This window comes from Carassius carassius, chromosome 15 (assembly GCF_963082965.1).
Source record: "Carassius carassius chromosome 15, fCarCar2.1, whole genome shotgun sequence".
In the NCBI taxonomy this organism is placed as follows: domain Eukaryota; kingdom Metazoa; phylum Chordata; class Actinopteri; order Cypriniformes; family Cyprinidae; genus Carassius; species Carassius carassius.
The window spans coordinates 34,300,668-34,361,615 of NC_081769.1; the positions used below are offsets into that span (position 1 = coordinate 34,300,668).

General features: G+C 40.3%; 3 protein-coding genes across 3 annotated transcripts in view; all 3 read left to right on the forward strand.

Moving 5' to 3' along the window:
• Positions 1 to 5,446, forward strand: part of LOC132158979 (E3 ubiquitin-protein ligase TRIM16-like) — a 6,396-nt gene extending 950 nt beyond the window's left edge. The window contains exons 2-6 of the mRNA XM_059568627.1: positions 3,179 to 3,274; positions 3,354 to 3,587; positions 4,498 to 4,675; positions 4,792 to 4,815; positions 4,923 to 5,446. Coding sequence (XP_059424610.1) covers positions 3,179 to 3,274; positions 3,354 to 3,587; positions 4,498 to 4,675; positions 4,792 to 4,815; positions 4,923 to 5,443 — 1,053 coding nt within the window. The 3' untranslated portion in view covers positions 5,444 to 5,446. The remainder of the gene's footprint in view (positions 1 to 3,178; positions 3,275 to 3,353; positions 3,588 to 4,497; positions 4,676 to 4,791; positions 4,816 to 4,922) is intronic.
• A 17,968-nt stretch (positions 5,447 to 23,414) lies between these two features.
• Positions 23,415 to 32,235, forward strand: LOC132158977 (tripartite motif-containing protein 16-like). The gene is made up of 6 exons (XM_059568624.1): positions 23,415 to 24,037; positions 29,654 to 29,749; positions 29,829 to 30,062; positions 30,986 to 31,145; positions 31,286 to 31,333; positions 31,564 to 32,235. Exons 1-6 carry the CDS (start codon positions 23,465 to 23,467, stop codon positions 32,085 to 32,087), a joined length of 1,635 nt encoding a protein of 544 aa, XP_059424607.1. The 5' UTR covers positions 23,415 to 23,464; the 3' UTR covers positions 32,088 to 32,235.
• A 13,524-nt stretch (positions 32,236 to 45,759) lies between these two features.
• Positions 45,760 to 50,140, forward strand: LOC132158975 (tripartite motif-containing protein 16-like). The gene is made up of 6 exons (XM_059568622.1): positions 45,760 to 46,415; positions 47,746 to 47,841; positions 47,921 to 48,157; positions 48,483 to 48,642; positions 48,783 to 48,830; positions 49,056 to 50,140. The coding sequence occupies exons 1-6, from the start codon at positions 45,828 to 45,830 to the stop codon at positions 49,595 to 49,597; spliced, it is 1,671 nt and encodes a 556-aa protein (XP_059424605.1). The 5' UTR covers positions 45,760 to 45,827; the 3' UTR covers positions 49,598 to 50,140.
• Positions 50,141 to 60,948: the final 10,808 nt, after the last annotated feature.

Sequence of the window (60,948 nt, forward strand, 5' to 3'; positions counted from 1 at the left end):
CTGTTTTTCTAATTCACGAGTTCGCCTGTCCATCCAGTTCCGTTGGTTAATGTTAAACAATCTTGGCTTGCTGTTCTCAATGGAGAATGATTAGGCTCCTCCAGAAATTTCATTGGCTAAATGACCGGAAATAAGATGTTACAAGAGAACGTGAAAATCACTAAGCAACCATAAACAAGTTGGCACAGTCATTTAAGTACAAATGTGATGCGATCAAAAGTTTTGGTACCGTAAGAAAGCTGTGTTCAAGCTCTTCCCAAAAATGTTTTTATTTTGTCTGAATGTATTTTTTTCTTGAACTTAACTATACGATTTTGGCCGATAGCTATGATTTTCAGGTATGGAATTTTGAGTAAAACAGGTTTAAAGTGAGACAGGTTTCATTTTTCCTTCAACAAGAAGTGTCTGTCATGAGTATGATACTGCATCATTACACATAAATTGCTATTTACTGCTCTAAACGTGATTTTTGTTTTCAAAATATTTTCAGAGATGATAGACAAGATGTTATAGAATAATTATTTAATGAAAACCTTATTTTGACAAAAAAATGACAACCTTTTTTTTTCCTGAATACGTCCCAGCACAACATTTGACGGGTTTTCCCAGATCACATCACAAATGATGAATTATGAGGAGGATGTTTAGGCAATACTTATGTTGTTCGCCATTCCATCAGCAGCCGCCACTCAAAGTCCCTAATGATTCAGTGTTGAAAATGTAATTTGAAAAACAACAGTAATTCAACCAGTAGGAACTAGATCTAGGATAGTGTGGGTGGGAACGATATGCAGGGACCAATCGGCCACTGTTTAACAGCATTTGGATTGGATTACATGCTCAGGTTGACATGTCTACAATTTACTGTACACTGTAGAGTAGGAAGGAGCACATGGATGCTGTGACATTACTCGTTCACTAATACTTATTTAATAAGATTATAAGTGTAGGAATTAGGCATCAGAGCATTATCTCTTTCCCTACCAAACACAGAATTTTCGGTTATTCATGAGACAACACTTCCCAGCCAAACACAGAATTTTCAGTGTTTTTTGCTATTACGCATCTCCTGAATGCATATAGAACATGCGGATCAAAAACACAGACCAGGAAGACACAGAAACAAGCGATCTCTTGTGGATGCATAAGCATCTGAAAAATAATACAATCATCAGCACTAAACCGCATATAAATGAAAACTGGCTAATGTTAGTGATTGAAATGTCAATCCAGGAGGCGGAAAAGGCCTGTGCAAGCTTTAGGAGTACCCATGGAAGTAATCCACTGCATCTTTGTTTGATAATAGTACTGAATATGATCCAGATGTAGTATTTGATTTTCTGAGTGTTTTGCCCAAAAAGTAGCTTTTTTTATTATATTAAACCTGCCTAAATAGAAGGATTGATACAAAATGAATGCTTGAAGCTATAATAAAACTGTTTCCTTTATTTTGTATTGCATGTTTAGATATTCATACAAAAAAAATATTACGGGGGCATAACAGTGAAAGCTAACACCATGTTTCCTGATGATATCTCCCAAGGGTAACATATAAAGCTTGAAGAGTAGCGGCCCTAGTACTGAGCCTTGAGGTACTCCATACTGCACTTGTGATCGATAGGATACATCTTCATTCACTGCTACGAACTGATGGCGGTCATATAAATATGATTTAAACCATGCTAATGCACTTCCATTAATCCCAACAATGTGTTCAAGTCTATGCAAAAGAATGTTGTGGTCAATAGTGTCAAACGCAGCACTAAGATCCAATAGCACTAATGGAGAGATACAACCATGATCAGATGATAAGAGCAGATCATTTTTAACTCTAAGGAGAGCAGTCTCAGTGCTATGATACGGTCTAAATCCTGACTGGAAATCCTCACAGATACCATTTTTTTCTAAGAAGGAATATAATTGTGAGGATACCACCTTTCCTAGTATCTTGGACAGAAAAGGGAGATTCGAGATTGGTCTATAATTAACTAGTTCTTTGGGGTCAAGTCGTGTTTTTTTGATGAGAGGCTTAATGACAGCCAGTTTGAAGGTTTTGGGGACATGTCCTAATGACAATGAGGAATTAATAATAGTCAGAAGAGGATCTATGACTTCTGGAAGCACCTCTTTCAGGAGCTTAGATGGTATAGGGTCTAACATACATGTTGTTGGTTTAGATGATTTAACAAGTTTATACAATTCTTCCTCTCCTATAGTAGAGAATGAGTGGAACTGTTCCTCAGGGGGTCTATAGTGCACTGTCTGATGTGATACTGTAGCTGACGGCTGGATCGTTACAATTTTATCTCTAATACTATCGATTTTAGAAGTAAAGTAGTTCATAAAGTCATTACTGCTGTGACGTTGGTAAATGTCAACACTTGTTGAGGTTTTATTTTTCGTTAATTTAGCCACTGTATTGAATAAATACCTGGGGTTATGTTTGTTTTCTTCTAAAAGAGTAGAAAAGTAATCGGATCTAGCAGTTTTTAATGCTTTTCTGTAGGATATGTTACTTTCCCGCCAAGCAATACGAAATACCTCTAGTTTTGTTTTCCTCCAGCTGTGCTCCATTTTTTGGGCTGCTGTCTTTAAGGTGCGAGTATGCTCATTATACCATGGTGTCAAACTGTTTTCCTTAACCTTCCTTAAGCGTAAAGGAGCAACTTTATTTAAAATGCTAGAAAAGCATTCCACATGATACATCATATGGAAAGGAAAGGATGTCCATACGTGAAGCATGGTGACCCATACTCAGAATTTGTGCTCTGCATTTAACCCAACCAAAGACCACACACCCAGCTGGATCAATGGGCAGCCAATGCTGCGGTGCCCGGGGAGTGGTTGGGGGTTTGGTGCCTTGCTCAAGGGTCTCACTTCAGATATTGTGGTATATACAGTAGTGATATATAGATACTGTGGTATATGGATATTCTTAGTGAACGTTCAGTGAAGCCTGGTGGGGGAGAGGTAGAGGGAGAGGGGAAAATGGGGTCATAAATGAGAAAGGAGAGAGGTTTGGGCAAGGCGGTGCCATTTGCTGTCTTTGTAGATTTCTTGTCCAGATTAGTTTTATTGCTTTGTTGCATGTAATCTGTTTTTTTTAGGCTTGGACTTTGATTTCATGGGGAGATCATTTCACTTTTGAGACATTTACAATCTTCTATTTGTCCTCCAGCACCAACTGAAGGAGACACAGAAGACGTTCCAGCACAGAATCCAGCAGAGAGAGAAAGATCTCCAGCAGCTGAGAGAGACTGTGGAGTCTCATAAGGTGAGTCTGGAGAAGAAGAGAAGTTTGTCTCCGTCTCAGTTCAGACTCACTGAAGCTGAATCACTGTGTGTCCTAACAGCGCTCTGCACAGACAGCAGTGGAGGACAGTGAGAGGATCTTTACTGAGCTCATCCGCTCTGGTATGAGAAGCCATTCTGAGCTGATACGACTGATCAGAGATCAGGAAAAGACTACAGTGAGTCGAGCTGAAGGACGACTGGAGCGACTGGAGCAGGAGATCAATGATCTGAGGAGGAGAGACGCTGAGCTGGAGCAGCTTTCACACACACAGGATCACATCCAGTTCCTGCAGGTAACACAGATCTAGAAGAACAGGATCATAGTGGACTTGAGCAGATCCTGCTGTGACAGAGACTCACAGAGAAACATTTCATGGGTGTCTTCTTATATAATCATCAGTCAGACTCTCATCTGATCAGCTTCTTTTGAAAGAGACGCTGCTTACAAATGGCTTTCAGTTGTGGAAATCTTTTTGGAATCATTTCTCTGAGCACTTTTATCTTGAAGATACATTTAGCTGTCAAACACTACTAGCACCACTGACAGTTCAAAACGTTTCATTTTAGCAACTGCCTCATTTTTCATTCTGATTTATTACATCATGGTGAAATTAGTGAGCACAGATTCTGAGTAAAGTTAATCAAATTGAATCAGGTGATCTTGAAACCTGATAAAACTGTAACACTTTTAATGGCATGTAATTATAAATGATGATCATAAAGATGATCATAAATGATGATCATAAAGACCACAAACAAGAATTAAGTATGTATATTATCAGTGCTTCAGTGTATCGAAACCAAACCAAACCTGAGTTGAAGTTATAAATGATAGTCAATCTACAGTAGTCAACATATCAAGTGGATAAAAAAAGTGGTCCTTAAACAAGAACACATGTTGGTTTTAGGTTTTAGGACAACTTTGATGAAAGGTTTTGATCCACTTCAAATGTTGACTACTATAATCGTAGTCTTTGAGTTGCATTTTCTGAGCAATTCTACTGAACCCTACAATGAGACTCCATTGATGTGCTTGACCTGTTAGATGGAGATTTATGTTCTTAGCCGAAGTTTTATTATCCAATAATGAATATTGAGTTACTAAAGATCAGTCAAGTCAACAAGAGCCAGACAAATCTAATGTTCCTGAAGGTTATTGGATGAAGTGTGGAGCTGATGAGTTTTGATTTCTGTTTTCTGTAGAGTTTCCAGTCTCTCACAGCATCTCCTAAATCTACAGACAGAAATGATGACCCCTACATTTCTCTCTTCTCTTCTGATGGTCTGAGAGAATCTGTCCATCAGCTGAGCGACAAACTGGAGGATTTCTGCAAAGAGAAGATCAAGAAGATCTCAGACAGAGGTAAAATCCCGGAGATTCATCTGCTCTCAGAAACCTGTCCATCATCATCTCATATCATGGAGAACATCATATTAGATAATCACACTGTTCATGTCTGTTGATTTCCACAGTCTCATTCACCTACATTGTTCTCTGGAAAAGGAACGACTTTCTACGATGTAAGTAAGAAAACAAGAATGTGTTTTCATGTTCTTCCTGTTGAGTTTAGCTACATTAAATAAACAAATCCATAAATCCTGATTCTGGTGTGTTTTATCTCCATCAGATTCTCATCAGCTCACTCTGGATCCAAACACTGTGAATAAATACCTCCATCTGTCTGAGAGAAACAAAGTGATTGCTGCGACTAAAACAGTCCAGTCATATCCTGATCATCCAGACAGATTTGATGTGTATCCTCAGCTGTTGTGTAGAGAAAGTGTGTCTGGACGCTGTTACTGGGAGATTGAGTGGAGTGGAAATAATGGTGTGCGTATATCAGTGTCATATCAGAGCATCAGCAGGAAAGGAGATGCTGAGTGTTTGTTTGGATTTAATGACCAGTCCTGGAGTTTGATCTGCTTTCCCTCCAGTTTCTCTTTCAGACACAATAAAATAGAGACGGTTCTCCCTGTGATTCCCATCAGCAGTAGAATAGGAGTGTTTGTGGATCTCAGTGCAGGAACTCTGTCCTTCTACAGCGTCTCTGACACAATGAGCCTCATCCACACAGTCCAGACCACATTCACTCAGCCGCTCTATCCTGGGTTTTGGGTTAATAATGAATCATCAGTGAAACTGTGTTGATAAAATAATATATATATAATAATATATATATATATATATATATATATATATATATATGGATCCATAAAATATTTCTGGACAAAAATACATGAATTGATTAAAAAGTATTTTCAGCCTTCGGGTCATTTTGACCTGCGAAGGACACATTCATTACAGGTACGGAAGGGAGGATGAGGGTTAAAGAAAAGGCAATAGTCTAATACTCCTGAGCCTAAACTATTTCTTCACCACTCTCCCATTCTCAACTACCAATACGCTCTTTTCCTTTCTCCAGCTCTCAACTACCTGATGCCTCAGCTATCTCAGATCAAAAATCCAAGCCCTCCACATGCCAGCTTGATCCCCTCCCCACAGTTTTAGTCAAATCTTGCCTGTCCTCTCTACTTTCCCTCATATCTGCTAGCTTCCACTCCTCACTCACTACTGTAATTGTTCCTCTACATTTCAAAACTGCAGTTGTCACTCCAATTCTAATAAAACTGGTCTAGATCCCAACAATTATCATAACCACTGCCTCTCTAATCTTCCCTTCAATTAAAAAAAAAAACATTGTTGCTACTCAACTTCACTCATATATCTCTAAATAACCTCTACAAACAATTCACTCGCTTCCGTCCCCACCATAGTTCAGAAACTGCTCTTATCAAAATCACCAATGATCTCATGGCTGCTGACTCTAGTTCTATCACCATCCTTATTCTCCTTTATTTGAGTGCAGCCTTGGATACTAACTCTCACTCCATCCTTATCAACAGATTATCTTCCATTGACATCACTCACACCCCTCTCTGCTGGTTTCACTCATATCTTTCAGGCCGCAAACATTCAGATCTCAGTCTGCCACAGTCACCACAGGTGTTCCCCAGGGCTTTGTCCTGGGTGCTTTCTTTTCATTATTTATCTCCTTCCACTTGGTAATATTTTTCGCAAATACAATATCCATTTCCACAGTTTCGCAGACGACACTCAATTCTACCTTTCCAGCAGACCCAATTCCACACACCCCCTCTCCACTCTTTTCAACTGTTTATCTGAAATAAAATCCTTGTTCACTTTAAACTTCTTAAACTTAATTGTGACAAAACAGAAATCCTTCTTAATGGCACCAAAACTACACTTTCTAAAGCTGACACTGTTTTCCGTTGACTTTTTGGTTTCCCCCTGCCGTCAGGTTAAGATTTTAAGTGTCATCCTTGGCAATTTATTATCATTTCAACCAAATATTAATAATATAACACGGTCTGCTTATTTCCATCTTCGTAACATTAATCGTCTTCGTCTCTTTTCTCAGTTATGTTCTACCTCTATCCTTGTCATAGTCTAGTCAGTTCCTGTATTGATTACTGTAATCTGACATCTTTAACATTGACTCTGTAAGAATTACAGAACCTCAGACACTTTGATCTTCTGAGACACTCAAAAGACACACAGTGCATTAACATATAGTCATCTGTTCCCACTTTTCACTAAGAGAAAGTGCGGAAAATGCCTCTCTCAAATATGTTATCAGTTCCTTCATATCCCCTTCCTTACCCATCCTTCCTCCACTTGGTTTCACTCAGAATGGTCTATAATATAAGGTTCTACATTAATGCAAGTGATATTTACAGTCATGTTTGGTGTCATTTGAAATGTCTCAGGGCGACTGGTACAATGGTCTCAATATTACAAAAGTAGACTAAAAGATAATACAGATCCTAAGACACAGGTATGCATCTTACTCTTAAATTCATCTTTGAGAATTTGATGTATTGATGTATTGATTTGATATCTTTGAATTGGCTATGTAATTGGAATATTTCATATTTACCTGACTGTAAATAAATTGTTATATTTGATTCTATTCCGTTTTACTCTGTGATTATTGGCTCTAGTAGATTACGCTGTATCCTTGTTACCAAATTTCCTGTGTCAGGTTAGTAACGGACTAAAGTTCCATTGAAATGGAGCATAGGGCAAACCAACTGTATCTTCAGAGATCCGGCTAACACTTGGTATTAGTTCAAGTGTACTTAGATTGTAAGGCAGGGATAGGCAACTCCGGTCCTGGAGGGCCACTATCCTGCAGAGTTTAGTTTCAGCCCTCATAAAAACTCACATGCCTGTATCTATCTAGTAGGGGTGTAACGGTTCACAAAATTCACGGTTCGGTTCGATACGATACACTGGTGTCACGGTTCGGTACGTTTTAGATACAGCAAAAAGAAAAAATTGGCAGATAAATTTTTTAAAAATGTTTTATTTATTATTTTTTACATTGAACAATGATGGAGCTATTCTTTACCCATCTTCTATGGTGTTTTCTTAGCAGCATACTGTATAAAACAAAAAAAGCTCCTTATAAAAAAAAAAGAAAATGTTATATTGTTGTAGTAGTTATGAACAAATACAAAGATGTAACTTTTTATATGGAACTCTATAACTCTTTATATTGAGTGTGTTTTTACTCAATTGGTTCTCTATTTGGTATTATGTTTTTTGGAACAAAGCAGGAATTACGGTCTGGCTCAAATGGCCTCGTGAAGGAATATTGTAACGGGGCTCAATTACTTTAAGCATTCTCTTAAAACCTGCGTTTTCCACTACAGAGTAAAAGGTCTCATATCCGCGGCTATAACGTAAATGTACCAATCGCCACGGTGATCTTTTGCCCTGTTTGAATCCGTTGGGAATGTCTGTCTAAATGCTGCGGGGATAGTTTGTTGCGTGTATGTTTCTCTTTTTTTTCGTCTTGTCCCAGATACTGACACACTATAGGGTGATGTCGGCGTAAATGAGTTGACATGTTTCAAGTTTTCCCGCTGGTGTACCCTATTGTCATGTAGCAGATGCGACATACCGTTGTTTTTTTATCCACCACTCTCTTGCCATCAGCATTATTGCTTACAGGGAATCCAAAGTGCACCCAAACACCAGACCTGTTGGTTATTGGAGGATCTTCTATTTCTGGTCTGTTAAACGCATTGGCCATTTTGCAACGAGCCTTCAGCGCGTACTGAGTGAGCGAGCGCCTGACTGAGTAGCCTAACATAAACATATAAGTTGGTGTTTTGTTTTCTTCGGGGGTGTCAGGGGCGTTGCCTGTTACATCGTTTGGGTTATTGGGCTACCTTGTTGAATGCATAACATTATATTTCACACACTTTTTTTATTTTCCAAATGTAATTAATTAGTCCAACGAACCGTTCGGTACATGATGCGTACCGCGTACCGGACCGAAAGCCTCGTACCGAACGGTTCAATACGAATACGCGTATCGTTACACCCCTACTATCTAGTAATCCCGAAATACTGATTGCCTTGTTCAGGTGTGTTTAATTAGGGTTGGAGCTAAACTCTGCAGGACAGTGGCCCTCCAGGACCGAAGTTGCCTATCCTTGTTGTAAGAGCTTATAGGGAATTTCCGTTTAAGTCAACTGGATGTTGTTTGACCACCCTAAATAGGGTGAGCCTAACCTCTGTTTATTGTAATATTACTCTAGCTAAGTGTACGTGGGAAACCATGGCATGACCATAACAAAACTACTATCAGGGAAAGTAATTTTAGTCAACTTATATCTATAGTAGTGGTCGTGACCTCTGACTAGAAATAATGTTGCTTTATTCAAGTGTGTACAAATCTATGGGGGATAACTAAAAGTACTTTTAGAATGAGCCAGAATAGGAGCGGCCGTCTAAAGTATTAGCCAATTACCTCTGTCTAAATACCAAGACTGACAAAAATGTGTCTGTAAGATATGCTAAGGCCAAAGCGATATCTTTGAGTGACATGAGCACCCGAATGAACGATTACAATAATATGAGAAAATAAATAGAATAATCAAATCTCATTAGAGATAATCAAATCCCAAATTAGAAATGGTCGAGCAACCAAGTTGCCTTTCAATCTAAATTTGAGGTCATACTAAAATGGAGTCAGATTAGATAATAAAATGGAGTCAGATTTGAGTTTAACCTAAATTAAATAACTCTATGCGCTGAAAAGACCAAACATGCAGGAAACCTTCAGCCAGCATCGGAGACCTTCCTTGGACCGAGTGCGTGGACCATACAACTCTTTCCCTCTGTTTAAATCCAGACTTAAAAATCACCTGTTTAAAAGGCAAGGCAAGGCAAGGCAAGTTTATTTATATAGCACATTTCGTACACAATGGTAATTCAAAGTGCTTTACATAAAAGAAAGTAAAATAATAATGAAGAACAAGAATAAAACAAGCAATTTTAAAACTTTTAAAATTATTAAAAAGTTGACTTATTTAAAATGAATTTAAAACAGTTAGAAAATGATTTCACATAAAATAAAATAAAAAAAAAAAAACAGTGAAAATATAGTCCAATCAGTTCGGACATTGCACAGTGCTCATTCAATAAATGCACAGCTAAACAGATGAGTTTTGAGTCTAGATTTAAATGTGACTAGTGTTTTAGCACATCCGATCTCTTCTGGAAGCTGATTCCAACTGCGGGCGGCATAGTAACTAAAGGAGGACTCCCCTTGTTTTGTGTGAACCCTTGGTATTTCTAACTGACTCGATCCTAATGATCTGAGTGCTCTGTTAGGTTTATATTCAGTGGGCATATCTGAAATATATTTCTGTCCTAGGTCATTTAGTGACTTATATACGAGTAAAAGTACTTTAAAATCTATCCTAAATGTAACTGGAAGCCAGTGTAAGGACCTGAGGACTGGTGTGATATGCTCAGATTTTCTGGTTCTAGTCAGAATCCTGGCAGCAGTGTTCTGGATGAGCTGCAGGTGTCTAATGGTCTTTTTGGGAAGGACGGTGAGGAGCCCATTACAATAGTCCACCCTGCTGGTGATAAAGGCATGAACAAGTTTCTCCAAGTCTTGGCTGGAATCAAAAGATCTAATTCTTGCAATGTTTTTTAAATTATAGTATGCTGATTTAGTTACTGCTTTGACATGACTACTGAAACTAAGGTCTGTCTCCAGAATCACACCAAGATTCCTGACTTGATTTTTAGTTGTTTGACCCCTAGAGTCAAGGTATGCATTCACCTTGAACACTTCATCTTTGTTTCCAAATGCAATGACTTCAGTTTTTTCCTTGTTTAACTGAAGAAAGTTCTGGCACATCCAACTATTAATTTCATCAATGCATTGGCAGAGGGAGTCAATGGGACTGTAGTCATTTGGAGATAAGGCTAGGTAAATCTGGGTATCATTAGCATAGCTGTGATAGGCAATTTGGTTCTTTCTCATTATTTGACTTAGTGGGAGCATATACAGGCTAAACAAGAGCGGTGCAAGAATTGACCCTTATGGGACTCCGCATGTCATGGACGTCCACTTAGACTTATGCTCTGCTATACTCACATAATAGCCTCTCCCTTCTAAGTATGACCTGAACCATTTGAGTACCATCCCAGAAAGCCGACCCAGTTTTCCAGTCTCTCTAGTAGTATGTTATGATCGACAGTGTCAAACGCAGCACTGAGATCTAGCAATACCAGCACCGATATTTTGCCAGTCACAATTTAAGCGAATATCATTTATTATCTTAATGAGTGCTGTCTCTGTGCTGTGATGTTTGCCTATAAAAGGAAGATTAGATATTGGTCTAAAATTGCTCAAAATGGTGTTATCAAGATTGCTCTTCTTCAGGAGGGGCTTAACAACTGCAGTTTTTAAGGAGTTTGGAAATGTCCCAGAAAGAAGTGAGGCATTCACCACTTCTAAAAGATCTGCTTCTAAGCAGTTAAGCACACATTTGAAAAAAGATGTGAGAAGTGTGTCAAGATAGCAGGTTGACGATTTTAGGTGCTGCACTATGTCTTCCAGAATTTTGCTATCAATTGCTTCAAAAATAGACATAGTATCTTTTTTATATTGTGGCCTAATCTGTCTGACCTCTGCATTACTTGAGGATGTGCTAATCGCCTTCCTGATATTGATGATCTTCTCAGAAAAGAAGGATGCAAACTCATTGCATTTGCTGTCTGAGAGCATTTCACTGGGAATCTGACTTGGGGGGTTTGTCAGTCTCTCAACAGTGGCAAAAAGAGTACGAGTGTTATTTAAGTTACTGTTTATAAGGTTTGAGAAGAAATTCTGTCTAGCTGTGGCTAGTTTCACATTAAAAGCATGAAGGCTGTCTTTGTAGATGCTATAGTGAATTTCAAGTTTTGTCTTCCTCCACATCCGCTCTGCTTTTCTGCATTGTCTTTTCATAGTCTGAACTGCTGTTGATCTTCTCCAAACTGATTTCTGTCTGTTTGTTTTCTTACTGACTATTATTGGAGCAATATCATCAATAACATTCTTAACTTTTGAGTTGAATGAATCAAGGAGAAGATCAACAGAGTCTGCAGAAATGCTTGGTGTTAAAGATATAGCCTCCATAAATAGTACACTTGTGTTCTCGTTTATGCATCTCCTTCTGACAGAGACTGATCTAGAAAATACAGAAGTGATCAGATAGTGCTATGTCCTTAATAACAATGGATGAAATGTTTAGACCCCTACTGATGATTAAGTCTAGAGTGTGTCCACCTTTGTGTGTGGGTCCATGCACATGCTGAGTCAAGTCAAAAGTGTTTAGAACCGTTATCATTTCTTTTGTAGTTTTGTTTTCTGCATTATCTATGTGAATATTAAAATCCCCTGCAATAGCAAAACAGTCAAACTCTGAGGAAATCATTGATAACATTTCTGTGACCTCTTCAACAAAGGCTGGAGAGTATTTTGGAGGCCTGTAAATAATAATAAACAGAATGCGTGGAGCACCTTTCAGCACAATCCCTAGATATTCAAAAGACAAGTACTGACCAAATGACACTTGCTTGCATTTATATACATCTTTAAATTGAGCAGCTACACCCCCACCTCTCCTAACAGTCCTGCAGACACTCATGTAAGTGAAGTTAGGAGGGGCTGCTTCATTAAGGACTGTTGCATTGCAGCTATCTTCGGGGAAGATAGGGAAGTCGTGGCCTGGTGGTTAGAGAATCGGACTCCCAATCGAAGGGTTGTGGGTTCGAGTCCCGGGCCGGCAGGAATTGTGGGTGGGGGGAGTGCATGTACAGTTCTCTCTCCACCTTCAATACCACGACTTAGGTGCCCTTGAGCAAGGCATCGAACCCCCAACTGCTCCCCGGGCGCCGCAGCATAAATGGCTGCCCACTGCTCCGGGTGTGTGCTCACAGTGTGTGTGTGTGTGTTCACTGCTCTGTGTGTGTGCACTTCGGATGGGTTAAATGCAGAGCACAAATTCTGAGTATGGGTCACCATACTTGGCTGAATGTCACTTCACTTCACTTCATCTTCAAGCCATGTTTCGTTTAGAAACATAAAATACAGATTGTTTGTGGTTCTAAAGTCATTGATTAGAAATGATTTATTTTTTAGTGAGCGAATGTTTAAAGATGCTAACTTGATGGCTGTGCTTTGTGTCTTTACATCAATCTTAGTTTGATGCATAATAGGCCGCAGATTATATGAGTTGGCTTGAGATGGCCTTAGACTTTCTATTACGTGATAAAACTGAAATAGAGAAGGCTTATTCTTTGTATAACTGCACATTTCTATTTGTACTGTTGTCTATTTTCGATTTATTATTTCATACTTGTTGTAAAGTGATCTTGAATTTTGTGAAAGGTGCTTCAAATAAAATGTATTATTATTATTAATAAAAATACATTTTTTGTTAAAATATTTAATTTATTTTAGTTTAATCCAAATAATTTTTTTTAAAAATTGAGCTATATACAAACTACAGTTACAGAATATATAGTATTGTACATTTATATTTGTATATTATGTAAATTATGTTTTTGACATAAGGCAGTCATGAGACAGCACTTATTTCTGTTTACTGTTTTATATAATATATATATATATATATATATATATATATAGTTTTCTATAGTGTTTTTATGTTCATTGAGCTGAATCTGCTTTTGTAATGTATGACAGACACAGGATGTAAACGCAAGGCGTATTTATTGATAAACAGCAAGATTGTCAGAATCACAGATCTCAATCGCAGGAGACACAGGCGGCGGACACAAGGCTGATGGTGGTTGACGCAGGGACTTCGGTGGACAGCTGGTGGTGGTGCTCGATCCAGTGATGATCCCTTGTCTCCCGGTGAGTGAGTAATCCGCGTGAAGAAGTGGTAATCCAATGTAGCGTGATGATCCAGGAACGAACGACGAAGACAGGAAAACTAGGCAGGTACAAGGACACAGGAACAGCACGGGAGCACACCGGGGAGAAAACAACGATCTGACAACATGAGACACCAGTTACTGAACTTATATATGGACAAACAATTGAAACCAGCTGGCACTGCTGATCATCGCTGATCAGTGACCACGCCCACACACACACACACACACACACACAACACCACGCAAGACAAAAGAGAGACAGTGAATTCATGAACCGTGACAGTACCCCCTCCCCTAAGAACGCCTCCTGGCGTTCCTTGGCGGACTTACCTGACGATTGTAATCATCGATAAGAGAGCGATCCAGAATGTCTCTAGAGGGAACCCAACTTCTCTCCTCCGGACCGTAACCCTCCCAGTCCACCAGGTACTGAAATCTGCGTCCCCTCCTTCTCGAGTCCAGAATACGATTAACCAAATAAGTAGGTTCCCCATCTACGAGACGCGGCGGGGGAGGAACCGGGACAGGCGGATTAATCGGTGCCCAAAACACGGGCTTGATCTTGGAAACATGGAAGGCGGGGTGAATTCTCCTGTACGTAGGAGGAAGTTTGAGGCGGACTGTCACCGGACTAATGATCTTGGTGACAGGAAATGGGCCAATAAATTTAGGGGCAAGTTTATTAGAGACGGAGCGGAGAGGAATGTTCTTAGTTGAAAGCCACACGACGTATACGGGAGGCTTTGACCGGTGGCGATCGGCCTTGGCCTTGGTGCGCGCCCCCACTTGGAGAAGAGTCTCACGGGCTCAAAATCTACGGTAAAATTTTGCGGTTACAAAATCTAGCGCGATGTGGGACCAGGGTCTCGAAGGGACTGACAGCGGTTGTAGTAACCCATCAGGGGGTTGGTTGGACGTCTTACCAGTGGCACAAACAGAGCAAGCCAAAACAAAATCACGGATATCACGAGCCATTAACGGCCACCAGAATCGTTTCTTAACCAAAAAACTGGTACGATTGACTCCTGGATGACAGGCTATACTGGAGCAATGACCCCACTGAATGACTTCAGACCGATACTCCTCAGGCACGAATAACCGGTTCGGTGGGCAATCGGGCGGAGGCGTTACCCCTTCTAAGGCCTTCATGACCCTCGATTCGACCTCCCATCTGAGAGTGGAGACCACTAATGTCTCAGGTAAAATACACTCGGGAGTAGACGGGCGTTCGGAATGGTCAAAAATACGAGATAAGGAATCGGGCTTGATGTTTTTGGAGCCCGGGCGGTACGAAAGAGAAAAATCAAAATGACCGAAAAAAAGTGCCCACCGAGCCTGCCTAGAGTTGAGTCTTTTAGCAGTTCTAATGTATTCTAGGTTCTTGTGATCGGTCCAAACGATAAAAGGTACCCCAGAACCTTCTAACCAGAGTCGCCATTCCTCCAGTGCTAACTAACTAACCAATGTCATAATTACGTTCGTCAGGTGATAAACGATGAGAGAAAAACGCGCAAGGGTGAACCTTATCGTCTGTGGCAGAACGCTGAGAAAGAACTGGTCCTACCCCCACCTCTGACGTGTCGACCTCCACCACGAACTGCCGTGATGGATCAGGCGCAACGAGGATGGGAGCCGAAACGAAGCGGCTCTTGAGTTTGGCAAATACAGCCTCCGCTGTATCAGACCACCTGAACGTCGTTCTGGGGGAGGTCAAGGCGGTCAGAGGAGCGACTAGTTGGCTGAAGTTACGAATAAAACGTCAATAAAAATTGGCGAATCCCAGAAACCTCTGTAGGGCCTTACGGGAATCTGGACTTGGCCAATCTATCACAGCCTTAATCTTATCAGGATCCATACGCACTCCCTCAGACGAGACGATGTACCCTAAAAAGGGGACGGACTGTGCATGAAATACGCATTTCTCCGCCTTGACAAAAAGCCCATTCTCTAGCAACCTCTGAAGCACTCGTCTGACGTGTTGAACGTGTTCCTGGAGAGAAGAAGAAAAGATCAATATGTCATCCAGGTAAACATATATGAATTGATCGACCATATCTCTCAACACGTCATTGACGAGTGCCTGGAAGACCGCGGGCGAGTTGGAGAGCCCGAAGGGCATAACCAAGTATTCAAAGTGCCCTCTAGGGGTATTAAATGCGGTCTTCCATTCATCTCCCTTCCTTATGCGAACCAAATGATAAGCGTTTCGTAAATCCAATTTTGTAAAGATAGATGCTCCCTGCAATCGTTCGAAAGCTGAAGACATCAACGGCAAAGGATAAGTATTCTTTACCGTGATGTTGTTCAACCCTCGATAATCAATGCACGGTCGCAGAGAACCATCCTTCTTCCCCACAAAAAAGAATCCCGCCCTCGCTGGAGATGAGGAAGGTCTAATGAATTTGGATGCTAGAGAATCAGAAATATATTTCTCCATAGCCTCCCTCTCTGGAACAGAAAGTGAATATAACTTGCCCTTGGGCGGAGACCCACCTGGTACTAAATCTATAGCACAGTCATAGGGACGATGTGGAGGAAGAGAAGCAGCACGAGACTTACTGAACACTTCTCTCAGGTGCTGGTACTCCTCGGGCACGTTAGATAAATTCACCACCTCCTTCTGGAAAACAGACACAGGTACAGACGAACACGCAGACACCAGACATGACTCATAACACTTATTACTCCACATGGAAATGGTGTTGTGCCCCCAACTGACTCTGGGATTGTGTTGAGTGAACCAAGGGTGACCAAGAACGATGGGTGCCAGAGGTGAACTTATGAGGAGGAATGTTATAGTCTCAGTGTGGTTGCCGGATGTGATGAGAGTGATGGGTTCGGAGGCATGAGTAATGTTGGGGAGCTGTTGTCTGCTGAGAGCCTGGACAGTGATGGTGTGAGTGAGGGGGAAATGTGGAGATGATTCGCCAGTTTAATGTCCATAAAATTACCTTCGGCCCCTGAATCCAATAATGCTTGGGTGTCGTGAGTGTTGGTTGCCCACCTTAGTCTTACCGGAAGGAGAGTAGCGTTAACACAAACGCAACCTTGGATCGCTCTTGGTTGAACGTAAGAGGCTGTAATGCAAAGTGCATAGAACATCGGGTCAGAAAAGTTCTGCAAAACTCTGGTTCACCTGAATATCCTTCAGGTGTTGGCAGTCTCGGTTCGAGCCGCGGCTGGAACTCTGGAAGAGGGGGTGGAGTCGGCGGTGTGGGTGGCGCAGTGGAGACTCGGAGCTGTTGGATCTGCTGGGTGAGCTCGGACACCTGCGTCACAAGCGCTTGGACCGCCTGCCCTGTGAGGGAGATGTCTTCCTCCTCAGAGTCCATTCTAGCGATACTTCGAGCCGCAAACCCGTCCCATGTAGAAGCGCCTGCTACATCCATAATGGGTCAGATTGTTCTGTAACGTATGACAGACACAGGATGTAAACGCAAGGCGTATTTATTGATAAACAGCAAGATTGTCAGAATCACAGATCTCAATCGCAGGAGACACAGGCGGCGGACACAATTGCTGATCAGTGACCACGCCCACACACACACACACACACAACACCACGCAAGACAAAAGAGAGACAGTGAATTCATGAACCGTGACAGCTTTGTACTGTTCCACTATAATGACTGTCTCACAATACCTTATCAATTTGATGACAATGCCACCTATTAGTCAAAAGTTCACAAGCAATACCTCCTTATGTTTTTTCCCCAAACATTTTTCATTTAAATTTATTTATTCATTAAATTGTTGTTACATTTGTCTTACAAAATTTGTCCAATCAACATTGCATTTTGAAAAGAGAATAAAAGTTATTCAAAGGCAAAAACAGAAGTAAAAACAAAACTTTTCATATATTACAAGAAATAATGACACAATTGTTGGATTATTGATAACAAGTAGTGGTTCTTTATTTAAGAAATTGATAAATTAATTAAATCAGAATAATAAAGAACATACATTTTTATTATCAATCTGCAGAGGCATGCAATGATTAATATGACATACAATTAAAAAAAGTGCACATTGCAAATAGAATGCCAGTTTATGTTTTAAAGTTAAATTATTTTAAAATACACAGTTTCAGACACAAAACACCTGCATCTGGCCCTGCTTAAGTACTTTACTCAAGGATATTGTAACATCCAGGCCAGCAAGGGTAGCAGAGGCTTGGTAAACAGTCCTTTTATTAATCCACTACATAGAAGTTTTTTCAAAGCACAAGCAATTGAAACCAAAACAAAATGCAATAGCTTAGCAAAGCCAAGATAATGATAATACGTTTGAATTTTTTTTTATAAAAACATAGAAATAAAAATGAATTCACCAAACACAGGTGAGCATAATGGGCAACTGATTAAACATATGAGAACACAATAAAACATATATAGGCACTTCAGAAAACAGGAAATAAACATAAGTATAAACTCCAACATTTAAACAAAATGAATTAACATAACAGTCCTAGAGCAGAAACAGAACATGACAGAACCTCCCTTTCTAAAGGGCAGTTCTTGATGCCTAAATGCAACATCACAACAGCCAGTGATGGTGGGTGGAAAAGACTACAGTAAATCTGACAGAGGAAGAGACCAATACAATACAAACACAAACATACAGAAATGGCATAGTGGGATGAATGGACGGAACCAAAGGAATGGAGAAGCAATGTGGAAACTCAGGATCTGCAGACCAGACAGAGGACCAAGGCAGAATAAATAAGGCTGGATACCAAGATGGTTGGAGCCAGAGGGCTGGACAACCATGGTGATACAATGGGACTGGAGGACCAAGCTGGAGGTAGAAGATCTGCAAACCAAGGTAGAGTCAGTGGGAATGATGAAGATGGTAGAGCTGGACGGATGGAATACAGTGGAGCCAAATGAATGGAGGGTGCAGGCAGAGTCATTTGTTTTAAACTAGAAGTTTTTGGATGATGTGTAGTGTTACCATATTCCTAAAACACAATACATTTTTCTTTATTGTAGTTTTATGCATTGTTAAATCAACACTATGTAAATTTCTGTATTCTATCGGTAAAAAAACAGAACTGCACGCATCTCATGGAATAACATTCTAACCGGAGCTACTTCTCCAAGTTGATGTTTATAGCGATTCATGCATGGAGTATGGATTATTTGTTAATAACAAGAATAGACAAAACACAAGGCAGGATCAAGACTACGGATAACATAAGACAAGGACTCCGTGACACATACTCAGACAGACCAGGTATAAATACACAGAAGGTGATGAGGGGACTGGAGACAGGTGGGGAATAATCAATTAACTCAAACAAGGAGGAAGTTGACCAAATAAGGGAACAGACAGTTAATAAGGTGACAGACACCGTGGGAAAGGAGGACATCTAGTGGAAACCCAGGGACACAACCCAGACACTGTGACATTATAAATGTAGCGTAGTGATTTGTGATGAGACAAAAATGCGGTTTAGTAAATTAATTTATGATGTACTCGCTCATTATATGACATATATAGAGACTTTTTCACCTAGATATCACACTATAGAGACTGTGTCTGTTCCCCGAACTAGAAAATACAAAAAACGTCCAAACCAAGTTAAGATTAACAATTTAATTGAGGTTCAACAAATAAAAAACAGAAGCAATATGGATAAACAAATGATAAAGCTTGGCTTATTGAATATCAGATCCCTTTCTACGAAAACACTTTTTGTAAATAACATGATCACTGATCATAATATAGATGTACTCTGTTTGACAGAAACCTGGCTAAACCCTGATGATTACATTATTTTAAATGAGTCCACCCCCAAAGATTACTGTTATAAACATGAGCCACGTCTAAAAGGCAAAGGCGGAGGTGTTGCTTCAATTTATAACAACGTTTTCAGGATTTCTCAGAGGGCAGGCTACAAGTATAACTCGTTTGAAGTAATGGTGCTTCATATAACATTATCCAGAGAAACAAATGTTAATGATAAATCCCCTGTTATGTTTGTACTGGCTACTGTATACAGGCCACCAGGGCACCATACAGACTTTATTGAAGAGTTTGGTGATTTTACATCCGAGTTAGTTCTGGCTGCAGATAAAGTTTTAATAGTTGGTGATTTTAATATCCATGTTGATAATGAAAACGATGCATTGGGATCAGCATTTATAGACATTCTGAACTCTATTGGTGTTAGACAACACGTTTCAGGACCTACTCATTGTCGAAATCATACTCTAGATTTAATACTGTCACATGGAATTGATGTTGATGGTGTTGAAATTATGCAGCCAAGTGATGATATCTCAGATCATTATTTAGTTCTTTGCAAAATTCATATAGCCAAAATTGTAAATTCTACTTCTTGTTACAAGTATGGAAGAACCATCACTTCTAACACAAAAGACTGCTTTTTAAGTTATCTTCCTGATGTATCCAAATTCCTTAGCATATCCAAAACCTCAGAACAACTTGATGATGTAACAGAAACTATGGACTCTCTCTTTTCTAGCACTTTAAATAAAGTTGCTCCTTTACGCTTAAGGAAGGTTAAGGAAAACAGTTTGTCACCATGGTATAATAAGCATACTCGCACCCTAAAGAGAGCAGCCCGAAAAATGGAGCGCAGCTGGAGGAAAACAAAACTAGAGGTATTTCGTATTGCTTGGCGGGAAAGTAACATATCCTACAGAAAAGCATTAAAAACTGCTAGATCCGATTACTTTTCTTCTCTTTTAGAAGAAAACAAACATAACCCCAGGTATTTATTCAATAAAGTGGCTAAATTAACGAAAAATAAAGCCTCAACAAGTGTTGACATTTCCCAACACCACAGCAGTAATGACTTTATGAACTACTTTACTTCTAAAATCGATACTATTAGAGATAAAATTGCAACCATTCAGCCGTCAGCTACAGTATCACATCAGACAGTGCACTATAGACCCCCTGAGGAACAGTTCCACTCATTCTCTACCATAGGAGAGTAAGAATTGTATAAACTTGTTAAATCATCTAAACCAACAACATGTATGTTAGACCCTATACCATCTAAGCTCCTGAAAGAGGTGCTTCCAGAAGTCATAGATCCTCTTCTGACTATTATTAATTCCTCATTGTCATTAGGACATGTCCCCAAAACCTTCAAACTGGCTGTTATTAAGCCTCTCATCAAAAAACCACAACTTGACCCCAAAGAACTAGTTAATTATAGACCAATCTCGAATCTCCCTTTTCTGTCCAAGATACTAGAAAAGGTGGTATCCACACAATTATATTCCTTCTTAGAGAAAAATGGTATATGTGAGGATTTCCAGTCAGGATTTAGACCGTATCATAGTACTGAGACTGATCTTCTTAGAGTTACAAATGATCTGCTCTTATCATCTGATCGTGGGTGTATCTCTCTATTAGTTTTATTGGATCTTAGTGCTGCGTTTGACACAATTGACCACAACATTCTTTTGGATAGACTTGAATACTTTGTTGGCATCAGTGGAAGTGCATTAGCATGGTTTAAATCGTACTTATATGACCGCCATCAGTTCGTAGCAGTGAATGAAGATGTATCCTATCGATCACAAGTGCAGTATGGAGTACCTCAAGGCTCAGTACTAGGGCCGCTACTCTTCACGCTTTATATGTTACCCTTGGGAGATATCATCAGGAAACATGGTGTTAGCTTTCACTGTTATGCTGATGATACTCAGCTCTACATTTCTTCGCAGCCCGGTGAAACACACCAATTTGAAAAACTAATGGATTGCATAGTCGATATAAAAAACTGGATGACGAGTAATTTCTTACTGCTAAATTCTGAAAAAACAGAGGTGTTAATTATAGGACCTAAAAACTCTGCTTGTAATAACCTAGAACACTGTCTAAGACTTGATGGTTGCTCTGTCAATTCTTCGTCATCAGTTAGGAACCTAGGTGTGCTACTTGATCGCAATCTTTCCTTAGAAAGCCACGTTTCTAGCATTTGTAAAACTGCATTTTTCCATCTCAAAAATATATCTAAATTACGGCCTATGCTCTCAATGTCAAATGCAGAAATGTTAATCCATGCATTTATGACCTCAAGGTTAGATTATTGTAATGCTTTATTGGGTGGTTGTTCTGCACGCTTAGTAAACAAACTACAGCTAGTCCAAAATGCAGCAGCAAGAGTTCTTACTAGAACCAGGAAGTATGACCATATTAGCCTGGTCCTGTCAACAGTGCACTGGCTCCCTATCAAGCATCGCATAGATTTTAAAATATTGCTTATTACTTATAAAGCCCTGAATGGTTTAGCACCTCAGTATTTGAATGAGCTCCTTTTACATTATAATCCTCTACGTCCGCTACGTTCTCAAAACTCAGGCAATTTGATAATACCTAGAATATCAAAATCAACTGCAGGCGGCAGATCCTTTTCCTATTTGGCGCCCAAACTCTGGAATAACCTACCTAACATTGTTCGGGAGGCAGACACACTCTTGCAGTTTAAATCTAGATTAAAGACCCATCTCTTTAACCTGGCATACACATAACATACTAATATGCTTTTATTATCCAAATCCGTTAAAGGATTTTTAGGCTGCATTAATTAGGTAAACCGGAACCGGAAACACTTCCAATAACAACCTATGTACTTGCTACATCATTAGAAGAATGGCATCTACGCTAATATTTGTCTGTTTCTCTCTTGTTCCGAGGTCACCGTGGCCACCAGATCCAGTCTGTATCCAGATCAGAGGGTCACTGCAGTCACTCGGATCCAGTACGTATCCAGCTCAGATGGTGGATCAGCACCTAGAAAGGACCTCTACATCCCTGAAAGACAGCGGAGACCAGGACAACTAGAGCCCCAGATACAGATCCCCTGTAAAGACCTTGTCTCAGAGGAGCACCAGGACAAGACCACAGGAAACAGATGATTCTTCTGCACAATCTGACTTTACTGCAGCCTGGAATTGAACTACTGGTTTCGTCTGGTCAGAGGAGAACTGGCCCCCCAACTGAGCCTGGTTTCTCCCAAGGTTTTTTCTTCATTCTGTCACCGATGGAGTTTCGGTTCCTTGCCGCTGTTGCGTCTGGCTTGCTTAGTTGGGGACACTTCATTTACAGCAATATCGTTGACTTGATTGCAAATGATTGCACAGATACTATTTAAACTGAACTGAGCTGGGTGATGACATCACAGAATTTAATGATGAACTTCCTTTAACTGTCATTTTGCATTATTGACACTGTTTTCCTAATTAATGTTGTTCAGTTGCTTTGACACAATCTATTTGGTTTAAAGCACATTATAAATAAAGGTGACTTGACTTGACTTGACCCCAGCCTTAGTCCATTCCTTGTGAAGTTCACTCAAATTATTGAATTTATTTTGCTAGACAATCCTCATAAGGCTGCGGTTCTCTTGGTTGGTTGTGCATATTTTTCTTCCCCACTTTTTCCTTCCATTCAACTTTCTGTTAACATACTTGGATACAGCACTCTGTGAACATCCAGCTTCTTTGGCAATGAATGTTTGTGGCTTACCCTCCTCGTGAAGGGTGTCAATGATTGTCTTCTGGACAACTGTCAGATCAGCAGTCTTCCCCATTATTGTGCAGCCTAGTGAACCAAACTGATAGACCGTTTTGAAGGCTCAGGAAACCTTTGCAGGTGCTTTGAGTTGATTAGCTTATTGGCACGTCACCATATAATAATTTGTTGAGAATTGGTGAGTTTGTGGGTTTGTGAGCCAAATTCATCACGATTACACAAACTTCAGTCTGTGTTCATTGAATTGATTTAATACACAGGTGTGACGAGAGGGGCGGGGCCGAGAGCTGTGGGAACAGAGGAAAACAGTGAAAGAGAAAGTGAAAGTGTAGTTGAGCTGTTGTTTTTGTATCTCTACAGTCGAGCAGTAAAATGGCAGAAGCCAGAATTTTTCAGGATGAGTTCTTGTGTCGAGTGTGTCACGATCTCCTGAAGGATCCAGTGACCATCCAGTGTGGACACAGTTACTGTAAGAGCTGTATTACAGGCTTCTGGGATCAGGAGGATCAGAAGAGAGTCTTCAGCTGTCCTCAGTGCAGACAGACCTTTAGTCCAACTCCTGCTTTAGCTAGAAACACCATACTGGCTGAAGTGGTGGAGAAACTGAAGAAGAGGAAACGTCCTGCTGACTGTGACTCTGGAGCTGGAGATGTTCAGTGTGACGTGTGTACCGAAAGAAAATACAAAGCCGTCAAGTCCTGTCTGATGTGTCTGAACTCTTACTGTCAGAATCATCTTGAACAACATGAGAGTTGGTTTAAAGGAAAGAGACACAATTTGACCGATGCCACTGGACGACTGCAGGAGATGATCTGCCAGAAACATGAGAAGCTCCTTGAGGTTTTCTGCTGCACTGACCAGAAATGTATATGTATGCTGTGTACGATAGATGGACATAAAAACCACGACATTGTATCAGCTGCAGCAAAGAGGACAGAGAAACAGGTATTTAAGAAATGACACTGATGAAATAATGCTGACAATCATTTCATGTGTTTATATTGGCACCATATTAACAACTTACAGCATTCTTATATGCACACTAAAGCAGAAACGAACAGCAGCTGCAAGAAGAGTTTCACTGTTTGCTGAAAATGCACCAGAAACCTTCATCAACACAATCTTTCATAAAATCAACATTATGAAATAATGGAGTGAACTAATCACTGGTTCTTTGACAAAATACAAACTTTCATCTGTCAAAATACAAGTTATGCAACACAGCAGAAACACTGTCATTGTGAAGCTCTATGTCCGCGTCAGTTTCACTTTTATTAGGGCCCGAGCACCGAGGTGCGAGGACCCTCTTGTATCTGCTTTGTTTCTTCTTCTTCTTCTTCTTCTTCTTCTTCTTCTTCTTCTTCTTCTTCTTCTTCTTCTTCTTCTTCTTCTTCTTCTCCCGAATGAATCGCATTTTCGTCTGATATAGGATTCAGAAGAGGGTGTGGCAAAATGGCTCGACAGCGCCACCTATACTAAGAAAATCAACAGCCTTCCAGCTATGTTTCACGTACATGCACGAAAATTGGCACACATATGTAACCAATACCTACAAAAAAGACTCTTGGAGCAAAATTCTAAACCCAACAGGAAGTTGGTTATTTTTAATATTATGAGCAAATTCTGTGTAATTTTGGTCATTTCCATGTGTTGTATTTTAACGAACTCCTCCTAGAGATTTCTTCAAATCAAAGGCCTTTGCAATGTTAAATTGCGAAGATCTTGAGTTTTCGTTGAAGGTCGTGTCCGTGGCGGCCTGGCGAATTTCGATGATTCACCATGAAAAATGAAGTTGCTATAACTCAGACATACAATGTCCAATCTGCCCCAAATTTCACATGTTTGATGAGACTCCAAACCTGAACAGATTGACATGCCCATATTCAGTTATAGTCATAGCGCCACCTATTGGCAACAGGAAGTGACATATTTTACACTTCGACTAACTACTCCTAGAATTTTTATGACATCAATGTCTTTTTTGTGGTCAGTCTAATCTAAAGGCCTGTGCGATGTTAAGTTGTGAAGATCTTGAGTTTTCGTTAAAAGGCGTGTCCATGGCGCCGTGACGAAGTTCGATTTCTCGCCATGGGAATAAAAGATGTTATAACTCAGGCATAAAATGTCCGATCTTCCCCAAACTTCACATGTGTGATAAGGGTCCTGGCCTGAACACATCTGTAGGCCAATATTCCATCGGGTGTGGCAAAATGGCTCGATAGCGCCACCTATACACTTTCAACATAGCGTGCCTCGAGCTCCGTTTCACGTACATGTACAAAAATCGGTACACACATGTAACACACCAATACATACAAAAAAGTCTCTTGGTACGAAATCGGAATCCCAACAGGAAGTCGTTTATTTAGAATTTTCTCTGCAAAATTGGCGTTGTTTTTGCCATTTTCAGGGGTTGTACTTTAACAAACTCCTCCTAGAGATTTATTCAGATCAACACCAAACTTGGTCAGTTAAATCTAAAGGCCTTTGCGATGTTAAATTGCGAAGATCTTGAGGTTTCGTTAAAGGGCGTGTCCATGGCGGCCTGACAAATTTCGATGTTTCGCCATGAAAAAGGAAGTTGCTGTAACTCAGACATACAATGTCCAATCTGTCCCAAACTTCACATGTTGGATAAGGCTTCTGCCCTTAACAGATCTACATGCCCATATTCAGTTATAGTCATAGCGCCACCTGCTGGCAACAGGAAGTGACATGTTTTACGCTGCAACAAACTACTCCTAGAAATCTTTTGACATTAATGTATTTTTTGTGGTCAGTCTAATCTAAAGGCCTGTGCAATGTTAAATTGTGGAGATCTTCAGGTTTGTTAAAGAGCGTGTCCATGGCGCCATGACAAAATTTGATGTCTCGCCACAGCAAGAGACGTTGTTGTAACTCAGGCATAAAATGTTCAATCTTCCCCAGACTCCGCATGTTCGATAAGAGTCCTGGCCTGAACACATCTGAAGGCCAATATTCCATTATAATGATAGCGCCACCTGCTGGCAACAGGAAGATTGGCACATATATGGAATAAACATTGATATATTCCACTTATATTTATGAGTTTAAATGCATATTTCTCACCGTTCACCTATTTACTAAAGCCACTCGCTGCCGGTGAGCCCGGGTGCGAGGGCCCGTTCATCGCTGCTTGCAGCTTTAATTATACTTAAACTTACTTGTTTGTTTGCTGAGTGACTGTCGTTGTTTTTACTTCATTATTTTATTTTGGCTGCTGACGTGGTGCATAATCCGTAACAATGGAGTTTTATGGATTGATTGTGGCAATTGTCATCTGGATTTTAAGTATTAATTTAATTTGTGCACTAAATGCCGAAAACGCCGCCGGCGGGGTTGTTCGGTATAGCCGTGAATTTTTACTCCAGTATAGTAAATATGCGGAGACAACATCTCATCGACGCATACCAAGTTATTTGCAACCTTCACAAGACAAGATTACTCAATCAAAAAGGAACCAGAGACGAGGAAAGAGAGGTGGGATCCGCCAGAGACTAAAAAGAATGGGAAGTAAATTACCCCTGCCCACAACATTATTAATGAATGCCCAGTCCCTGAGGGGTAAAATGGACGAATTAACAGCAAATCTACGGTACTTTCATGAATATAGGAATGCTTGTGTGTTAGCAATCACAGAAACATGGCTGAATGAGAGTACCCCGTCAAGCGAGGTTGAACCAACTGGCTTCACGGTGTATCGAATGGATCGTGACTCGGATATCACGGCTAAGTCGCGTGGCGGTGGAGTTTGCTTTCTCATTAGGGACAGCTGGTGCAAACAAGTGGTGGTAAGAGAATCTCTCTGTACTCCTGATATTGAACTAATGAGTGTATCACTCAGACCATTCTATCTTCCTCGCGAGTTCCCACAGCTGTTTTTTACTGTCGTCTATATACATCCGCTGGCAAATTCAACTAAAGTCTCCGATGTGTTATATCAACTTTCACAAAGACTTGATACTCTGTCTCCAGATGCTCCCAAATTTATCTTAGGAGATTTTAATAACTGTTCCTTAAAAAACTGTTTGAGAACTTATTACCAGTATGTGAACTGTTGCACCAGGAAAAATAAGACACTGGATAAGTGTTATGGCAACGTTAAAGATGCCTTTTCTGCCTCGACGTTACCTCCCTTGGGTAAATCCGATCACAGCGTTGTTAATCTTCGACCAAGTATCAAAGACTTCTTGAAAGAGAAAAGCCTCAGATTAAGACTGTAAAGATTTGGAATGAAGAGAGTATTATGTGCCTTCAAGGATGTTTTGATTGTACTTTGTGGGACACATTTGAATCACCTGATCTGGACACTCACACAAATGTGGTATCTGATTACATACATTTTTGTGTGGAGTCAGTTCTACCCACGAAAACGTATAAATTATTTCTAAATAATAAACCATGGGTATCAAAGGAACTTAAACAACTGATAAATAAGAAGAAGGTAGCATATTATAATAATGATGTTTTAGCTAAAAGGGACATTCAAAGGGAAATTAAAAGACAAATTAAGGTAGATAAGGCCCTATATAAACAAAAAATTGAGGCTAAAATGTCACAAGGAAGTTCAAAACAGGCATGGCAAGGTGTTAGGATGATGATCAGTGTACCACATAAAAGTCAAGGAAAACATAATGCAAATACGACGATCACAGATGGCAAAAGTGGGGAACTGGAGCTAGCAAATAGGTTAAATAATTTTTTTTCACGTTTTGAAGGAAATAGTGAGAACACTAACAGTGATGAGGAAACTTTATTTACATTTTCATCAACTAATAACTTTATCATCAAAGAGGCGGATGTAAAGAAAATGTTTAAGAGTTGTAATATACATAAGAGTCCCGGGCCTGACAGCATCTGTGGACGAGTATTAAAAAACTGTGCTGAGCAACTATCCACGGTTTTTACTTCACTTTTCCAAGGATCTTTAGATCGATGCATAGTACCAACTATCTGGAAAACTTCAACTATAATACCCTTTCCTAAAATCAACAAACCACTAGAGCTCAGTGATTATCGACCAATTGCACTGACCTCTTTGGTGTTTAAAAGCTTTGAAAGGCTTGTTAAAAGGTATGTAGTGTCAAAAACCCAGCATCTATTGGACCCTTTACAATTCGCCTATCAGTCTAACAAGGGAGTAGATGATGCAATTTTAACATTGTTGCATATTGTTAATTCGCATCTTGAAGATTCCAAAAACCATGTGAGAATCCTATTTGCTGATTTTTCATCGGCCTTTAACACTATATTGCCAATGGTGTTGGTCGAAAGATTAACCACAGAGTTTAACCTGGATGGGGGATTGGTTATGTGGTTGTGGGATTTTTTAAGGAATAGAGTACAAAGAGTGAGAGTGGGTGGATCAATGTCAGAGAAACAAATTACTAATGTCGGATCCCCACAAGGCTGTGTCCTATCACCTATATTGTTTATATTGTACACAAATCACTGTATAAGTGCACACTCAGGCAGATTTTTTATCAAATTTCCAGATGATACTGCATTAGTCAGTCTCCTAAAGGGGGACGAGGACAGTCATGGACCTGTTTTAAATGAATTTATTTCTTGGTGTGACATGTCAAATCTTAAGTTAAACATTTTTAAAACAAAGGAGATGTGTATTGACTTTAGGAAGGAGTCTTCAGTGAGTGTAACCACTATCAAAGGAGAACCAATACAAAGTGTTGATGAGTACAAATATCTTGGGGTCATCTTTGATCATAAGCTGAGGTGGGATAAATGGACAGAGGCTGTGAACAAAAAAGGACAGCAAAGACTCTACTTCCTTAGGAAGATGTTGTCATTTAATGTAAACATCTCAATTCTTAGACTTTTTTATAATTCTTTTATTGAAAGTGTTTTTACATTCTGTATCACTTGCTGGTTTGGAAATGCCACAGTGAAACAAAAGAGCTCAATTAGGAAAGTTTTAAGCACGGCGAGCAAACTAATTGGTATCCCTTTGAGAGGTCTAGAACAAATTTATCTTAACAGATGCCACAGTAAAGCAACAAAAATCACAGCAGACAGTAGGCACCCTCTGTTTGATGAATTTGAGAGATTACCTTCTGGGCGAAGGTACAGGATGCCAGCAATGTTTAAAAACAGGGGGAAAAACTCCTTTCTGCCACAGGCAGTTAAACTGTTGAACAAGGGTAATGCTGCGTACTGAGCGGGTCTCAGTGATGATTTGTATATTTTATTGGTTTTATTCTCTTCTTGTATCATGTGACGTGTATTGTCGGTGCTGTATGTGAGCATGTGAAACGCAAGCAACAAAAATTTCCCTAAGGGGATAATAAAGTACAATCAATCAATCAATCAATCAATCAAGCAATCAATCAATCAATCAATCAATCAAAAACTTACAGTTTGAAACAGGCCTTAATCTTCATCATGTTCGATGTTTGTAACTGATCCTCACTTCATGAGACTGAACCTACCTACAGCCATTTCAGTTCCACTTTTCTTGTATACATTCATTATTTAGTGACAGTTGTTCTCGGTGATATTCACTATCATCTGTTTGTCCTGTAGCACCAACTAAAAGAGACACAGAAGACGTTCCAGCAGAGAATCCAGCAGAGAGAGAAAGATCTCCAGCAGCTGAGAGAGACTGTGGAGTCTCATAAGGTGAGTCTGGAGAAGAAGAGAAGTTTGTCTCCGTCTCAGTTCAGACTCACTGAAGCTGAATCACTGTGTGTCCTAACAGCGCTCTGCACAGACAGCAGTGGAGGACAGTGAGAAGATCTTTACTGAGCTCATCCGCTCTGGTATGAGAAGCCATTCTGAGCTGATACGACTGATCAGAGATCAGGAAAAGACTACAGTGAGTCGAGCTGAAGAACGACTGGAGCGACTGGATCAGGAGATCAATGATCTGAGGAGGAGAGACGCTGAGCTGGAGCAGCTTTCACACACACAGGATCACATCCAGTTCCTGCAGGTAACACAGATCTAGAAGAACAGGATCATAGTGGACTTGAGCAGATCCTGCTGTGACAGAGACTCACAGAGAAACATTTCATGGGTGTCTTTATATATAATTATCAGTCAGACTCTCATCTGATTAGCTTCTTCTGAAAGAGACGCTGCTTACAAATGGCTTTCAGTTCTGGAAATCTCTTAGGATTGCTTTCTCTCAGCTCTTTCTTCTGGACAATATATTTAGCTGTCAACCACCACTAGCACCACTGGCAGTTCAAAACTTCACTCACTCATATTTTTACCATATTTTCTTTTTGATTTATTACATCACCTTGAAATCAGTGAACTCGACTGTACCGATTCTGAGTAACGTTCATCAAAATTGTATCAGGTGATCCTTAAACCTGATAAAACTGATTTTTATTGGCCTGTAACACATTGATGATCATAAGGACCCCAAACATGAAGTGAGTCTTTATATTAGTAATGCTTCAGTGTATTGAAACCATACTTGAGTGTGTCTTAAGAGTCCCTGTGAAATTTCAGTGTCTCTAACCACCACACAGCGTTATAAATAATGGTCAATCTAATTGTAGTCTTTGAGCTGCTTTTCCTGAGCAAATCTACTCAACCCTAAAATAGACTCCATTGATGTACTTGAGCTGTTAGACAGATATTTACAGTATGTTCTTAGCAGATGTTTTATCATCTAAACTATTTCCTATAAATTTTACATATAGTGTAAGCGGCAAACACTAGAATCTGTAACTAGCTGTAATTTTCAATTTAATGAATAGGAGAAGAATGAAGCTGATTTTGTGAAATTGCTGGATTGAGTTACTTAAGCTCTGCCAAGTCAACAAGAGCTGCAAAAATTTGATGTTCCTGCAGGTTATTGGGTGATGTGTGGAGCTGATGAGTTTTGATTTCGGTTTTCTGTAGAGTTTCCAGTCTCTCTCAGCACCTCCTGAATCTACAGATGTAAATGATGACCCCTTCAGTTCCCTCTTCTCTTCTGATGATCTGAGAGAATCTGTGCATCAGCTGAGAGACAAACTGGAGGATTTCTGCAAAGAGGAGCTCAAGAAGATCTCAGACAGAGGTAAAGTCCTGAAGATTCATCTGCGCTCAGAAACCAGTCCATCATCATCTCATATCATGGAGAACATCATATTAGAAATGTGATAGGAATGGATTCAGTATCATGAGAATCACACTGATCATGTCTGTTGATTTCCACAGTCACATTCACCAACATTGTTCCCAGAACTAGGAACGACTTCCTACAATGTAAGTCAGTTAGAAAACAAGTAGAAAATCTCACCGAGTGTGTTCATGTTCTTCCTGTATAAGGTGAAAGAAGAATTTGATGATCTGATGATGGTTATATATAAATGATGATTTTTAGAGGACATCTGTTCATCTGTACTGAGACACTGATGATACACTGAACATGAAGCTACATGAAAAGATCAAACAGATTCATAATTTCTGATTCTGGTGTGTTTTATCTCCATCAGATTCCCATCAGCTCACTTTGGATCTAAACACCGTGAATAAAAACCTCCATCTGTCTGAGAACAACAGAGTGATTACTGGCACTTTCACAGTCCAGACATATCCTGATCATCCAGAAAGATTTGACTATTGGTGTCAGGTGTTTTGTAGAGAGAGTGTATGTGGATGCTGTTACTGGGAGCTGGAGTGGAGTGGAGAAAATGGTGTGTGTATATCAGTGGCGTATAAGAGCATCAGCAGGAAGGGAGGGGCTAAAGAGTGTGTGTTTGGATTCAGTGATCAATCCTGGAGTTTGTTCTGCTCTCCATCCAGATACTCATTCTGGCACAATAAGAATGAGACTGTTCTCTCTGTAGAGTCCATCAGCAGGAGAATAGGAGTGTTTGTGGATCACAGAGCAGGAACTCTTTCCTTCTACAGCGTCTCTGACACAATGAGCCTCATCCACACAGTCCAGACCACATTCACTCAGCCGCTCTATCCTGGGTTTGGATTTGGATCTGGATCATCATTGAAACTGTGTTGATGAATCAGAATAAACTGAAGACAATTTCTACCCATAATGCTTTGAGCTGCATGATGAATCTGTAACAGTGAGATGTTATGGAGTCTCTTCTTTTCTCTTCATGATATTTATACTGTAGCTGAACTTCTGTCAGTGAAATAACATGAATGAATAATGTGTGTAATAAATCCTCATATAGCTAGTAAGATCAGTGTGTGTGTTATATTCAGTGTTAAGGGGAAGGTACTTTTAAAAGTAATGCATTACAATACTCCCTCCCTAGTGCGTTACTCCCTAAAAATTCCATGAAGGATATGACACAAGAGAAAAAAGTTCAACACTATCCAGCAATGAGAATTTTTTTTTTCATTTTTGCTTAGTATGGTTGAATTTATCATCCAAGGTCAGTAGCAAGATATTGGTTGATGAAATGGGATTAAATACATAAATGATATTGCTCTTATTTAACATATTTAAAGGTGCAATAGGTGATTGTCTTCATAAAAACATATTTTATGCTGTTTAAAAATCTCCTCACTTCCCGATAGCAATCATTAAGTTAAGTGGTCTAAATGTATTATCTGTATTTATATGATCTGTGGAAGGCATAGGACCAAGAAATGTTCATCCTTTCAATTATCTTGGTCCAAGGTATGTATCTGCATACCTCTGCGCACCCTGTTCACGCAGACAGGATACGTCAAGAGTGTGTTCATGCACACTGTGCTGAGAGCGTGAATGGCAGACAAACCTCAACAAGACAATCTTCCTTCCTGATATTCTAGTACTTTTAAAATTTTCTCGCTGGTGAGTGACACAAGATGTAGCCCAGTGGTTCCAGTCCTCGCACACATACAGTATTTTGCATGTCTCGCTAAGTTAACACACCTGATTCAGATAACCAACTCATTAGAAGAGAGCTACATGCATGAACTGTGTTCCGATCGATATGATCCCTACACCATGTTCATTGCTCCCTACTCCCTGAGCAGGGGTTTACTTCACTTTGGAAGATGTGCTGTAATTGGGAACCGCTGATGTAGCCTATTGTAGTACAACCCGAATTCCGGAAAAGTTGGGACGTTTTTTAAATTTTAATAAAATGAAAACTAAAGGAATTTCAAATCACATGAGCCAATATTTTATTCACAATAGAACATAGATAACGTAGCAAATGTTTAAACTGAGAAATTTTACACTTATATCCACTTAATTAGCTCATTTAAAATTTAATGCCTGCTACAGGTCTCAAAATAGTTGGCACAGGGGCAACAAATGGCTAAAAAAGCAAGCAGTTTTGAAAAGATTCAGCTGGGAGAACATCTAGTGATTAATTAAGTTAATTGATATCAGGTCTGTAACATGATTAGCTATAAAAGCTTTGTCTTAGAGAAGCAGAGTCTCTCAGAAGTAAAGATGGGCAGAGGCTCTCCAATCTGTGAAAGACTGCGTAAAAAAATTGTGGAAAACTTTAAAAACAATGTTCCTCAACGTCAAATTTGCAAATCTCATCATCTACAGTGCATAACATCATCAAAAGATTCAGAGAAACTGGAGAAATCTCTGTGCGTAAGGGACAAGGCCGGAGACCTTTATTGGATGCCCGTGGTCTTCGGGCTCTCAGACGACACTGCATCACTCATCGGCATGATTGTGTCAATGACATTACTAAATGGGCCCAGGAATACTTTCAGAAACCACTGTCGGTAAACACAATCCGCCGTGCCATCAGCAGATGCCAACTAAAGCTCTATCATGCAAAAAGAAGCCATATGTGAACATGGTCCAGAAGCGCCGTCGTGTCCTGTGGGCCAAGGCTCATTTAAAATGGACTATTTCAAAGTGGAATAGTGTTTTATGGTCAGACGAGTCCAAATTTGACATTCTTGTTGGAAATCACGGACGCCGTGTCCTCCGGGCTAAAGAGGAGGGAGACCTTCCAGCATGTTATCAGCGTTCAGTTCAAAAGCCAGCATCTCTGATGGTATGGGGGTGCATAAGTGCATACGGTATGGGCAGCTTGCATGTTTTGGAAGGCTCTGTGAATGCTGAAAGGTATATAAAGGTTTTAGAGCAACATATGCTTCCCTCCAAACAACGTCTATTTCAGGAAAGGTCTTGTTTATTTCAGCAGGACAATGCAAAACCACATACTGCAGCTATAACAACAGCATGGCTTCGTCGTAGAAGAGTCCGGGTGCTAACCTGGCCTGCCTGCAGTCCAGATCTTTCACCTATAGAGAACATTTGGCGCATCATTAAACGAAAAATACGTCAAAGTCGACCACAAACTCTTCAGCAGCTGGAAATCTATATAAGGCAAGAATGGGACCAAATTCCAACAGCAAAACTCCAGCAACTCATAGCCTCAATGCCCAGACGTCTTCAAACTGTTTTGAAAAGAAAAGGAGATGCTACACCATGGTAAACATGCCCCGTCCCAACTATTTTGAGACCTGTAGCAGAAATCAAAATTGAAATGAGCTCATTTTGTGCATAAAATTGTAAACTTTCTCAGTTTAAACATTTGCTATGTTATCTATGTTCTATTGTGAATAAAATATTGGATCATGTGATTTGAAAGTCTTTTAGTTTTCATTTTATTAAAATTTAAAAACGTCCCAACTTTTCCGGAATTCGGGTAGTACTATTGTCTCCAGCATTCCAGTCTGTGAGCGTCCATGCGTTCAGGAGGCAAGGCTTTGGAAGGCAATTGCTGGGAGGGTAGGATATTCGCATTCAGTTTAAATAGTATCTGTGCAATCATTTGCAATAAAGTCAACGATATTGCTGTATATGAAGTGTCCCCAAAGAAGCAAACCCGAGGCAACAGCGGGAAGGAACCAAAAGTCTATCTGTGACAGAATGGAGAAAAAACCTTGATATAAACCAGGCTCAGTCGGGGGGCCAGTTGTAGTAGTATTTTGTATTTAGACAAACTTGCTTCAAAAATGTATTAATTTTAAATAGTCTATTATTACTTACATGTTCCTCTGCCTTCAGTGACGTGTCCTCCTGATGGACCTGGTCTCCCATTCAGGTACTGACCAGGCTTAACCCTGAGTAGCTTCAGTGGGTAACCAGTGTTGGGCTACAGGGAGACATGGCTGCCGGTATGGCTGTATCTAATTTAATGACCGCTAAAATGATTGATAAAAATATGTTTCCGAATGAAATGTTTGCTTTCAAAAGCAAAAATGACAGATTTTCCCTTTTTAATGGTGATAACCTCACACAGATATCAAGATGCAGCGATATCAATGTTGACAGTCAACAAAATATTCAGATCAAATCAGAACATCAAAAAACAAGATTTTCATTAATTGTCACCATTGTGTGTGATATATGTGTGAATCTACATGATTCTGTCCAAAGAATTTCTGCATTATGACTTAAAAATATTAAAAATATTATATTAAGACAAAATTTCATGCAGTGGTATTCTAGGGCTACTATAAAGTGAAATGATTAAATCTAAATAATGTTCTCAGAGATCAGCCATTGGCTTAAGGGGCCAATGTTCTGCCAATGAGCAAATTCTCAGGGCCCTGAGCTGAGCCGGGCCAGTGCAGGCTTGTTTGCAGGGCTGTTACAGCACAATAAAGGATGAATATTACTCTGTCCCATGGGTAGCTTTGGGGCTTTCTGATCACTGTTTCATTTTCATTTTTTATATCAGTTTCTGTGATGATATGTGCATTTCTATCAGGACATTTCTGTCATTCAATAATGATAACCAAGGTTTACTGTAAAACTCAAGCAGCTTTGTCATGCCAAAAAGGATGCTTACAGAAGTGGGGATAAAATGTTGTACAGCCAGGCCAGGAACAGACTACTCAATCAATCAATCAACCTTTATTTATACAGCCCTTTACAATACTCAAAGTGAACCAAAGTGCTTTTATCAGGAAATATAAAATAAAAAATAATAACAAAATATATAATGCCACAAAACAAAGTAAAAAAACCAAACGCCACAACAACTGCTATAAATTAAAAGCCAGTATAAATAAATAAGTCTTGAGCTTAGCCTTAAAGAGGCCCAAGTCAGTGATTGTACGTATATCAGCAGGTAGCTTGTTCCAGAGGCTTGGCCCAGCTACAGAAAAAGCCCGGTCACCCCAGAGTCTGTACCTTGTCCTTGGGACTTCCAGTAAAAGTTGATTTGTTGATCTAAGAGCCCTGTTTGATTGACGCAAAGTTAACATCTCAGTTATGTACGGTGGTGCGAGGCCATTGAGAGCTTTAAAAACCAACAATAAAATCTAAAATCAACTCTAAAAGAAACTGGAAGCCAGTGGAGCGAAGAAAGAATTGGAGTAATATGCTCACGTTTACTTGTGTTAGTTAGAAGACGGGCTGCTGCATTCTGTACCAGCTGAAGGCGCCTGAGAGATGACTGTGAGACTCTGACATAAAGCGCATTACAGTAATCTAGTCTTGAACTAATAAAAGCATGAATAGCTTTCTCAAGGTCCGAACAATTAAAAAATGGTTTGACCTTGGCCAATAGACATAGCTGAAAAAAACTAGCTTTCACCACACTGTCAATTTGTTTATCGAATTTCAGGCTACTATCAAAAGTTACACCGAGGTTTTGTCAGTCAAATATGACGAGAACCACTGAAACACAGTACCCTTAATGGCAACATAGTGATTAAGGCGAGACAGAAGGATTGCATGGTCCACTGTATCAAAGGCAGCCGTGAGATCGAGGAGCACTAAATTAACAAGGCTCTTGACATCAAGAAAACCGGGCAATATCGTTGTGCACCTTTAACAGTGCAGACTCAGTACTATGCCGCAATCTAAATCCTGATTGAAATTTCATTTCAAAGAGTTATTTTCTAAAAAAGATTTTAATTGTATAAAAACAACTTTTTCTAACACTTTTGAGAGAAAAGGCAGGTGAGAAACTGGTCTGAAATTAGACAAAACTGAGGGATCCAGGTTTGGTTTTTTAAGAAAAGGCCTAACCACAGCGTGTTTGAACACAGCAGGGACAGATCCTGAGCTAAGACATTTATTAAAAAAAACCAACAGGAAAGGCCCAACTGTGGTAAAAACCTATTTTAACAATTTAGTTGGAACAAAGTCCAAGGGGCAATTTGTAATTTTCATCTTTTGCACTACTTCATTAAAATGATAGTGAGACTGGTTCAAACTGTTCAAACACAGCAGAATGTGCTGCAGCAGCAACTGAATCAGTTTCAGAACTATTAGTCGTAAGTTGTCTGACAGTAAGTCATGAGTTGTCTGACAGTACTAAATGAGATCAGAGTGAATAAAAAAAACGACTATGAAAAGCTAAGAAAAAAAAAGTTTTCAGCCAACAATGACCCAATGTCAATAAGGACTGGTCTGAGTAACATCACCAAGTACCACAGTCTATGGAGAATCAACAACTGGCTGACGAACCCAGTCTCACACGCCCCACCTGCTCTAATCTGCACTTCACACATTCACCTAAACTGATTAAAAATTATTAAAAATCATTTGCGTTTACAGAAAAATGGCTTAAACCACTATATTTCATATTCCAGGCGAGTAGTTGGCACTGTCACCTTGTTAGTAAACAGTACCTGTAGGGAAGTACATTTATATGTTGTATATGATGCATTTCTGGTGTTGGTTGTAATATTAGTTAAGTAAATCCAAACTTTGCTGAAGAAGCGTTAGCAAATTCTTGGATGGAAGATGAAAGAACCTGAAAAACTTTGATCTCCAGAGAAACAGACAATACAAACATACACGGGCATCTTCGAGACAGCGCACAGAGTGAAGGTGCAGGAGACCTCCTTCCCTTCTGTCCATTTGTTTAATTTTAAAGGATCGCAGCAAAAGGATCAGAGCGATTCTGTAGCCAGAAAGCCTGTAGTGTGTTGAGTGTCTCTTCACTTCATACTATGTATTTTCTAAGGTCAGGTATGCATATTTTACTTTTAGATGCTTCTTTGAGAATTTTATGTTTTGTATTGATATGATTTGATATGTTTGAATTGGATATGTAATTGGCAGAATACATATTTACCTCACTGTCAATACATTTTTACATTTGTTTTTATTCTGTTTTACTCTGTAATTATTGACTATATTTACGTTGAATCGTTTTTAGCGACATGAGCACCCAAATGAATGAGTTAATATAAAAAAAAGAGTTTAACTACAATAAACAAATGACAGAAGAATAGGCCTACTAATTAGAAACAGACATACAACCGATTTGCATTCCAACGTAAATTCGAGGTCATAATAAAATGGACTCAGATTAAATAATAAAATGGAGTCAGATTTGAGTTTAACCTAAATTTAATAACTCTACATGCTGAAAAGACAGAACATGCACGAAAACTTCAGCCAGCACCGGATACCTTCTTTGGACTGTGTGCATGGACCTTACACTCTTAAGCAGCAACAACAGTAAAATGTACTGTGCAGTGCTTAATTTGAAAATTGCGAGGTCCTGGAAAAAAACTAGAAATTTGGCTAACAGATCCAGCATGTGATTACAGAAGGGATAGTGTCACGATCATTAGTTGGAGTGCCCATGATCTTCAGTAGAGGGCACTCCACTCAGGACTCAGGACTCATTCAAGAACTCAATTTCCCATACTGCCTCATTCCTTGTACTGATAGCACACAAACACTTGCATCTGCACTCACACCTGCACCTCATTTCAGCTAATACACACACACATATAACCAGCACACTCACTCCACCAGTTTGTGAAGTCTTGTTTAGCCTGTCTAACATTTCTGAACATTTCTCCCTGTGTTTGTCATTCCCGTGTTTGATCTTTGGACTGTGTACTCCGACTCTGATTCTCTGCTGCCTGCCCCGATCTCTGCTTGTTTCTGGTTTTGACTCTGGTTTCCCTGACACACCTGATGCCATTCCTGATTTCTGCCTGTTTGACCATTCTTAAATAAAGCGCTGCATTTGGATCCGAATGTCTCTGGCTCATCATTACAGAAGACTTCGCCAAACCAGGATCCAGCAGCCTTAAGAAGTAGATCCAGGTCAGTCATGAACCCAGTAGCCCAAATTATGCATCTACGTCAAGATGAACGGCCCATTGAAGATTATGTAGTGGACTTTATTGAACTGGCTCACTTAACTTCATTAGATGAGGTATGTTTAATGATTTTTTTCCATGGAGGGCTTTCCGAGCCACTCAGCTCCCTTATGCCCCGACATGGTCCTAATTGGACACTTGAACATTATATTTACATTGCATTGCAAATTTGTGGTTCACCCTTCACTGCGGGAGTTGCTGAGAAGACATTTTACAAAACGGCTGCCATTCCAGAGTCTGCTTTCGTAATGCCCGCCAGCCCAGCGCCACTGCACAAGATGGCAGCCACCCCTGAGACTCATCCTATCATGGCCTCCAGCCCGGCGCCACTGCACATGATGGCCGCCATCGACTGTCCAGAGTAAGGTCAGGTCCCCATCGACTGGCCAGAGACAGGTAAGGTCAAGTCACCAATGATCTTCATGAGCTAAGTCAAGTCACCAATGATCTTCATGAGCCAAGTCAAGTCACCAATGATCTTCATGAGCCAAGTCAAGTCACCAATGATCTTCATGAGCCAAGTCAAGTCACCAATGATCTTCAAGAGCCAAGTCAAGTCACCAATGATCTTCATGAGCCAAGTCAAGCCACCAATGATCTTCATGAGCCAAGTCAAGTCACCAATGATCTTCATGAGCCAAGTCAAGTCACCAATGATCTTCATGAGCCAAGTCAAGTCACAGTTGATCTTCATGAGCCAAGTCAAGTCACAGTTGATCTTCATGAGCCAAGTCAAGTCACAGTTGATCTTCATGAGCCAAGTCAAGTCACCGTTGATCTTCATGAGCCAAGTCAAGTCACCGTTGATCTTCATGAGCCAAGTCAAGTCACCGTTGATCTTCATGAGCCAAGTCAAGTCACCGTTGACCTTCATGAGCCAAGTCAAGTCACCGTTGACCTTCATGAGCCAAGTCAAGTCACCGTTGACCTTCATGAGCCAAGTCAAGTCACCGTTGACCTTCATGAGCCAAGTCAAGTCACCGTTGACCTTCATGAGCCAAGTCAAGTCACCGTTGACCTTCATGAGCCAAGTCAAGTCACCGTTGACCTTCATGAGCCAAGTCAAGTCACCGTTGACCTTCATGAGCCAAGTCAAGTCACCGTTGACCTTCATGAGCCAAGTCAAGTCACCGTTGACCTTCATGAGCCAAGTCAAGTCACCGTTGACCTTCATGAGCCAAGTCAAGTCACCGTTGACCTTCATGAGCCAAGTCAAGTCACCGTTGACCTTCATGAGCCAAGTCAAGTCACCGTTGACCTTCATGAGCCAAGTCAAGTCACCGTTGACCTTCATGAGCCAAGTCAAGTCACCGTTGACCTTCATGAGCCAAGTCAAGTCACCGTTGACCTTCATGAGCCAAGTCAAGTCACCGTTGACCTTCATGAGCCAAGTCAAGTCACCGTTGACCTTCATGAGCCAAGTCAAGTCACCGTTGACCTTCATGAGCCAAGTCAAGTCACCGTTGACCTTCATGAGCCAAGTCAAGTCACCGTTGACCTTCATGAGCCAAGTCAAGTCACCGTTGACCTTCATGAGCCAAGTCAAGTCACCGTTGATCTTCATGAGCCAAGTCAAGTCACCGTTGATCTTCATGAGCCAAGTCAAGTCACCGTTGATCTTCATGAGCCAAGTCAAGTCACCGTTGATCTTCATGAGCCAAGTCAAGTCACCGTTGATCTTCATGAGCCAAGTCAAGTCAAGTCACCGTTGATCTTCATGAGCCAAGTCAAGTCAAGTCACCGTTGATCTTCATGAGCCAAGTCAAGTCAAGTCACCGTTGATCTTCATGAGCCAAGTCAAGTCAAGTCACCGTTGATCTTCATGAGCCAAGTCAAGTCAAGTCACCGTTGATCTTCATGAGCCAAGTCAAGTCACCGTTGATCTTCATGAGCCAAGTCAAGTCACCGTTGATCTTCATGAGCCAAGTCAAGTCACCGTTGATCTTCATGAGCCAAGTCAAGTCACTGTTGATCTTCATGAGCCAAGTCAAGTCACCGTTGATCTTCATGAGCCAAGTCAAGTCACCGTTGATCTTCATGAGCCAAGTCAAGTCACCGTTGATCTTCAGGAACTAAGTCAAGTCACCGTTGATCTTCAGGAACTAAGTCGAGTCACCGTTGATCTTCAGGAACTAAGTCGAGTCACCACGGTTCTACCAGAGCCTCCAGAGCCTCGGCACGTCTCAGACAAACTTACAGTGCCCTGCCATGTCTCAGCCGAACTTCCAGAGTTGTCATCCTATCCTATCACGGCCATTGAGGCCATCTATGAGCTCTCATTCATTCCGGTCATGGCTACGGAGGCCATCCACCAACTATCTCTCTGTCCAATCACGGCCACGGAGGTCCTCCATGAACTCACCGCCTGCCCTGTCACAGCCATGGAGGCCAGCTACCATTTCATCACGGCCACGGAGGCCGCTATTAACCTGTTTATGTTCTCTGTTTCAGTCCCACCTGACCAGACTTGCTCTCCTGTGCCATCGACTCCACTGTGGTGGTCCTCTGCTCTGCCCTAATGGGCTTCTGTCCCGTCTGCTCGGCTGTGGTGGTCCTCTGCTCCACCCTGGTGGGCTTCTGTCTCGTCTGCTCAACTATGGTGGTCGTCTGCTCCGCCCTGGTGGGCTTCTGTCCCGTCTTCTTGGCTGTGGTGGTCCTGTGCTCTGCCCTGATGGGCTTCAGTCTCATCTGCTCGGCTGTGGTGGTCCTCTGCTCCACCCTGGTGGGCTCCTGTCCAGTCTTCTCGGCTGTGGTGGTCCTCTGCTCGGCCCTGGTTGGCTCCAGCTCCACCTGCTCCACTCTGGTGGGCTTCCAAGCCCACGGCGGGCCCCTGTTCCCGAGTTAAGCCCACGGCTGGCCCCTGTTCCCGAGTTAAGCCCACGGTGGGTCCCTTTTCCCGTATGTCACGGTCATTAGTTGGAGTGCCCATGATCTTCAGTAGAGGGCACTCCACTCAGGACTCATTCAAGAACTCCATTTCCCATCCTGCCTCATTCCAGGTACTGATCGCACACAAACACCTGTATCTGCACTCACACCTGCACCTCATTTCAGCTAATACACACATATATTAGCAGCACACTCAGACCACCAGTTTGTGAAGTCTTGTTTAGCCTGTCTAACATTTCTGAGCGTTTCTCCCTGTGTTTGTCATTCCCATGTCTGATCTTTGGACTGTGTACTCCGACTCTGATTCTCTGCTGCCTGCCCCGATCTCTGCTTGTTTCTGGTTTCGACTCTGGTTATCCCTGACACACCTGACACCATTCCTGATTTCTGCCTGTTTGACCATTCTTAAAGCGCTGCATTTGGATCCTAACGTCTCTGGCTCATCATTACAGACAGGTAATGGAGCATTCCACATTGGTTGCATTCATCACATTGGATTAGTTTAAGTGATTAACAGCGTTCATCAGTTGCTTTTAGGGTCTGTAAGGTCATGATTAACATGGAAATGCCATGAAATTTTAAAACAGCAAGTTTAGAAAAAGTTGTGGAAGATCATTTTACAAATCTCTGTAGGTCCTAAATTTCAGTGGGGGACTGTGTGTAGCTATATCGCATGGTTTCAATAATTCCTGAAGCGTTTATAATGAGGGAAACTCTTGCATTTATTCAATATAGCATGTAGGTTACCACACAAACTATAAGATTAAATCCCCACAAACTATAAGATTAAATCAGTAATTCCAGCATTTGAATCCATGAACTTTCTCAGAGAGTGATTCACATCATCGCATCTTGTCTGCACTACAGTGACCTCCTGCACGCTGCAATACAATACTTTCATTTGCATTTCGGGAAAGCTGACAGAATTGTCACTTGACTAATTGAGTCATTGTTGCATTGTCATAAAAATTATAATTTTCACACCTTTTTTAGTATTTTAAAACGATTTCCAAATTTCTAGGGTATTATATAAGAGTTATTTTTCGTAGTTTGTTGAGCTTAAGCAACCAAATACACACAATATGATATCTGTTGTGGGTGTTGAAAAATAAAAAAATTCCATGGCACACTCTAAGGAAATGCAGGTAGATAGATAGATAGATAGATAGATAGATAGATTACACATTTATTGTTGCTATATGGACACTTAATTTTTCTTGTTATTTAATCCATTTGGCCAAAATCTCATGACAGAAACGATTAAGTGCTTATGCACAGGATATTTAAAATGTACAAAAGTATATTGGCTAGATGGCAAATAACCTACTTCTCCGGTCTTCAAACAATAAAAAATGTGATATATGAACCTAATATGAACCTTTACAGACACAGTGTTTTGTAAAGAAAATGCTGTACTATTCAAACATCAGTTATTTATTCAAACTTACATTACTTTAAAGAGGAGATCTGTTTCATCCATGCTGTGCGTGGTGGGTCAATCTGAATGGAAGCGGGGTGAAGTTACGAGGTTTTGCTAAGGCCTTGAGGATCCAGTGGTGTTACAAAGTTTTACTAACAAGCTTTTAATACTTGCCATTGGTATAATATTTGGTAAAACCCTCTGATTTAAAATAATAAATAATGAATTATAATAGAGATATGAAGTTTGGATAGTTTTTCACAGCACACCTGACTGGGTTATAGGGTATGGCAATTGCCGGTCATGGAGGAGGGGGATCCACCAAAATGAGGTGCCGGATCAGAGTTTGGAGGTGGCGGATCCGAATACAAATTAAGCCTTGTTACTGTGCCATAGTTGTGTATGTTTGTTTACGTTTGCCTTTAAAATTGAAACATACTACACATGTCTACATACCGAACACATAATATGCACACGCATGACGTCACCATTTTCAAAGTTTCCCTTATTGGGTGCTTACATGGAAACGTTAACGGTGGCATTTTCAAAAACTTGCACTTTGAAACTGTTTTAAAAAAAAACATTTTCAGTCTCCAAAATGCTGTTGTCAGGGAAACAAGCAGGTAAGAAGCATAAAAAGTTTCCCATTTTTGGCTGAAAACATTATCGTGTGAATGGCCCCTAAGAAATCCTCAGGCCCAGACACTGTGTTACCTGCCTGTTTAAAAGTCTGTGCTGACCAACTTGCCCCCATCTTCACTACAGACCTGTTGCTCTCACGTATTTGGTCATGAAGGCACTTGAGAGACTGGATGCTGCGCACCACCCCCTAGATGATTTTTCCCGCCCCTGTTGACCACCCAGGAACCAATGGAAGGCCTCCGGGGCCAACCCGAGGTGTTGGCTAGGGCCACATGGAATGGAGACAAAGCTGCCCTCAGGTTTTGCACCTTTTGTTGCAATTTGGCGGCGGCCACCTCCTTAACAGAGACCATCTTTGGGAGGTGCTTTGAATAGGTTGGAGGTGGGCATCTTCAGGCAGCCTAAACCTCCCACGGAGAGCCTATGTGGCCAACAACTCCTCGTTGGCCCTCTGGACATTTAAGCACTGTCCCCAGTCCCTACCCACTGACCACAGACAGCTTATACATCCCCCTGATCACCTATATGACCATCAACAGCCTTTGTTCCTACTTGCAATCTAAGTAACAGCCCGAGCCCTGCCTACTGACCATGGACAGTCTATTCGTCCCCCTGACTGCATCTATAACCCCAAACAAAATTTTTGTCCCCCTGACCTCCTATGTGACCACGAACATCCAATTTGTCTACCTGACCACCTTTATGGCCACAAACAGCCTATTCCTCTGCGGGTATTCTAAGAACTGTGACCACGAACAGCCTATTTGTCCCCCTAACCTCCTATGTGACTACAAACAGCCTATTTGTCCCCCTGACCACCTATATGACCATGAACAGTTTGGAGGGCTAAAAGAGAGGGCGCTGGTGCACTGTGGCTGCTGCTTATGCATCAGCACATTAAATTTTTATTTTAAGGTGCTGTTGAATGGTTTTTTTATTGGCTGATATCTGCTAACATGCAGCTTTGCTGGATTTTATTTGTTTTTATACTGGCATTATTTGGTGTCTACTGCAAGATTCACTTCTACCGCTCAGACTGCACTATGATAAAATACTCGGCCACGGAACTTTTACAGCTTCATCATTCCCAGCCACTGGTGTTTCGAAAACACCGCTACGATCGCTACAACTTCTCGGACAGCCAAAGTACGTTCATCGTGGCTCCTGCCGGAATCTGCATTCAAGCAGAGCAGTTTGGTCTTAGAGGCATCCGGATCGTCACATTTATCTTCGCGCCATTTGTCTGCTCTGCTAATTTCTCCTACCTCCATAAGTCCACTCCATCCAGCTGTGGTGTACACCTTGACACAATCAGGTTTGCACATCTGAACACTCGCTCTATTAACAACAAAGCGGCTTCACTTTGTGACATTGTTTTGGACAAAAACTGGACTTGTTTTGCCTCTGTGAAACATGGCATCAGCTTAATGTAATCTAAATATGTGTACTCTGCCTGGCTACACTTATCTTGACCGGCCGTGCTCCACAGGCCGCAGTGGCCTTTTCCTTTTATAATACAATACAGAAAGAAATAGTGAAAGCCACTAAATAATCATAATGTCTGCATACATATAATGAGGAACTGGAACCTGCTTTACAGACTCATAGACACCTTACTTATACACACCCCTAAAACACAGAACAAGGAAACAGGAAACACGTGTGTTCAGAGAAAGAGAAACTTAAACTAGGTTGAGCTGCTGTGTGTTTGCGACTCTATATTCATGCCGTAAAATGGCAGAAGCCAGAATTTTTCAGGATGAGTTCTTGTGTCCAGTGTGTCAGGATCTCCTGAAGGATCCAGTGACCATCCAGTGTGGACACAGTTACTGTAGGAGCTGTATTACAGGCTGCTGGGATCAGGAGGATCAGAATCAGGAGGATCAGAAGAGAGTCTACAGCTGTCCTCAGTGCAGACAGACCATCAGTCCAAGGCCTGATTTAGCTAGAAACACCATGCTGGCTGAAGTGGTGGAAAAACTGAAGAAGAGGAAACGTCCTGCTGACTGTGACGCTGGAGCTGAAGATGTGCATTGTGATGTCTGTACTTTAAGAAAATCCAAAGCCATCAAGTCCTGTCTGATGTGTCTGAACTCTTACTGTCAGAATCATCTTGAACAACACGAGAGTTGGTTTAAAGGAAAGAGACACAGTTTAACTAATGCCACTGGACAACTGCAGGAGATGATCTGTCAGAAACATGAGAAGCTCCTTGAGGTTTTCTGCCGCACTGATCAGAAATGTATATGTATGCTGTGTACGATAGATGGACATAAAAACCATGACACTGTATCCGCTGCAGCACAGAGGACAGAGAATCAGGTATTTTGTTTGATCAAGTTAATACTACGTGTAGTGATCCAATTGTCTAACGTGTCAAACTCAATACACCACATAATTTTATGTGGCCTGCAGGAGCATATGGTTGCCTTAAAATAAAAATCTATGCTGCTTTATATAGTAAATTATGAAAATGCTTATCATTTATATTTACATTTAGTAATTTAGCAGACACTTTTATCCAAAGTGACTTACAAATGAGGTCAGTGGAAGCAATAAAATCATAATCAAATCACATTATCAGTACCACAAGCTTCTGTCTCTATTTGGTGTGCTATTGATATGCAATAATTAGGATTAGGGGTGTGGTAAAGGTGTGTGTATGCCAAAACTGCATATCATATGCACACCAAGACATTTTGTTGAGTGCCTGAAGTTGGCCGGCACTTTTTCGTTTGTACTGGCACTTCTGACGTGTTGCCAGTACTTAAAGTCAAAGTGTCCGTGTCTGAGTGATTAGAAATGACACTATATAAACCACACTACCCAGGAGGGGGCACTATGAATTACCGCCCATCTCGTCTACCAGGGGTTTTCCAAGTGGGGACCACGAGAGCACGTCAGGTGTTCTGTTTTGACTGCATATCTTAAGGATGTCAAACACATGCGTATTATATGCATGCCAAAGTCAATTTCAGTAATTTTTCACTCCAAATAGAAACAGAAATCATGCTACTGATATGCTTAAAAAATTTTTTAAACAAAGTTAATGTCATGAAATATGATTGATGATATTTGTCTTGATTTGCCTTGATTTACAGAGTAATGTAATGTAAATAATGCAAATAATTTTATGATTTCTTAAACCTGATAAATTAAAAGGTTTTATGTTAATGTAACATATATATTTACATCAATGCAAATAAATATACAATATTTTTTACTTAAAGGAGAAATAATAAAATAAAGACACAGTTATTTAACAATATGTTAAAGAGTAGTAACATATGTACTATCTTAAAACAGGCCCTTTGAGGGCAGCAATAATGTTGAAGTGTCCCTTAGTGAAAATGAGTCTGCCCCGCTGCAATAATCTGTTTATTTTCTGTGTAGAACTGCAGGTTAATTACACAGAAACACTGTCAGTGTGAAGCTCTACGTCTGTGTCTGGTTCACTCTCATGATACTTACGCCTGCAGTGAAACAGGCCTTAATATTAATCATAATTCATGCTTGATGATTGTAACCGATCATCAGTTGTGGAGTTTGAATCTTCAGCCATTGGTTTATTAGCTCCAAATTTACTGGATTCATTGATGATTTAGTGACAGCAATTTTTTGAGACATTTCCAATCTTCTGTTTGTCCTCCAGCACCAGCTGAATGAGACACACAAGACGTTCCAGCAGAGAATCCAGCAGAGAGAGAAAGATCTCCAGCAGCTGAGAGAGACTGTGGAGTCTCAGAAGGTGAGTCTGGAGAAGAAGAGAAGTTTGTCTCCGTCTCAGTTCAGACTCACTGAAGCTGAATCACTGTGTGTCCTAACAGCGCTCTGCACAGACAGCAGTGGAGGACAGTGAGAAGATCTTTACTGAGCTCATCCGCTCATCCATTGAGAAAAGCTGCTCTGAGCTGATACGACTGATCAGAGATCAGGAAAAGACTACAGTGAGTCGAGCTGAAGAACGACTGGAGCGACTGGATCAGGAGATCAATGATCTGAGGAGGAGAGATGCTGAGCTGGAGCAGCTTTCACACACACAGGATCACATCCAGTTCCTGCAGGTAACACAGATCTAGAAGAACAGGATCATAGTGGACTTGAGCAGATCCTGCTGTGACAGAGACTCACAGAGAAACAGTTCATGAGTGTCTTATTATATAATCATCAAACAATTTCCTAGAAAGTTTACATATAGTGTAAGTGAAAAATACTAGAATCTGTATCTCCAATGTGATTGAGTGAATATGATATTTTTAAGCTGATGCTGTGAAAGTGCTGGATTGATTTACTAAAGCTCTGCCAAGTCAACAAGAGCCGCACAAATCTGATTTTGGTGCAGATTATTGAAGTGTGGAGCTGATGAGTTTTGATTTCTGTTTTCTGTAGAGTTTCCAGTCTCTCTCAGCACCTCCTGAATCTACAGATGTAAATGATGATCTCTTCAGTTCTCTCTTCTCTTCTGATGATCTGAGAGAATCTGTGCATCAGCTGAGAGACAAACTGGAGGATTTCTGCAAAGAGCAACTCAAGAAGATCTCAGACAGAGGTAAAGTCCTGGAGAGTCATCTGCTCTCAGAAACCAGTCCATCATCATCTCATATCATGGAGAACATCATATTAGAAATGTCTTAGGAACGGATTCAGTATCATGAGAATCACACTGTTCATGTCTGTTGATTTCCACAGTCACATTCACCAACATTGTTCCCAGAACCAGGAACGACTTCCTACAATGTAAGTCAGTTAGAAAACAAGCAGAAAAACTCACTGAGTATGTTCATGCCCATCTTGTAGAAGGTGAAAGAAGAGTTTTATAACTGATGATGCAAATGATAATGTGCACAAATATCTGTTCATCTGTACTGATTCACTGATGATACACTGAACATGAAGAGTTCAGCTGCATGAAAAGATCAAACAGATTCATAATTCCTGATTCTGATGTTTTATCCCCATCAGATTCCCATCAGCTCTCTCTGGATCTGAACACAGCACATAAATACCTCCGTCTGTCTGAGAACAACAGAGTGATTACTGTCGCTGCCACAGTCCAGTCATATCCTGATCATCCAGACAGATTTGATGTGTATCATCAGGTGTTGTGTAGAGAGAGTGTGTGTGGACGCTGTTACTGGGAGATTGAGTGGAGAGGAGACAGAGGTGTGCATATATCAGTGTCATATCAGAGCATCAGCAGGAAGGGACGGGGTGATGAGTGTAGGTTCGGATCTAATGATCAGTCCTGGAGTTTGTACTGCTCTCCCTCCATTTACTCATTCAAACACAATAACATAGAGTCTGTTCTCTCTGTAGAGTCCATCAGCAGTAGAATAGGAGTGTTTGTGGATCACAGTGCAGGAACTCTGTCCTTCTACAGCGTCTCTGACACAATGAGCCTCATCCACACAGTCCAGACCACATTCACTCAGCAGCTCTATCCTGGGATTCGTATTCATAGAAGTTCTTCATTGAAACTCATCAGTGTGGATGAATCAGAATAGACAGTAGAGAGTTTCTATCCATAATACTTTGAGCTGCATGATAAATCAGTAACAGTAAGATATTATGAATAAATGAATATATTTATTGTCATTGTTAGAGATTGACCGATGTATTGATTTACCGATATTTTCCCCGATATTTAAGCATTTTACCATAATTGTAATATCGGTTTTGTAATATCGGATTCCACGATAAACGCTGCCAACTTGTGGGTATTTTGAGAATTGCATGCTGGATTGCCATTGCAGCGTGTATGGGGGGGGATGAGACAACAACAACAGCGTGCAGGTACTTGATTTGCTGTTGTTAGTAAACTTAATTTAAAATAACAGCCAGTTATGCACAAATTTAATTTGAATTTAATTTTTTTCTCTTTTGTAAATTTGCTCCATCATTAGTCTGTTGAAGCCGCTTTCATGTTGCTGTTCAGTCAGCGGGCTGATGTGGTTGATGCTTAGGAAATGCTCCATCATGTAGCTTTTAACAAGATTCACTTGTTTAAAACACCCTAAATTGTATTAACATTTACTATATAACCATTATTTTGCTAATAAACATCTAAATAAATACAACTCTATGGAAATGTATTACTTATTATCACCACAAGCGATCACAGTTGGAGTATATAGTTCTGTGTAACTGCACAGATAAATTACACTGTCAGCAGGCATGTCATAATCTACTTTACAGAGATGTGACATACAGCCAAGTATGGTGACCCATACTCAGAATTCATGCTCTGTATTTAACCCATTCAAATTGCACACCCTTACGAAAGGAAGATATATTGTGATATATTGTAATATATTATTTTCCCTTTTTATTTTCTAATATATTATATATTTGAATACATTTTATAATATATTAATGATACATATATTATATAATATATTGCAAAATATGCAAATTATTGCCGCTTTCAATATATTGCAATATATTGGAAAAAATAAATATATATAAGAATATATGCCTAATATATTACATGATATTTTCCAATATACTGCAATATATTTTTGTTTCATAAGGGCACGCGCAGCAGTGAACACACACACACACACACACACACACACATACACACACACAACGTGAATGTCTTATATATCTTAATATTTTGAAGGAGGACGACAGACAACACACATTTAATAAAATGCTTTTAAATCTGATGAATGAAACAGAATAAAGATCATAAAAAAGTTTATTTAACAGATTATCAAAATCGATGTTGGATGCAGGACTAATATAAATATAAATAAATGATAAATTAGCAATCTAACATTGAATCAAAATAAATCTCTCTTCTCAGTGAGAGGGAAGAATGAAACAAATGATTCGATACTTGGGTCAGATGAACTAATGATGGCTAACTGAACTCATTAAAGCCTTAATGAATGACTCCGTTTATAATACAGGACTAATTTGCATATGAACAGCAATATTCACATTATCAGAGACTGAATCAATGAAATGAACTGTGTTCTGATCAGTTGTGCTGATATTTTCCCAGAACATCAATAAACCAAAAAAAAAATAAAGAAAAACATAGCTGCTGACAGAGATGAAGGATTCCTGTGGAGAGAAAGAGTAAAAAATGAGAACCAACTGAGACTGTGATGAGCAGCAGCAGCAGCACCGAGAGTCTCTCCATGATTCCCGATGTTTGGATGATGGTTCATGAACTCATGACGGATCAAAACAAACACGAATATCCATCAGTGTTGCTTTATTGCTCCTCCAGATATTTCTCATGTTATTCCTTTCAGAGTCACTGAGTGCATGTAAAAATCAGCAGCTCTGTTGACGTACCCAGACTTCAGCTGAACAGATCCTACTGAACAGGCAAATTACAGACCCATTTCAAATCTTTCATTTATGTCAAAAATTTTAGAAAAATTACAGATGGTACAGATGGTAATTTATACCGTGCTTATCAAAAATATTTTCCAGTGGAAGCAAATAAAGGGAAAATAAAAGGGGTCCGAAAATGAGCCCTGAGGAACCCCACACATCAACAGTACCACAGAAAAAGAGTAGTTTCCCAAACTGAATGAAATGGTTCTACCCTTAAGATATGACGAACACCAGTCCAAGGCTAGACCTTGGATACCCACTTGGTCTTTGAGACAATCAATAAGGATATCATGATCAACCGTGTCGAAGGCTGCACTGAGATCCAACAGTAGAAGTACAACAGGATTACCTGAATCTAATAAAATCTGAAACCCTCAATAAAGCATACTCTGTTCTATGGCGAACTCTGAGACCTTACTGAAATCGACTGAAAATATTATTACTTACTAAAAAAATCATTCAATTGTACAAATAAAATCTTCTCTAATATTCCTGAAATAAAAGATAGTTTCGAAATAGGATGAAAATTATTAATATCGAATGCATCGAGATGTACTTTCTTTTAGAAGGGGATGAATTGTTTGAAACTATTTGGAACAATACCAGTAGACAAACAACTATTAAAAATACATAGCACACCTGTACCAATTGAATCCATCACCTCCTTAAATAAAGAAGATGGAATAACATCACACGAAGAACCAGAAGGCTTCATATGTGAAAAAAAGTGAATGTAACATGACATACAGCCAAGTATGGTGACCAATACTCAGAATTCATGCTCGACATTTAACCCATCCAAAGTGCACACACACACACACCCAGAGCAGTGGGCAGCCATTTATGGGCAACACCCAGGGAGCAATTGGGGGTTGGTTCCTTGCTCAAGGGCACCTCAGTCATGGTTTTCCCGACAATGACTTGTGCAACAATATCTTTTAGTTGTGACATCGAGACAGGAACAAAACTGGTACATTTTTTCAAAGGAGCAGCAAATGTAGCAGGATCAATAGTACCAGATAAAATCTGAAACGTCCCATATCAGAACAAGGACTCCATCAATGATTTCAATGGGAGAAAATCAAAATCAGCTGAAAAGCTGCTAGCAGTTGAGGAAGAGAGCCCCCAAGATTCAACAGTAACAGTTACATCATTAGCTTGACCACTATAAGAAAAAACTGGGTTAAACAAAACCGTCTTATGGTCAGAAAATACAGTGTCAACAATTTGCACACTGCAGATAGAAAAACCAAGAGTTAACACTAAGTCAAGGGTATGACCACGTTCGTGTGTAGGACCTACAACACACTGTGATAGACCAAATGACTCTAACAGATGATTAAACTCTTTAACAAAGGGTCTGGAAGGACAACAGATGTGAATATTAAAATCTCCCCAAATTAAAATATTATCTTAACAAGGAATAATAGCAGATAAAAAATCTGAAAAGTTACTTATAAAATCTTTATGATATGAGGGGGGTCTATAAATAAGCGCGCATAGCACAGATTTAATAAATAAAAACCTAAAAACTAATGTTGAAACAGATAAAAAGGACACAGTAACTTGCAGTACCACGAAAAAACCCGAAGAAGTGGCTATTCAGAGAAGCATTATAGCCACAATGGTGGCAAATCAATATTAAATCATTAAATCATTATTTAAAACTACAAAAGGATACAACAACGAAACTGGGGAAGAAGACCTTCTTTCTGTCTCCACAAGGACTTGTATAACAGCAGATCAACAAGTGTACAACACGTGTATAATGCTGTGTAGTATAATAAATGATAAGACACTTGTTCTTTGCTTTGTTTTGTTTTATACAAGAAGGTGTAACAAAAATATATTAAAGTGCACATAAACACACACAAAACTCAAGTACATATGGAAGGAGGGTTAGGGCGTGTGGTTCTGCAAAGTCCGTAGTTGGAGCGAGAGGACAGGGCTGGGTGGTGAGTAAGCAGGTAAAGTGTAGATGATGAACACCTGTGTCTGATTGCAGTGATTGGTGTGGAGAGACCGATAAAAGCGAGTGGGAGTTGTAAAAGACTCTTAGGATACTGCTTATTCGTAGGGGGAGCATCACAATGGGATGTCATCTCAGCAATTTCTCTCAAAACTAATTGATGTGGCTGACCATATTTCTGCTGGAGGGCTGCCCACGCTGCCCTGAATGGCAGAGGATGGTTAGAATAAGCCAAAACTAAGTTGCGTGCTGATTCTAATTTTAAATGGTCTAGGAGAATATGGTATTTGTGCTGCTCAGTCTCATCTGGGGGTAGTAAATTCTCCAGAGCCATCTTTAAAATTATGAATTGTTTAGGATCCTCCTTATAAAGATATGGAAATGAAAGACCTTCAATTCGTGAAGATCTTGAAAGATAGCTTACTTGGGGTCTTGGATCATATCCTGTTTGAAAACTTGAAATAGGCTGTTGGACTGAAGACTGAGAAACAAAAGGTATAGGATTATTCTCTTGTATCTCGTTACTTTGTTGTTGCACTATAGGTCTCACAAGAAGAGGTGAAGGTAAACTGGGCATAGCTAATGGTAGTGAAGACTGAACATCTTGATTCCCCTGCTGGACACACTTGGTCATATTTCCACTTTGAGCTGTAATGGGTACAGATGGTGTAATCGTGCCAGAGGCCAGATATGTAGAAGAAACAGGTAATTGACTAATAGGAGGTTCAGATCTAACCACCGAATTATGCAAAGCCTGCTGTGAAAATTGTGGATTCTGAGATGACATAAAACCCTGGGAATCTTGTGCTTCTTGATGAACAGCATTCATAGGAACTGACAAATGGTTTGGATACAAAGGACCTGGTACTGGTGGCCAAAAACCAGGATAAACTGGGCCAAACAATGGTGGATTCATAGCCCAAGGAGGGATTGGTGGCTGCACTGCAGGTCTAGATGCATGAGACTGTCCTGATAACTGATGATACGCATCAACCCAAGGGTTTAGAGCAGGGTTCCTCAAATCTGGACCTCGAGATCCACTTTCCTGCAGAGTTTAGCTCTAACCCTAATCAAACACACCTGAGCATGCTAATCAATGCCAATCAACGTCTTTGGGATCATTAGAAAATCACAGGTAGGTGACTCTGATCAGGGTTGGAGCTAAACTCTGCAGTGCATTGGACCTCCAGGGCAAGATTTGAGGAACCCAGGTTTAGAGCATACAAATCAGGGGCCATGAACTGACTTGCCGGATGCTGTGAACTTCCCATCAAAGTAGACAAATGAGGAGCATAAGGGCTCCGATCTGTAAGTAATTGCCTTGACACTGGATGGCTAACAACATTCACATCAGTAGGGACTTGATTTATGTGTGAAACATTCAAATCAGGAGCCAAATGGGATTGAGGAGTCAACACCATAGAAGACGGTGGAGGAAGAGAGGACGCTCTACTCATACTTGGCGGTGACTTTAACTCGGAACCAACTTTCCCATGATGTTGTTCCTGTAGATGAACTCGAAGTTCTTGAGCTAATGCTGTAGCGGAATCAGTCACCGTACAAGGGAAAAGAGAATCCTTATCAGGTAAGGGCAGTGCAGATAAATCTTTGTTACCTTCTTCAGATGACCAAGAACTTCCTGAAGAACACATCCGATTCACTTTGGAATTTATCTGCTTCACGATTCGGCCTAATTCCATTACGAACTCCTTTAACTGCTTCATTTCCAGTAAGACAGGGTCACAAGGTTCAGAATGACTCTCTCTGGCATATTCAATACTGCTTTGGACTGGGGCTGAGGAAACTGACTGACTGGCTCGAGGAGGCTTCGAGGGCAGTAAGGTAGTCTCATAGTCCTCAAGATAGACTGGAGGCTTGGTCTGTCTTGAAGACTCTCGCCGAGGTGGTACATGACATTGGTTAGTACGTTGCTCTTGGTCCATTGGAATGCTCATTTCCGGCTCGAAGGACCATGTAAAAGACTCTTAGGATACTGCTTATTCGTAGGGGGAGCATCACAATGGGATGTCAGTTAAAACACCTTGAGACAAAATCCATTTGCATGTTTATTTCACCAATGCCAGTACATCATTCTTTCCACAGGTGTATCAGACTGGTTTCTGAACTTAAACAAGATAAACAAATAAAAGATAAACAATCAAAGGAATTACAAACAAAATCCAAACCATACAAAACAAACAATAAACTTACATCTGTACACAGCCACAACACCATATGAAAGAATCCAGAGCAGTCAACAAGGAGTGAACTGATTGCTGCTCTAAAGCAACCCTTTTTAAAGGCCCTTAATTGGAGTCAGAATAGGGTGCAGCTGTCAACAATGGGTGGAGCTTCAATTACTATGTCATGGGTTTTTCAACAGGAGTGAAGGAAAGAAAAGAGAGAGTTGGACTGGGAGCTCTTGAGCTGCTGCTGTTGAGAGAAAGCACTGATGTTACTCTGGAGCGTTAATTCTGTTTTGAGAGAATAAACATGAGGTTAAAGAGATGGGTCTTTAATCTAGATTTAAACTGCAAGAGTGTGTCTGCCTCCCCAACAATGTTAGGTAGGTTATTCCAGAGTTTAGGCGCCAAATAGGAAAAGGATCTGCCGCCCGCAGTTGATTTTGATATTCTAGGTATTATCAAATTGCCTGAGTTTTGAGAACGTAGCGGACGTAGAGGATTATAATGTAAAAGGAGCTCATTCAAATACTGAGGTGCTAAACCATTCAGGGCTTTATAAGTAATAAGCAATATTTTAAAATCTATACGATGCTTGATAGGGAGCCAGTGCAGAGTTGACAGGACCGGGCTAATGTGGTCATACTTCCTGGTTCTAGTAAGAACTCTTGCTGCTGCATTTTGGACTAGCTGTAGTTTGTTTACTAAGCGTGCAGAACAACCACCCAATAAAGCATTACAATAATCTAACCTTGAGGTCATAAATGCATGGATTAACATTTCTGCATTTGACATTGAGAGCATAGGCCGTAATTTAGATATATTTTTGAGATGGAAAAATGCAGTTTTACAAATGCTAGAAACGTGGCTTTCTAAGGAAAGATTGCGATCAAATAGCACACCTAGGTTCCTAACTGATGACGAAGAATTGACAGAGCAACCATCAAGTCTTAGACAGTGTTCTAGGTTATTACAAGCAGAGTTTTTAGGTCCTATAATTAACACCTCTGTTTTTTCAGAATTTAGCAGTAAGAAATTACTCCTCATCCAGTTTTTTATATCGACTATGCAATCCGTTAGTTTTTCAAATTGGTGTGTTTCACCGGGCTGCGAAGAAATATAGAGCTGAGTATCATCAGCATAACAGTGAAAGCTAACACCATGTTTCCTGATGATATCTCCCAAGGGTAACATATAAAGCATGAAGAGTAGCGGCCCTAGTACTGAGCCTTGAGGTACTCCATACTGCACTTGTGATCGATAGGATACATCTTCATTCACTGCTACGAACTGATGGCGGTCATATAAGTACGATTTAAACCATGCTAATGCACTTCCACTGATGCCAACAAAGTGTTCAAGTCTATGCAAAAGAATGTTGTGGTCAATTGTGTCAAACGCAGCACTAAGATCCAATAAAACTAATAGAGAGATACACCCACGATCAGACGATAAGAGCAGATCATTTGTAACTCTAAGGAGAGCAGTCTCAGTACTATGATACGGTCTAAATCCTGACTGGAAATCCTCACATATACCATTTTTCTCTAAGAAGGAATATAATTGTGAGGATACCACCTTTTCTAGTATCTTGGACAGAAAAGGGAGATTCGAGATTGGTCTATAATTAACTAGTTCTTTGGGGTCAAGTTGTGGTTTTTTGATGAGAGGCTTAATAACAGCCAGTTTGAAAGTTTTGGGGACATATCCTAATGACAATGAGGAATTAATAATAGTCAGAAGAGGATCTATGACTTCTGGAAGCACCTCTTTTAGGAGCTTAGATGGTATAGGGTCTAACATACATGTTGTTGGTTTAGATGATTTAACAAGTTTATACAATTCTTCCTCTCCTATAGTAGAGAATGAGTGGAACTGTTCCTCAGGGGGTCTATAGTGCACTGTCTGATGTGATACTGTAGCTGACGGCTGAATGGTTGCAATTTTATCTCTAATAGTATCGATTTTAGAAGTAAAGTAGTTCATAAAGTCATTACTGCTGTGGTGTTGGGAAATGTCAACACTTGTTGAGGCTTTATTTTTCGTTAATTTAGCCACTTTATTGAATAAATACCTGGGGTTATGTTTGTTTTCTTCTAAAAGAGAAGAAAAGTAATCAGATCTAGCAGTTTTTAATGCTTTTCTGTAGGATATGTTACTTTCCCGCCAAGCAATACGAAATACCTCTAGTTTTGTTTTCCTCCAGCTGCGCTCCATTTTTCGGGCTGCTCTCTTTAGGGTGCGAGTATGCTCATTATACCATGGTGTCAAACTGTTTTCCTTAACCTTCCTTAAGCGTAAAGGAGCAACTGTATTTAAAGTGCTAGAAAAGAGAGAGTCCATAGTTTCTGTTACATCATCAAGTTGTTCTGAGGTTTTTGATATGCTAAGGAATTTGGTTACATCAGGAAGATAACTTAAAAAGCAGTCTTTTGTGTTAGAAGTGATGGTTCTTCCATACTTGTAACAAGAAGTAGAATTTACAATTTTGGCTATATGAAGTTTGCACAGAACTAAATAATGATCTGAGATATCATCACTTGGCTGCATAATTTCAACACCATCAACATCAATTCCATGTGACAGTATTAAATCTAGAGTATGATTTCGACAATGAGTAGGTCCTGAAACGTGTTGTCTAACCCCAATAGAGTTCAGAATGTCTATAAATGCTGATCCCAATGCATCTTTTTCATTATCAACATGGATATTAAAATCACCAACTATTAAAACTTTATCTGCAGCCAGAACTAACTCGGATGTAAAATCACCAAACTCTTTAATAAATTCTGTATGGTGCCCTGGTGGCCTGTATACAGTAGCCAGTACAAACATAACAGGGGATTTATTATTAAGATTTGTTTCTCTGGATAATGTTATATGAAGCACCATTACTTCAAATGAGTTATACTTGAAGCCTGCCCTCTGAGAAATCCTGAAAACGTTGTTATAAATTGAAGCAACACCTCCACCTGTTCTTGTCTGGTTGCCAGCTCTGTTTTTAAACTGCTACACGCTTTTAATCTACGACCGTCAAGCACTCTTGGATAACCTCATTCACAAAATCTTACACTTTAGTTGTGGGCTGCTCCTTTAACAAGACTGATGATGAGTCGTTCACATCGGCTATCCTGGGACATATCCGGTGGTGGCCCCTCAACATCCCGTGGAGAAAGTGAAGGAGGAAACGAGGAAACGGCGGAGGATACATTGTGCAGCTGATAGCTCATCTGTGGGCTGGCTTTCTCTCGGATCATTCGCTTTAAGCTTTACGGTGGATCTACTACCTGGCGCCCGCTGGACATGGCATACCGGTGGCTTCGTTATGTTCTCCCCCTGCACCCGAGCCCTGGTTCTCATTCCGGTCTCCACCGAATCGGCCTCGACTCCTGACATCAGGGATCTGCACGCGCTGGAAAGAGCTTCCTCATCTCCTGTTATTATCCCTCCACCGAAGATGGCATTATTAAATGCCCGTTCCTTGGTGTTTAAGACCTTCTTAATAAATGACTTTTACTCAGCTCACAACTTGGAATTTATGTTTATCACGGAATCCTGGATAAAGGTTGGTGATCTAACTCAGTTTTCTGATCTGATCCCTGCTGACTGTAAATTTTTTTCAACTCTCCTCGTCCGAGTGGACGCGGGGTGGCATTGTAAAAAAATTTGAATGAACTCTCTCTCTGCACGGTGTCGATTGGTCCCTGGAATGGCCTTTTCCAGCTTTAAAAACTCAGTTTCTTAATTTGGACTGGAATGGTCCTGTATGTCTAATGGTGATTTAACATCCTCCGCACTCCACTAAGGATTTTATACAGCATTTCACTGAACTGGTCGGCAATATGGCCACAAACTTATACTTGACTAACTGGGGCCCAGGTCAGGAAGCAGACAGACTGGCTAAACCGACCGTCTGCTAGCTGCCTCACGTCACAGAGGTCAGCTAATTCTCAGCACATAGAGACTCTTTCACCTAGATATCACACTATAGAGACTGTGTCTGTTCCCTGAACTAGAAAATACAAAAAACGTCCAAACCAAGTTAAGATTAACAATTTAATTGAGGTTCAACAAATAAAAAATAGATGCAACATGGATAAACAAATGATAAAGCTTGGCTTATTGAATATCAGATCCCTTTCTACGAAAACACTTTTTGTAAATAACATGATCACTGATCATAATATAGATGTGTTCTGTTTGACAGGAACCTGGCTAAAACCTGATGATTACATTATTTTAAATGAGTCCACCCCCCAAAATTACTGTTATAAACATGAGCCGCGTCTAAAATGCAAAGGGGGAGGTGTTGCTTCAATTTATAACAACGTTTTCAGGATTTCTCAGAGGGCAGGCTTCAAGTATCATTTGACTCAAACTCAAACTCATTTGAAGTAATGGTGCTTCATATAACATTATCCAGAGAAACAAATGTTAATGATAAATCCCCTGTTATGTTTGTACTGGCTACTGTATACAGGCCACCAGGGTACCATACAGACTTTATTAAAGAGTTTGGTGATTTTACATCCGAGTTAGTTCTGGCTGCAGATAAAGTTTTAATAGTTGGTGATTTTAATATCCATGTTGATAATGAAAAAGATGCATTGGGATCAGCATTATACATCATTATATACCATTTTTTTTTCTAAGAAGGAATATAATTGTGAGGATACCACCTTTTCTAGTATCTTGGACAGAAAAGGGAGATTCGAGATTGGTCTATAATTAGCTAGTTCTTTGGGGTCAAGTTGTGGTTTTTTGATGAGAGGCTTAATAACAGCTAGTTTGAAGGTTTTGGGGACATATCCTAATGCCAATGAGGAATTAATAATAGTCAGAAGAGGATCTATGACTTCTGGAAGCACCTCTTTTAGGAGCTTAGATGGTATAGGGTCTAACATACATGTTGTTGGTTTAGATGATTTAACAAGTTTATACAATTCTTCCTCTCCTATAGTAGAGAATGAGTGGAACTGTTCCTCAGGGGGTCTATAGTGCACTGTCTGATGCGATACTGTAGCTGACGGCTGAATGGTTGCAATTTTATCTCTAATAGTATCGATTTTAGAAGTAAAGTAGTTTATAAAGTCATTACTGCTGTGGTTTTGGGAAATGTCAACACTTGTTGAGGCTTTATTTTTCATTAATTTAGCCACTGTATTGAATAAATACATGGGGTTATGTTTGTTTTCTTCTAAAAGAGAAGAAAAGTAATCGGATCTAGCAGTTTTTAATGCTTTTCTGTAGGATAGGTTACTTTCCCGCCAAGCAATACGAAATACCTCTAGTTTTGTTTTCCTCCAGCTGCGCTCCATTTTTCAGGCTGCTCTCTTTAAGGTGCGAGTAT

Coding starts and splice junctions, on each gene's coding strand:
- LOC132158977 (XM_059568624.1), top strand. CDS start 23,465: ATGGCAGAAGCCAGAATTTTTCAGGATGAGTTCTTGTGTCGAGTGTGT. Junction 24,038..29,653: donor CAAAGAGGACAGAGAAACAG/GTATTTAAGAAA, acceptor TTTGTCCTGTAG/CACCAACTAAAAGAGACACA. Junction 30,063..30,985: donor ATCACATCCAGTTCCTGCAG/GTAACACAGATC, acceptor GGTTTTCTGTAG/AGTTTCCAGTCTCTCTCAGC.
- LOC132158975 (XM_059568622.1), top strand. CDS start 45,828: ATGGCAGAAGCCAGAATTTTTCAGGATGAGTTCTTGTGTCCAGTGTGT. Junction 46,416..47,745: donor CACAGAGGACAGAGAATCAG/GTATTTTGTTTG, acceptor TTTGTCCTCCAG/CACCAGCTGAATGAGACACA. Junction 48,158..48,482: donor ATCACATCCAGTTCCTGCAG/GTAACACAGATC, acceptor TGTTTTCTGTAG/AGTTTCCAGTCTCTCTCAGC.